This window comes from Tiliqua scincoides, chromosome 13, assembly GCF_035046505.1.
Source record: "Tiliqua scincoides isolate rTilSci1 chromosome 13, rTilSci1.hap2, whole genome shotgun sequence".
In the NCBI taxonomy this organism is placed as follows: domain Eukaryota; kingdom Metazoa; phylum Chordata; class Lepidosauria; order Squamata; family Scincidae; genus Tiliqua; species Tiliqua scincoides.
Window position 1 is genome coordinate 17,815,605 of NC_089833.1, and position 58,235 is coordinate 17,873,839.

Consider the following 58,235-nt stretch of genomic DNA (forward strand, 5'->3'; position numbering starts at 1 on the left):
TTTTTTCCCCTGGCTGGACTGTGCTTACAACAAACCAAATTCCATAAGCAAAAAGCTATTATACTCAGCCCATCACAGAACCGCTTCCTGACCTTCAGTCAGTGTGGATGGAGTTCAAGGGCCCGTATCGGTGAGGCAGGCAGCTTCCTATCTTACAGCTAGTGCTGGAATAAATCCTTAGCCAGCGCTGAGTGGGAGAATGAATGCATACCAACGCCAGGCTTATAAATATATACCTTTATTTTATTTTGAATATTAAATAAGGTTCTTTAAATTACAAGCAGTTTTGAATCACATTATGCATGATCAATATACAGTAGAAATTTTTACAGTTTTAAATGTACACAATTTAAAGACAATTTGACCTGAAGTTTCATTAACTAGGATATTGCCATAAACCTCATACCTGTATTAGATTCCAATAGGAAAACCTCTCACCCTATGATTTTGTTACATAAATTTCCTCATTTACAAACAGAACAAAACAATGTATATACACATAAACCAATACAATTTGCCATTACATTACATCTCCCGCTGTGCAAGATCAGTCTCCTCATTAAAAACAGAACTAAACATCTTAAACTCATTCAAGTTTCATTTGCCAAAAAAAAAAAAAAAGGAAACCCTTAATTAAAACCAGGCTGGTGGTACTGAACACTTATGACATTTCATCTGTCTTATAAACTCTCACTTCTACCATTCTCCCTTCCCAAAGCCTGAATATTTTAAACAGCTTAAAGCTGAAGTTAAACTCCATCCTTATTTTTAAGGCTAATTTCTTATAAGGCTAACTTTATTTCCAATCCACCTCCCTACCCCCAAATAGTCATTTTATCACCAACGGACATTTTTAGCTGAGTGCTTAATTGTTTTGCTCCCCCTAAAACCTCCAAATCAAGCTGGCTCTCAAACACCAGACCTGTATATAAATCACAATCTAAAATACTGATTTTAAAAACAAGAAAGATCAGCATGAATGGCTCTTATTAGTGCTTCACCAAGGATTAAAAAGAGAATCTGTTCATTTTTTTTAAAGGGGTCTCATATTCTCACCCATGACTCAAAGAAATGTTTTAGTGGCAAAGGCATTTTTCAATGTGTTTGGCTTCTCGTTACAAGCCACACAGACTTTCCTCACCTAGATACACATTATTTTCCTCAAGTATGAAGTTGCTTCTCTCAGCCTGAGCCAATCACTCTCCATCTCGGCTACTACACTTCAGAAGACAGAAAGCCCAAGTGGGACCCTGAACCTGGGAAGCTGTCAGAGATGTTCAGCATTGCCCAAGTCCCTGCCCTTTAATGCAATTCTCCTGGCATAACCATTCTACAGAATTTAGTGTAAGGGACTACTGCCAACCCTTGCTTCCTCCAAACTCCCCCCCCCATACGAACACACTTAGAGCAGCACAGCTGCCCCACAAAATCACAAACAATGCTCAGGCTGATGAAGCTGGGCTTCTGTACCCTCAAACTATATGGATGGGATTCTTTGAGAAGGTGAAGCTCTCCCTGTCAATCCCATGCCTTGGGAAAAAAGTTTCATCAGCTATGTCTACATCACGCAGCTGTGAAACACACACAGATGCAAAGTTAGCTTGCGTTCACACAGCAGCAATGGCTGGGGCAGGAGTGCCTTGTGCCAACCCAGGAGCCAGCAGATCCGGCCCAAAGAGCTGATGCCTTAGTTTAAAAACAAAAAGAGCACAAAACGAAAACACAGGTTTTTTTAAGCACTGCAGGAAAATGCAGAGAACAATTTTTGCTGAAACAAGTGATGCCAACTGCTCAGATTCTCTCTCCAGGTAATTATAGTGCAAAAAGGACTGAAGTCGGCTTATAGACTATGTGAGAAAATATCACTCTGTAATTAAAGATATGAAAGTCTGCCTTCCAGTAACTCTTGGGAAAGGGGTCTACTGGCCTGACTTGGCAGATTTCAGAAATGATGAAGAAAAAAATGAGTGCAGGCATTTAAAACCACACATTATAAAAGTATGGATAGCTAAAAGGTGCATCACAGGATCATACCATCCACTGGGAGAGGATCTCACGCTGTAGCTCCACCATGGCAACGAGACTGATTACACAGTGTTCTCCTCCAATTCTACAAGGCAGACTAATAAATCTCCAAATAATAGTCAGGCTCTCTGGTATAAAAACAGCAAACACACACTGAATTCTCTCACAAGATGGAAGATTCATTTAAGTCTTTCATGGTCCACGGCAATCATACGACACCCCCCCTCTCCCTTGCAAGAAGTGTTTTTCTCAACGCTGTCATCAAGCCTCCTGCATGCAGCCCTGAAGCCTTCAACTGCATCAGATGAGGGATGCTCTCAGTGGATTTACAGTGCAGTAATGCCATTTTCAGGTTTGGGATAAAGCAGTTTAGCTTTCAGCTCCAGCAGGGTATTTTCAACACTGGTACTAAAAAGGGGGCACCTGGAAAATTCTAATGCATCAAATATACACACTTCAACAGGCTAAGGTTACTCAGAAGTTCCCCTAATTACATGTTGAACACATACAAGAAAGAGAACCAGTGCATTTGTCTCAATCCTAGAATCTATGTTCATAAAAGCTGCAAAACTGGGGACTTTTCCATCCTGCAGGGAGATCTGTTGCAGAACTCCAATAGCTGGGGTTAACCCTTGCTTTCTGCTTTCAGTGCTTTCAATAGTTTATCAAGCTCTGAAACAGCTGGGAAGAAATAGACACTCCCAGCATGTAAACCTTTTCATCTGAAAGCTCAAGTCTGCTCGGAGAGGCTAGCAGCCATTTCAACAGGCCCACGGCTGTAAGTCATACTTGGAAAAGAATAATAACGAAAAAGGACTTTGGTGTTCAAGAAAAAGCATGGCAGTGCGCAAGGCTGCACTTGGAAGGACCACAGCAAGATGCTACTAGTTCAGTGTACAGCACTCGGGCTGCAGCATCTGTTCTCGCTTGTTCACGATATTTGAATTCCTTGCAACATGGAACTGTGGCAATTTCATCAATTCCAGCCCTTCCCCATCGCTCACAGAATCCAGGCTGCACAGGGTGGAGGTAAGAAGCAAGGGGAAGCAAAAACCCAATGCTTTTGAATATGGTTTGACTAGAGTCTCTAAAACCTGATGGGATTCATGCTCATTCACAGACATTCTCAAGTCAGACACCCAAAGGCTGTGCAGGTTAACCAGATTTTTTTTTTTAAAGCACAATCTCTTAAAAATTCTTCCTCTGCCACAGCAACAGCTGCATAATCTATTTTACAGCTCAAACACTCCTTTTCTGAGCAATGCAAAACCAGAATAAATGCATGTTTTACTGAGAGAATGATGCATAATCAACACTGGGTGCTCTTTCAATTTCATAGCTTTCCAGCAGTAGCCTGGAGCTTTAGAAAAGTCTTTAAAGACATGGAGGAAAATCCAGGTTTAACAGGACTACCCACTAGCCTTTCTGTGTCCATTAACACCTTCGGGATAGCGAAACTATTGGTGCTACATACACTCTTTCCAGCAGCTGACACAAGGGAAATCCATAAGAGGAATGAGACACCCAGACCCATATCGAAGATGCTTCTTTGCAAGTTGCCCCACTTCAAAGAAGGGAGGTGAAAAGCCAGCTGGAGGGACTCAATATAACCACCACTGGATGACCTCAGTAGAAATGCTGACAATGTCCTGGAAGATGAGATGAGCAATACTCAAAAGTTACCCAGTAACCAGGATCATCTACAATGAAGATACACACAGGATTCCAGCATCTTCCAGGCTTCTCCTGAAAAAGTCAAACCACTCACTGCTACCACTTTTTAGCCAACTATAAATAAAAGGTCAATTCACTGACCACTTTACTGCAAATGGGAACCACATTATATATAGATATTATCTTAAAGAGGGCAGTGAATTGCCCCTTTGAGACACAACAGCACAAAAAAGCTCCCAAAATTATAAAAACAGGAAGACTCAAGCTCTGTACATTTCTGCCAAGTCCACAGAAAAGGACGTCAAAAAGTACAAAGAAGAACCGATTCAGCAGGACAAACCAACTTCTGCTAATACCAAGCAGCAAAGAATGGCTTCGGACAATGCAGGGAGACCTGGGAAGGAAGATCCCATCTGCAGGTAAGCAAGAGACAAAGTCTTACAGAACATGGTTTGCTGCGCAACAGCTCTTCATCATACCATTTCAAGTGTCACAGCCCCACCCCCATGCCACTCAGCTATGTACCTGTTCATAGTGATTATACATGAATGTAAAAAACTGGTATGATACAGTCCTATATATAAACCAGAACATAACCTTTTTACATATTACAAATTGTTTGCAGAATACTTCAAGTACTTGGGGAGGGGAGAAGCACAGAATCATTCTTGAAAAGAAAAAATGCAAAGATGCACCAGTTTCAACACAATACAAAAAGTAGCGCATTTCTTCCAAATCCAGGTCCTGATCAGATGTCTGCTGACGTGATTACCGGACTTGGACTGATTACCAGCTTCCTTTTCAGATGCACAAGTTCATGTTGTGTGTTTTTTTGGAATCCGCCATCAGGCAAAAGGCAGAAGTGTCTCTCCAATCCCCACAAGCATGACTGCACGCCAAGAAAGTTTCAGTCACCTAATCTTTTTCTCCATCCTCACTGCTCCCTGTTGAAAAGAGTACAAAACCATTAGAGGGGGACAGTATTTGGAAAGTTCACCTCCAGATATTTCCTCTTAAGACTGCAGATTTTTCCTTCAGGGCTACATCCTACAGCATTTTTCCTGCACAAACTGTTGGAAGGGGAGTGGGAGTGTTAGAAGCCTTAAAGTGCACAGCTGTTCCCTTTTAGAAGCTCCCACCTATCTCAGTCCTAGCGTGGCTTGTGTTAGAATACTTTCTCCAGCATGTTGGAATCTTTGGTTCTCTTCCCCTCAGGTTTAAGATGTTGGTGTTTGGAAGCACAGTAAGGTCATGTATCTCCCCCGCCCCCGGAAATCCACTTCCAGCCCGACACATACTAAAAGTCTCAAGCACAGCTGTCTGAATCACACACCTCAATGTCACTGTTCAGGACATTTTAAAAACTACGTGTTATCTTAAACACCAGCCTTAGTGATTATGTGTACATATAATCTAATTGGCACTTCTAGCACAAGTGCAAACAAGCTAGCAGCTTGTATACCAAACACCGAGGGCCAGCAAGTACCAGGGATATTCTTATGCTCAACGAACATCTACATTTCAGTTCTATTAATATAAATGAAACAAATGATTAATTTAATCAACCTGGCAGGCATTACAATTTGGAGGATAACCATTTCTGCCAAACTGGGCTGGCCCAAGACATGCCTGCATAGCTACCATTCAATCACCTAAATGAAGCTCGATATGGAAGAACTGCAAGGATCACACTTGCTGTATTTGCACAGTTATTTCCAAGCACACAGAGTTCCTCACATGTATGATCTTGATGATGTTCTTACAACAACCCTATCAGGTAAGCATTATTGTCCTCATTTTGCAGATGGGAAAGCTGAGGCTGAGCGGCAGTGACTTGCCCACAACTGCTTAGCTCAGGGGGCTCCAACTTGAGCTCTGCAGGCTGGATGCAGCCTCCAGAAGAAATTTCTCTGGCCCCCAATATAATTAGGCTCTCTCGTATCTTGAAAATATGAACAAGACTTTTCCTGTCATTTGCAGTTAATGAGTTTCTATGCATCTGGCCATCGTCTGCTTAACGACACAACTTCCTGCTTTCCAGGGAATGTCACTTCCAGCCCTCAGGAGGCATCGTGAATGAAATTCAACCCACTACATGAAATGAGTTCGACACCCCTGACTTAGCTAGTTCGTGGCAGAGGCGATACTGAAGCTGGGAGAAGTACTACTCACAACAACTGCATGCTTTCCCTATGTTCAGTGGCAGGATGCCTTTTGAATATTATCTGCAGGGAAGCAGAGAGGTATGCCGTTCTCTCTTGCTTGTGGGTTCCCCAGAGGCAACAGATGGGCAAGTGTGGGAAACAGGAGGTTCATGCATGCAGGCTCTGTCTTGATCCAGGAGAGGTTCTCTTACGCCCTTACGGAGTCTTCACAGGCAATTCAATCTCTAAGCCACTGCACTGGTGGAACAAGCTCCCTGAGTTAGATTCATATGGCTTCCCTCTCTGTGCTCCTCACTGGCATCTAAAACCCACCACCACCTTGCCATCTGGTGGAAGTGTCCCTCGTGTTGGCAATTCGAGGTAATATGTTTTAGATTTGGGCAAGAGGACTTAATGATAGGTACAAAGGCACAAAGTTAAAACAGTCATGTAGGACAACCTAAGCTCCAGCCTCAGCATACCTGCCATGCTATTACTGCAGTCGTAAGCATGTCAAAGACACAAACGCCCTTTTCCTTGTGTACAACACACCTGAGCACCTGACAGTAAGCTGCTGCACAAGTACTGGTGTAAAATTACTGCTTGAAGGAAAAATACTTGCCTCCCTGTTCAATATCGGAGTCGGTGAGATGAGTGAGAGAAAAGCTTGCAATATTAGCCGGCGAGATGGAGAACCTGGAATAAGGTAACGAACGTGACCAGTTTTCTTCCAGGCTTCGAGGTGGTGGAGGAGGAGAAAAGTACTTCGAGGACTGAAGAGAAGGCTTGGAATTTATAAGACTGCTTCCAGCCTTGGATATTAGAGAAGGCTCTGGAGATGAGAAGTCATCATCCCATTCAAACCCTCCACCTAGAACACACACACAAGACATTACGAAAAAGCAGAAGATCACGGTTTACAGGAACAGATTCCCAATTCTTGGCTCAAATGCACCAATTAAGGCAGAGACACTGTCCCGTGTTATGCAAAAGCCAACAGAAACAGCATGCGCAAAAACTTAAAGTAAATTATGTAACTCAGACACTGACATAAGTATGGCAAATTCTGCCACCATGGTTCTTAAAAGCAGATTGTGTTTGCAAGATACGTATCAAGACAGAGTCTGGAAGCATTGCAAAATGCGACATAGAAGGAGCACTTCTATTATAACAAATTCACTGATGTAAGTTTCTCAAGAACATCAAACTTTTTGGCCAGTGAAAGGGTGGGTGGTTTAAGCCAGTGGTTTACATGTCTTCACAGTGAGGATCCGTCTAGCCTGCTTGCCCTTCCCTGTTCACATGTTCTTGCGCTGTAGTCAACATATAGAATACTAGAAGCTTTCCAAATTAACTTCCGCATCTGTCTTGTGCTCCAACCAAGCTGCATGCACACACACTGAACGCAAGATGTGAGCACAGCCAGGTGGGGGAAAGCATGAATATTTCTGAAGTTCCACAACATTTCAGCTGTATTTTTTAAACAGCAGGTTGGCTCTTCGACATGTGGCAGAAGCATCAAAGGAACCCCTTCTCTTAATTGCCGTTCTCCATCTTCACTGCCATGAAAACCATCAGAAGTGGTGACCCAGCTAGAAGGCCAGACTTTTGCTGTACCTGTGGAACTACACAGGCTGACAAGTACCTGGAAATCAAATCTACTTGCTGTTCAATGAAAATGCTGATGGCATCAACAGCAACCTCACTAGTAAAGGAAATCACCATCAAGCACCATTGACCCCTGCTAATTGGGTGAGAGGCACTTTTTCAAGTGGGTGTCTGCTTTTTAGCAGGGGAAGAGTAACTGGTGCACCTCACCCCAGCACTGTCTGTTCTAGTGGCTGTCTGCTGGTATTCATTTGCATCTTTTTAGATTGTGAGCCCTTTTGGGACAGGGAGCCATTTAGTTATTTGGTTTTTCTCTGTAAACCGCTTTGTGAACTTTCAGTTGAAAAGCGGTATATAAATACTGTTGTTAATAATAATAATAATAATAATAATAATAATAATAATAATAATGGCAAAGTCAAGGTGTGCTGTCCTATAAGCTCCAGACAGTCATACTATAATCAAGCTAAAAGCACAAAGGTTTGGATTTTGACTCCTCTACCACAGTAAAGTTCATCCTTTGCACCAACAAGGTTTTTCAAAACCTACATCTCCAGAAAGGGGAGCAATACCTAAACAGGAAGCGTGGGGGAAGGCAACGAGACTTGGGCTCTCGGCTCTGAGATTGTGCATCTTCACCTAAACAAGACTACCAACCCAGGGGCATTTAGAGCTTCCTCACAAGTACCTTCTTCATCCGTAGAGCTTTCTGAATTTGTAAATTTATTCAAGTAACCAAGACCTGGAGCTGGAACAGGAGTGTTATCCGAGGCCGAGTGGTTGGATTCTGCAGTGTGGCTTCCAAGCTCTTTGGTTGGTGTTTCCTAAGAAACCCCCAAAGAGAGATGCAGTTAGTTTCCGTTATTGCAGGTTCAACAGTGAAGACTAACTGGAGCACTAACGAACATTAATGCACTATCAAATTAATTCTGGGATCATTTGCAATAACCCATACAGTTCCTAGTGACCGCAAGAACAAGCATTTCACTCAATTTACTCGATCGGTAGTACTTATTTCTGGGCATAGCACACACAGGCACATCCTTGCAATCTCCATGCTGCCACGAACACAGCTGCACATCCATTTTTCTTCCATTAACACTGACCAATCAGCAGTCCGCTTTGAACCTTTAAATGTTATATCATCTAATAACAATAACCATTTATCATCTTTCCCCCAATAGGAACTCGTTACTGACTCTGGAAACTCAACATTTTAGGGACCCATTCATCTCTACTTAAATGGGTTTCTTCCAGCAATTCAACTGCTCAGCTCACTAACATTTACCAAAAAAAACCCTTTTAATTTCTGCATCCTTTTTCTGGTATTTCAAAAAAAATAAAAGAGCAGTTTCAGCCTGGTCCATTGGTACTGGGTGCTTGACCCAGAAATCCTGCCACTTCTCTTTGGTTCGTTTCTGGGCTGGGAAAGAGCCTTGAATCTGCTGTGCTAGTCTGCCTTCCCACAAAGTATAAAAGGCACCTTTTGACTATCTTACTACTGAGTAAGTGAGAACTAGATGCATAATAATAATACAGGTATTTATATACCGCCTTTCTTGGTCTTTAATTCAAGATTTTATTCAAGGCGGTTTACATAGGCAGGCTATTTAAATCCCCGTAGGGATTTTTACAATAACCTTGGGTTATGCAAAGTAGGTCAACTATTTTCAGAGAGAGCGCAAACATATATACCTACAGCTCAGCAAAGCCTGTGTGCTTTAGCTGGAGGTTGCTGCAACCACCATTTGTGCTTTTAAGTCCCGTGTGCTTCTTTCATTCTCTTGCCCCCATTTGGTCGAGCTAATGGCAGAGAGTTTGGCTTAAAAAATAGACACAAAGCAGCATGGGATAAGAAGGGATGGAGCAATTTGCTCATAGAAGACCATGCAGAATATTACATTAACTACATTTGCCTATTGCTTAGACTAACTTAGGTTCAATCAAAGATGAAGGAAATGATAAACATGTCCTCCAAAGCTCTGAACCCTCTCCTGGACAAAACAGTGTACTTTAATCATCTGTGATGTTGTGAGCCAAATATACCCAAAGAAACAAATTTGGGGAGTGGCTTTGAGCATGACACCATTATCACAGATGGGGAGGGGAAAACTTCATTAAGCATTCCCTTTGTGGCAGTACGGGGATAGATAATGGGATCAATGATATTATTTGTGCATACAAAGGTGAAACAGACAGGCACATGCTAATTCCAGTTTCCTATTCAATGCCACTAGGGTAAAAGTGACCCCAATGCCATCAGAAAAAAATACTGCAATTAAAAAAAACTACAGGGGGTGCAGTGGTGTCAAATTCCATAAGGCAATTCACCTTACTTAGGTTGAAAAATACAGCACTTGGGAAGATGGAGTTGCAGAACATGGAAATAAAAGGTTTATTAATTTTCCCCTTGCATGTACTTCTGCAGGTCAATGTGGCCCAACTATTTGGGCAAGGGCTAACCGCAAGCATTATAGTTCAAACCCCTAAAACTTTGGGACAACATGAATGCAGTTAGTTCACTTCTTCTGTGGCATTACCTCAGTTTTCATTTTCTTTTTAGCACCATGAGGCTGTTTAGTTTTGGGGGAATCCCAGTCACTTCTGCGAAACACTATTCTTCTTCTTGCTTAGTTGCAAAAATAAATGCAGGCTCTAAATTTTAAGTTTGCTAAACACACCATAACAGACAGAGAAACAAAGCCATGGGGTACCTGATCAAAGAGATAGACGGTGACATCATCAAAGAACGTTACAGCTTTTCTCTCATTTTTCAACAAGTTTTCATGAGGACTGTTCTGTCCCAAAAGCTTTGGGTATTTCAGCAAGCTCCTCAGTTGCCTGCCATCATCACTATCAGTAAGGATTACTGGTACTTGATGCACAACTTCCTCATCACTGTCCGAGCTGAGCCCATGCAGGTGGAAAGTTCTCATATCGTCCTCTGAGTCATCACTGTTCTCATCTTCTTCGTCCGCATCGTCCCCGTCCAACGACAGGCCGCGCATCCCAGTGACGTCAAGTTTACCGAGGTATTTCCCTTCGATGTCTGGCTCTTTCAACTTGTGACCATCAAGGTGACACAAAGATCTTTCGTAGACTTCGGCGGGGCCATACGAGTTGGCCACTATCCTTAAATCTTTCTCAGGAATAAAGTCGGCTGTATTTGTTCCCATGCAAGCGACGCTTCTGGGGCAGTCCTCAAATATCTCAGTGTCATCTTCATTGGTAGAATCCACCTCCACTACAGGCAGCAGTAAAGACGCACCAGCTTCTTCACAAGGACCCTCCTGCCCTCCAGTGTTGCTCTCATGCTGCTCCAGCTTCTCAGCCAATTCCACCTGCAAACAAGAATTATTGGGGAACTGACCATCAGCTGCTGCAGCATAATCTGAGCAATTCACTGCACTTGTGACCTTTTCCATTTCAAAATATTCTCGGCCTCTGCTACCCCCTGCTGGTATTTCAGGCTCTGCCGCTGTGTTCACGATCTCTTCAGGTTTCTTATCGAGCTCAGAATCATTATCGGAAAAATAGGCAGAATCTCGGTATGAATTATGGATTCCGCCAAAATGAGTCTTCGTGGCTACTTCATAGCTATTCATATTTGCTGTACTGGAGTCCATGTTCACGTCCGCTGACACAATGATCACAGGGTTAACATGCAAAAGACCACCTTCACCAGCAATGGACAAAGCAGAATCTTCATTGGCATCACTGCCAATAAGGTGCGACGTCCACTCAGGCGATTCCAGGTTTTCGGTTTCATAGCCACTATCAGCAGGTTTATCAGGTGGCAAAGGTTTCTGGGGACTGTGGCTTACTAAGGACTCCAAGACCTCATTAACATCCAATGAATCCAGGGAGTCTGGAGTACCAATGGACTGCCCCAAGCTTTGCATGGGAGCTGACAGGCTATCTTCCAGCAGACTGTCTTGACTTGTATGGTCTGAAGGGAGGGCAGGTGGCAGAGCTGTTTCCTTGAGAACCTCACTGCCAGATTTCTGAACCTGAGTTAAAGTTTCATTGTTCTGCCCCAAACATCCATCACCTCGTTCTAATCCAGATTGTTTCTTCTCCAACTCATAGATCAACTCCCAGCGACTATCACCATAATTAAGCTCCTGGTTTTTTCTGGGACTCTCTTGCTCTTCACCATCAGGTACAGTGCTAGGAGAATGGCTATTCCCATCAGTTTGGTTTTTGGCATTAAGGGAGAGTGTCTCAATAGAGGCTGCTTCCAAGACTTGATCCATTCTGACATAGGAGTAATCCATACTGCAGATGGAGCCATCATCAACTCCCACATTTGAAAGTTCTTTTTCATCTATCAGTTGGGAAGCTATTTGTTGCTTATCCATCTCAGGTGAACTAGAAGGCACCTGACTTTCCACAAGGGACTGAGGCAGAATATCGATGCTTTTGTTTGTAGCTAACTGCACACGATGCTCATCTTTATGGGTTGGAATAGGTGCAGCCATTTTAAGTTCAATACCCAGAGAGTTCCTATTTGGTGTCACTAGTATCTCTGTGGTGTCAGGTGCACTTCTGAAATCACCTCCACCAGCTTCACTACTCAATATCCCCTTTAACAAGTTCTTCTCTTGAAGGAAAAGGAAGTTATCAGAAAGTTCTTCCAAAGTCAGCAGGCTAGAATCAGACTGCTGTGTCATACCCTCAGGCAAATAAGCACCCTCCATTTCAGCAATATGCCTGGGAGTTCCCTTTTTGGGTTGACTGAGTTCTGCAGACCCTTCTATATGCAAACAGGGAGCCGTTTCAAGCTCAAGGTGAATATCACTTATATCAGTTAATTCAATCTGATTTTCTGTACATGCTGATTGTTCTGTCCTGGCAATATCACTAAATATATTTTGGAGAGGGCTTTCAGGACCATTAACACACTCTCTCTTGGCATCGGAGTTGTGGCAGATAAGGTCCCCATCTGTAGTTGATTCAGCAGCATCAAAGTCCCCCAGAACCATGCAGTGAGAATTCCTGTCCTTTGGAACTTCCTGGTCATCCACTTCCGTTGTCAATATGGCAGCCTGGCTGTCAAAATTTACAAGAGTGCTGCCACTCTTCTCCTCCAACTGGATGTAATAGTCACTTCCAACAGAAGGCTTGTGGGCATTGAACACAGCAAGCTCCTCGGGCACCCGAAGCAAAGACTCCTGCCCGCTCTCATCCTGTGCTCCAGGCCCTTGCTCTGAAAGTGTGTTCTCAAACACTTCCACGGGAAAGAAGATATTGGTATAAGTCATCCCTTCATCGGGAGTTGCCTGACCGTATTCAAAGTGATCGTGCTTAGCTGCCTCCCAGATGTATTCAAAGTTGAGCCCTCGACTTGTTTCGGTGACAGTGAGCACTTCCTCCAGTTCACGGCCAAGTCTGCTGTCTGTGAAGTGATCCAGGATGGGAAAGGCAGCGTTGCCCGAAGGATCTCGATTCGAAATGTTCGGCTTCAGATCATCCCACTGTTCAGGATCAATCACTGAATCCTTTTGGCTCTGCATGTGAAGGAACGTCAGAAGCTTGTGAACTTCTTCAGCTGTTGCTCTATTGTCAGGAGGTAACCAACAGAACTGGAGGACTTCATACCTATGTACAGAAAAACAAGGTTTCAATGCTACACCAGTAAGAACAGTAGGCTCCTTATCACCCATTATTTCAGGTCAGCGATTAGCCATCTTTTGTCAATGTATTTTTCCAAGGTACTTTAATCTCAGTGGGTTAAATTCTTGCAAGGTTTTTATTGCTATTACTTGGGAAGCAGAAGTTTTGCAAATGGTAGGTTCCAGGTTCAATTTCTGGTAGCCTCTCCAAGTAAGGCACAGAAATTCCCATCATAAAGACCCACTGCTAGTCACAGCCAAGATGGAACCATGGTCTGACTCAGTATAAAGCATTCTGTTTCATCTTATACCCTGTTATGTTACAGGAAGCACAAGAATAAACCAATTATGGTTAAGAGATGAGCAGGACCACCTCTTGCCCCAATTCATTCTCCACACAGCCACAAATTCAACAGACGGAGGCACGCCACTCTCCCCCTCCCCCAACCTATTATGACACCACCAAGCTACCTTTCAGGACTACACTGAAGACTTTAGAAAGTGTAGGAAGCCTGTCACACACACTGCATTTTTTGTATCTTGCTTCCACACCCCCCAAATTATAATTTTTAGCTAAGTCATAAAGACTCAGGTTTTTACCATCGATCAGAATAAGGCTGCTCAAGCTGCGGATCCAAGAGCTTGGTCTGTTTCTCTCTGATAACCTGGATCAGAACCTCATCGTCTGACAAATCGGCATAGGGCCTCGCAGCACTGCTGAAAAGTTCCCACAGTGTCACACCCAGGGACCTGCAAAAGGAGAGTCTTCAGTCAGCGGATGTTGGATCACAGCATCAAGATGTCACTGTGGCACTTGGGCTTGTAAGTCATTCTTCACTCTAAGACCCAGCCGTATTGAAACTTCATAACAAGCTGACATCCGCATCACTATCCAACTATATCAGAACCAATACAAAGGTCAGAGCAGCGATTTTCAGCCAGCATGCTGCAGCACACCAATATGCCGTGAATGGTCTGCAGGTGTGCTGTGGGAGTTGGGGTAGGGTCCCACTGCCACTGCCCCTCCCACCTCTATGGCTGGCGGCACTCATAAAAGGGCTCTCTCTGATGACTGGAGAGGACGAGCCAGATTGTATGGACTGTGTGGATATGCAACAGCAGTTCTCCATATGCTCTGCACGTTCCGTTTCAGCTGCAGTACTGGACAACTCCCCCATTTGCAGTCAGACACTTGGACATCTTAAAAGCATCAAGGTTAAGACAGTCTTTGTACCAGATGTTGCTGAACTTGGTTTGCTCAGCTGTTAGCAGCCTGTCTTGAAAACTGGTCACCAGCTCTGGTGCAGTCCACCGAAGAGGCACGAGCTTCTTTTCGTCCGTCTCAATATAATCTTCCTGTCATATTGCGGGGAAAAGCCAAAGTGAAAGTAAAACTAGAACCAGATGCAGAAGACCAAATGAGCTTCCTTTTGTTCTCGCCCAACTCTTTAATGTGCTCAGCCTCATCAACAGCCACTGCAGAAACTCACTGAGATAGACCCTGAGGATCTTTAAAACAGGAGCCTTCCCATTATTAAAACGTGCCCTAGGAATCAGTAATCCCTTTCATAGGCCACAGTCAGTCAATTTGCAGTGGCACAAGTCAGTGGCACAAAGTAGCACTCACCCAGTCATCCGTGGCAAGGAGCCATTGCCCCCAGATTTACCATCACAGGCACCCAAATTGGCATGCCAGGAAAAGTAGCAGCACAGTTTCCTTCGCAATGTTGCTGTTTAAGTGGCACTGTCTGCATTGTATGTGTGACCATCACTCTCCCTTCGAGCCTCAGAGAGCTCCAAAGGGAAGACTGAGTGCAAAACCTCCATGACGCTGCCTTGTGCCCAACAGGACAGTGCCATGGAGGTTGCATGCACAGACCTGGCCCCAATACAGACCTGCTGTGAAGGGATGAAGGATGAGACCAGAAATGGTTGCCTAGAAACAGGAAATGGGATTGGAACATGCAAGCACTACAGGAGGTGGTGACCTACAAGACTGCATTCAGGTGATGTTTTGGTACTTTGGCATATTCAAGAGTCCTGCAGCTAAACTACCAAACCAGAAAACCTTTAAGCAGAAACCAATATTTGTATTTACTGCTTTGCCTCATATCAGCCAAGTCTCATGAGGTGAAAATAATTTTAGCCATTGGCCAGTAACAAGACACCTCACTGTTCTATACACACCATTACATTTCTTCATTATCTGTATATATCTTGGAACAGACAAGATTACACAAGACAGACAGTCAACTATCACCACCTGGATGCTTTACTCAGGGGAATCAAGAGAAACAGGGTACAGATTGCAGGTGTGCGAAATACAACCTTAAGTGAAAAGCAGCCTCAAAGATGCCGCGCATTGGAAGGCAGAAGTGATAGGAGAGAAGGGACAGAAAGACAGGCGGCAAAGGCTGCATCACACGTCTTCCCTTCCCAGACTCCCTCCCCAGTTCTCCAAGCAATCTAATCCACCATCTAGAAAGGCTCTTTTTCATTTTAAAAAAGTCCTTGGGTCAGACTGCTCAAGCACAAGATTATACAACGCTTAATTCCAGCTCTGTGCATTGCTTCCTGCACCGCAGCACCTCTCAGTGGCTCAGTTCAGATGCAAGGCTACACCACAGTGCGGTGCGGCATGAATAAGCTTAAGAGGGCAGTGGGCTTGTACACTCAGAAGCTCACCCCCTTCCTCCCATATGGAAGAGAGGGGAAGGGCAAGCCCACGGCTCCCATAAGACATATAAACGTCTTATGTGCTAGTCCAGGGTTACGTCTCAACAAAGCAGGTGCTTGCAAATTTGCAACTACAGAACTGCACCACAGGAAATAAACTGTTTGAGGAAGCATTAGCATATTTAACATATAAAATATAGGTAAGGCATAAGCAACAAAAATGAAGTTATACTCTCAGATATTCTCAAAATACTAAACATCAAGCAAGCCCCATCACACACTAATTTCTAACCTGACTAAATAAACCAAAATTATCAGTTAACCAAAATTTAAACTACCAAACTTGAACACTAAATTTCTAAGCATCTTTAGAATGCATTCACTTACCTTGTACCTACTGAATCCTATTCCGTAATCCCCAATTTTTACGTTTAAATCAGATGTTAGGAAGCAATTCCGTAAGGCCAAGTCACTGGAAAGAAGAAAGATCCAAAGCAAGCTCAGATGTTAAAAATCAATAATGAAGCTAATGCAACTGCATTCAGCTTACTCAGCATCAGACTAGATTTCAGCCTCACACACAGCCTGGTTTGAAAAGAGCACTGGTAGCAGCCACAAGAAATAGGCCAATGCATCATTTTATGACTGACACAACACAGTGGAGAGATCAGTAGGCTGGGATAATTCCAGTCCAACTGGTAATTTGGGACCAGTCATAGCTTTTCAGTCTGACTTACTTTAAAGGGTAAATGAGATGATAAAAAGGGGGGGGAACAGTCGTGCACTGCACACAGGTCTCTTTAAAGGAAGTGTGAGACGTCTGGTTCCATTTTGCATTTCCACTCCATCCACAGGGCTGATGGAATTATCAGCCCTACAGAGTGGATGCGGACAAGAACAAAATATACTATCTGGAATGTGTTGCTGGCTTGAGGATTTGTAACTCACCCCTGTATTCTGTTCTGACTTTTGGGGAGAACAGGAAGCACTCGCACAAGAGTTAAGCTACAGGGCAATTCAACATTTCTAAGGCAGAGAGCACCACAGTGTTTGAAGGGAGACCCACTGTTTTTCATCCCAAAACCAGCAACCTGCCTCCCCTTTTGCCCTCCCCCCATGTTTCTTTGTGTGCCACCTATAAGACCAGAATCCGTCTTCTCATTCTTTGGATATGCAAATGAAGTGTCCTGCACTGCAAAGACCTTATATTCTGGAAGTCCTACCCATGCACAAAGTTGTGCTTGTGCATTACGGTGAGCCCAGCAGCAATCTCGCACGCCATCCTCTGAAGCAGCATGATTTGGGAAGCTCCTTTGATGTTCTCCTGCTCGTTGCAGAGGTATGTTTTTAGGTCACCCTGCAAGACAAGTTAAGAACACCCATCAATGTCTTCTCACATTGGTTGCACCCAACAGATATTTAATGAAGCAGCAACTACACACACAGGTTTAGTTCCTGTCACTCAACAAGGTTATTAGTAGCTTGCGCTTGGAGAGCCCTGTCATTGGATTTCAAGTCTTGGTAAGGTCCGTAGAAGAAGGCACCCGAGGTGCAGGCATTGGCCCTTTTAAGGCCATTTAATGGTTTACATGTATGCATGTAAATGTGAAGCCATCTGGATTAAAGGTTATGGCAAGATGAAAAATATGCAGGAAAGGAATTAAAGGGGGCCATGGTGAAAGAAGGATCAGGGAGGAGCTGCAAAGTGCAGTAAGACAATCAGTAGATGTGATCCTTGTTAAAGAAAAACCTGGTATAGGATGTCCTGGAGTTTCATGACTATATATGAGGCACAAGAAGCTGCCTGGTACAGAGTCAGCCACTGGTTGATTGGCCCATTATCATCTATGCTGACTGTGTTTCAGGGAGGGATCTTATCAAGCACATCTTGAAGATGCCAAAAATTGAGCCTGGAACCTTCTGCACACAAAGCAGATGCTCCAGCACAGAACTACACCCTCACCTCTCAAGGCAGTCAGAGTTCTGAACCTGGCCTTCTTGCATATAAATACAACGTTATCCATAGCATGCACCAGCTTCCCTCTCAGACCTTCTCCCACAAGCAGGCAACCCCATACACAGCCACTGGCTAAATCCATGGCCTATGTTAGGATCAGAAAAAAAAGCCACTTAGTCTGGTTCTATCATACATCCCATCTCATGCGTGGGCACCCCACTCTCCTTCCTTAAAAAGGTGCTGAAGGGGAGCTTTAAAAACTTACGTACAGTGGTGCCTCGCAAGACGAAATTAATTCGTTCCGCGAGTCGTTTTGTATTGCGAAAATTTCGTCTTGCCAAGCGCAGTTTCCCATAGGAATGCACTGAAATTTAATTAATGCGTTCCTATGGGCAAAAACAGTCAGAACAAAGTCAGATTTGGTTTACAAAGTGTTTATTAAGTGCTCTTTAAAGGCATACATACTGCACAGAGGATTTCAAAAATTTCAAGCACAAAACTTCAACTTTTTAAACATGACCTGGGTATTAACGGTTGTGTGATTTAAAACAAAAAAAAAATGCAAAAAAATTCGTCTTGCGAAGCATGGCCATAGAAAAATTTGTCTTGCGAGTCACCAAAAAACCGCAAAAATGCTTTTGTCTTGCGAGTTTTTCGTTGCGCAAGGCATTCGTCTTGCAAGGCACCACTATATTTAATTTTTTGCATTACAAAAATGAGAACATGAAGGTGAAAAAGCTGCACAAGCAGTAGACAGGCTGTAACTTACCATGATCAATTTCAAAAAACATAAATGTAAAGAAGAACTCAGGAGGAAGCAGATATCCCTTGATTAGTCTACCTTTGCTGGCTGACAGGTGAGTTCCACCAAAAGACAGTGCATCTGACGCAATGCTAAAGAAGTTCTCTCTCTCTGGTTTTGTCCTGCAATGACTCACGCGCAGACAGCTCTGAACCAGCTCTATGTTACTGAACAGAAATGCCTCACCAGCTGTAGGTGGCAGCAAACTACTAAGTAAAAAACGCCATCACAACTTAAAACAACTGCATTTTTAGCAAGACTGGAAAGGTCTCTACCAGATGGATTAAATTCCTCCAATTTAGGCAAACTAGAATATTATATATTTTTAACATACATGCTTAATGTTTTTAATTTAAAGGAAGCTATTTTTCTGAATGCTTTTTATTCTAAATTCATCTGTGCCAAAATAGCTCTCACAAATGCACTTTGAAGACAACTTGTCTCCCAGAACAGAACAGAAAAAGCACAGATGAAGTTAGATGTGAACGGCACTTTCACTGGGTAATAGTACAAGGACTCCAGCCACACAAATCTGTACCAGCAGGCTGCCAAGTGGCCAAGATTCTGACTTGAATGAGGAAGCATTGCTAAGCATTGTCTGTTCACATACTCAGCACAACATTTTAAATTGTGTTATTTCCAGAGTCTGTGCTTGGATGAATAGGTTTTATCTTACAGCTTTGAGGTCTATTTGTCAGCAAGCCTAAATCAGCAAACTATGGACTCACACATCACAGAGGCAAATTCCACCAAGTGTATTCTCCATAGGGAGCTGCAGCAAATCACACCTTCTTGGGACACACGCTCAACACACACTCGTTTGCAAATGAGTGCCATATCCTCACTTTAAAACTCATCTGTCAAATTTCTATCCCATGTGTTGAGGGGCTCCCACTGTCTCCCCTATCCAGCCCTACAACCTGCCCACCCACATGCTTGGCTTCAGCAATTCAGAAGTTTAGACTATCTTTCAGATGTTTCCTCCAATGGACAAAGACAGTCAGTTAAAATTCTACTGCAATATCAAGCGTTTCAAGATCAGTGGCTGTGTGTGATCCCTTAGGAAACTTTGGAACAAAAGACCAAGACATAAGCACTGAGTGTTTCAAGTCTCATTATAAACGATCTCAGCAGAACATCATCAGCAGATAACACCACTTTGTTCCAAACCACACCTTTTAAAGATGCTTTTCTGTCTGCGAGTTACTGAGGGAACTAAAAATGCAATGGAAGAATCAGATTTTTTTTAAACTAATGCCTCCTTCAAAAACAGGCATAGCAAAAGTATGTTTTTCTCTGACACATGCAAATTCATGCAGGATTAAAACTCTTACGGTTAACCAAGATCATTTTTTAAATAGATGACAGCCAGACTTGCAACACATAACTGAAGGCACAAGACAAGTGTCCCAAGAAGGCTGTTTTCAATTCCTCCCCACTGCCGGCTATCTCCATGTAGCCGGCTCCATCTCCAAGTTTTTGTTTGTCTATAGCTGTCTGCCATGAATATCCGAGGAGCTGCATCACCCTATTGCAAACCCCCAAGAAGACCACAGAAGAGCATCTTGCAGTCCATGCTCAAAGCATGGAGAAGCCACCTTAATCCTACCAATGGTGTAAGAATCTCAGGTGACTGTGCAGTGGTAGGCACCTACTTGAGAGAAAGTCTAAGGAAGGCATGGAAAACCAATTGTAGAGAGCCTAGAATTAAGGCTAAGTGAACAGCAGCCTTGCTGGTTCACTGTTTAAAATGCCTGTGTCCCACTTCATCAGATGTGTGACACTTCAGGTGAACTGACACCCGCAAAAGCTCATGATTAAATCAACTGGTCTGTCTTTTGAGGCATTATAAGACACTGCTTTTCTTGCAACAGCTGCTACTCCTTTGGAAGCTGAGAAAATAAAAAGTTTAAAGGCAAAAGTTTTTCCATGTTTGGAAATTCTGAGCAGTTACAGTTCAAGAACTCCTTCCAGGTAAGCAACAGACTGCTATGAAGGAGAGGCCATGCATAAGCAAGGATGGCAGACAGCTCACTTTTTCTGCTCCTTGAGTTGCAAACATTTCCAAAGCGTTTTTCACAAAAGCCAGTCTGGCCAACAGGCAAGTCAGTCTTGCAATGTAAATGTTGCAGCCACTTATAAGACAATTTTTTGCTCCTCATTCATCATTCTATCAACAAGAAATTCTGTGCACTGACAAAAGGTTGGCCACACACAACTGAGTAATATATTATGGTTAATAAGCGCATTACACTATTTTTAACCTGGTAAAACCCTGTGATGACAGGAAATGATACACCACTAATTTATTATAGATCAAGAGGACTGTCACAAACACACCACCTAAGCTACTACACCTAAGCTACTACTACTACTTGAGGCAAGACAACCCCAATGGACAATTGCTTGCTTAAAAAACAGGGGCAGCAATACTTTTCCAAAAGGTAATGAGAGAAACTAGCCCTCTTTATTGAGGTACTGCTGTTTTTAAATGTTTATTTTCTTTTACGTGATGCCGATTATGCCAAACACAACATGTACATTAGTCTGGATCTCACTTCAGCAATCCCGTTATGCACAGGCTTGGCTACTGCAATGCACTTCATATGGATTTGCTCTTGAAGACATTCTGAAAAATTTCAGCTTGTGCAAAATTCAGCCACTCAGCTAATGACAGAATGAGTTGATATGAGCTTCTCATGTCTGTATTATATCAACTGTACTGATTGCCAGTGCACCACCATCATGGATACATGCCCCTACAATAGGAAGGATTCTTTGCAGCTAAGTAGAACACGGGGGCTTAATGACACAGCTACTGTAAGCTGGTTTACTGCTACCATATTCAGGGAGAGAAGAGGGGCACACTGAGGCCACCCAGTGGAGCTCATGACAGACAAGAGATCAGACCCAGGGACTTCCCAGGTCATTACCTGAACCAGTGCAGCAGGCCTGCCATTCATGTGTGGGAAAGGAATTTCATAAGAATCACAGAAACACAGTGACCTAAAAGGTCATCTAGTCCAACCCCCCTGCCTGTAGCAGGAAATACACCCAGAGCACCTCCGGCAGATGGTTGTCAAGCCTCTGCTTGAAGATTTCCAATGAGGGAGAATCCACCACCTCCCTTGGCAATCTGTTCCACTGCTGAACCACCCTTACCATCAGGAATTTCTTCCCAATATCCAATCGGAATCTCTTCTCTTGCAGTTTGCACCCGCTGGATCTAGTTCTACTTTCAGAGACAGCTGACATCAAATTTATCCCTTCTTCCATATGACACCCCACCAGGTATTTGAAGAGCACTATCAAGATGCAAATTGTCTTTTCTTTCTTTAGGAAAAGACCTGCCTCACCCCAAAGTCACAATCTTCATTTCACCTCACAGGTACAGAGACAATAAAAGAATGACAGGTTCAGAGGTAAGCATATGAAAATAAGGTCCAAGAGTGTTGACATGAACTATCCTTATAGAATGCTGCTAAGGCCACAGTCCTATATGCACTTACCTGAGAATATACCCCACTGAACACAGTAGGACTTGCTTCCAAGTAAACATGCACAGAACCGCATTGCATATCCTGTTAGCCCAGGGCAAGTATCTTATCATTGGGAAAAGTCACCACGCTGCATGCTTACAAACCACAAGAGCTAGAGCACCACAAGGGCATAAACTGGGCAATGGAAAAGAACACCTGCTGCTTTGTGATCAATACATTTACTGCACAGTACCCAATACTGTCACTCAGTGGAGGTGTGGCTGTTCACAGCATCTGTTAACAGGGTTGCACACCCCAACGTGCAATTAACACCAGCCTCACAACCCGCCTCTTCTCCTCACCTGCAAAAGTTACACACATCTCACACTATTCTTGCAACTGTCACACATTATCCTACTTTCAAGAGCACATTTAGTTTAAATGACGCAGATTGCAACAACTAGGGTTAATGTGTATGGTCATCATTTAACTACACTCCCAAGTTTATGAATGCATTCTTCACCATAGAAGCTTACTGCACCAGCTATAACAGAAATGTATTCCATCTTGGCAAATAAAATATTTGCCTGGATTGAGCCCTGCAAGATCTAGGCAAAGTATTTAAGCAACTGAAATTAAAAGACTACACAATATGAATTAGGTCAATTTTTAATATGCAAAAGCTTCTTGGAATCCGGTTAAGTACTTCAGAAACATGACAATGTTCGGGTACATCCAAGTCATTCAAAAACAGTTGAAACATGCTGAGTGGGTTCTGCACATCACCCTCCAAAGGTCAGAAAACAGAAAGCTAATTAGCACTGAACACTTCTAGAGATGCAAGCTAATTATAAAACGAGCATTAGTAGGTCAAGCTCAGAACTCACCTAGCCTGAAAGAAAATTTGTTCTAGATGCACTAATTAAAAATAATTAACATTTGCATATAGTATTTTTTTCTGAACACACAAAAGCCCTTCACATGCAAGGACAGCATCAAGGCAGTACAACAACTGTGTAAGCATCATCATCATCCCCTCTGGGAAACTGAGGGCGAGAGGGCTGCCTAAGCCCCCCTAACATATTAATGGCAGAGAGGAGATTCAAACTCAGAATACCGGCTAGCAGCACAGGGCCCAATCCTATCCAACTTTTCAGCCCCGATGCAGGTGCAGCGCAGCCCCAAAGTAAGGAAACATGTTCCCTTCCCTTGAGGAGGCTCCATGACTGCCCCATCCCCCACAGTGATGCAGTGCTGTTTCAGCACTGGAACACTGGACAGGACTGGGCCCTCAGTTTCCTAGCCACTGTGGTATGCCACCTCTACATGACCAGAGGTATTTAGAGTAGGTACTGACAAGCCCCAGTTAAGAAAAGCTTGCACTGACCAACCAATTTCCAGTTATGGATTGAGACTACTGTATGGTTTATTTTAGGTGAACAAACCTGAATTAAGCCACAAATATCTCAGTTCAGACAATCAAATGACACCAGATGACATCTGAACTAGCTCACTGTTATCCTTCCGGCATGTGAGGAGGGAAATGGTGCACTTAAATCAGGTTTCTGAACATTCAAATATTTCTGTACTGATCTTGTTATGGAGACAGGTCGACATAGAAAGTTATCAAGGCAAGGAAGAATTTACAACTGAAAGACATTCACAGCAGCAGACAGAACTGACCCGTTATACTGATCTGTGACTTAATTATGGTGGTAAGAAGCAAAGCCTGCTATTCAGAGGAGAAATCAAAGATTCCACCAAATGGACTACATACTACTGAAAGCCAGGAGCAAGGTCTTAGGCCCTGTGTAGTAGCAATTAGGAAGTCAAGCAGCTTCCTGCAATCTGCACAAATTGCATAGCACTACACCCAAGAAAGGCACAGACCAATGCCCTCTAATCTACAGTTTCTCATTGCCTTTAGTGGCTCTTGGGCAGAGGAAGCCACTGGTTAAGTTCATTTAAGTAATACTGAAAACCAGAACCCAGTTCTAAGTAAGTTACCAACAGTTCAAGTAGCGCAATGCTAGCAAACAGTCAGCTGCTGTTCCAATGAAGTGAGTGGCATTTTACTTACCAAGTCACAAAACTCAAACACCAGAAGATAGGGAATGGCTTCCACACACTGTCCAGAGCACTGGAGGAGATTAGGATGCTGAAGGATGCTGCAAAGAATATTTTGAAGAAGGATTATTTTAAGCCAACACCTCTCGGTTTCATTTCAGGCTTATGGCAGTCTTAAACATGACCATTCAGTGCAATGCTTTTCAATGTGTGATACTTCAGTACACAGCAACTAATATCTGACTGCACTGCCAGGAGGACTGTGTAGCATTGTTCTGTCCCACCAGACGCTGCTGGAAATGTGACTTGTTAGCAATTTTCAGTCTGGTAAGGTCCCCCCCCCCCCCATCATTTTTCAGTTTTACTTCATACCTTATAGCCATGAAAGTAGTTGGAGCCAAGAGACCAATCTGAGAATCAGAACTTCCCTGATCCAGATCTCGCAACTGTTGTTAACTCACTAGGCAACCCTAAAATAAGCCAGCAATTTTCAACCACTGTGCTGCAGCACACTGGCGCTCTGTGGGAGTTTGGGGGAGGGCCATATACTAGTCAGGCCATTGGGAAATGTGAGCCCCCAGTTAGCCATTAGGTGTGCCTTGTCAATTGTCAAAAAAAACTAATGGTGTGCATTCACAATTTTAGAGCCTTCTCAGTTTGCTGTGAAATGAAAAACGTCGGAAGTCACCAAGATAAGCCATGTCCTCTCAGCCTCGGTGTTCCCACTGGCAACGTATAAGTACTTCCATACAGGATTGTTTTAACAGGGAGATAATACAAGTGAGGTACCAGGCACGCTCAGAAAATGATGTGCAGTATTATTTAACACTACTACAGAACAAGGCAAGCATATAACCATTTTTCAGGGTGCATGCTTAATACGCAAACAAGCATTTGCACTACAAGCTATTGAGATGTTACTTACAAATAAGGCTCGCCATGCCTCAAAAACCGCTCTTGCTCCTTCGGGCCAGCAGTTGGTTTCAGTTCTTTCACAACTACTCTTGCTACACTGGTACCCGAGTAAACCTCTCCAAGGAGAACCTGAAACAGTTTTAATTAAATGAGAGCTGTTGTGTGTGAGCAAATCAAAATGCATGTTGAAGAACCACCTCGGAAGCCACCTTGTACCAAAGTCAAGCCATTCATCCAACCAGTCCAGCAGCCTTCAACTTGTCCACAGCCAAGACCCACCTCAAACACCACATTCAAGAACGCAGCAGGCAAGAGGGGCTGGAGAGTGAACCCCACAGGTTCTCCTCTCCTTCAGAGGAGGCCAATCAACATGTGCTGATATGGCACTGCTCTGGCCCATCTTTTCTTCCTTGCTAATCAGGAGAGGAGGAGCGGAAAATGGTATGGAAACACAAACTCAGTCGTGGAAGGCAGAGGAAGGGAAAGAGGAAGTGAGGCAAAGAAGAGACTGTGGTAGGAGAACGGACAGATGGGTGGGAGACTGAGGGTGGCCCACTGAAGATTGGAGGACTGGTCAAACAACCTCTCCAGAATCAGTCTCTGTTAGGATCTCTTTCATTTAGGACTTCTAGCACTGACTATGGTTCAGACAGTGCAGCCCAGAGCTTCAGAACAAAATGGCAGTGTCAGTTCAACTGTGGCCCACCTGAGGCTGGATTGCAGCCCACACCTGGACCCCAATCCACCTACTTAGGACCTCCCATGCAGCTTTTGTCGGCTCCTCAGAAATTCCAATTACAGAACTGGGCTCAATAAATGTAAAATTCCAACATGCAACTTCATGTTTCAGGAAGAAGTTAGCCATTTTAAAAATAAGGTCAGAATTTAGTATACCCACCCACCACCCCCTTCTCTCCAGATAAAGCTCAAAAAATTATGCTTGCAGCCTACTTGAAATTCCTAGCTAAATCAAGTTGTAAAACTAATTGCTTATCAAGCATCCAACTCAGGGTGCTTATGCAAATGTCAAAGGAGATCTCATTCTCTCTGAAATAATTTTCTGAAATGCTGAATATATTTAAAGTCACCATTTCCTGGGTTATTTAAAAAAACATACAAATTATAGGAAAATATATGTGCTTTGGTTTAAAAATCTGAAGGGTACTGGAGCTGTACCCAATACATTAGTTGTGTATGCAGAAATTAAGTTTTTAGAGGCAACTCTGTGCTCACCACACAGCACAGCACAAGACCAAATTCCATTACCAGATCAAGAGCTTTATCCTTCCCTGCATGCAGCCATTCCCATTAGGGCAGAATAGTTCCAGTTTCAGTCCTTCAGCACATGCAAGGACATCACACCGGGCTGTGGGGGGCAGATAGGGAAGATCTATGTGCACATCCCACATTCCCTCCTAGGGCCCCCCCCCCCACATCTGGTTAGTCAAGGAACACAAAATCCAAGCCTACAGTCCTCAACAAGAGGGATGGGGAAGGGCTGAATGAAAATGAATGCATACTTCCTGGACCCTTGAACAGTCTGGCATAACTTGCACCCATGAATGGGGGAGACAAAAAAGAGGAAACACAGGGCTCTTATATTAAGCAAATCCCTTCATATGACCCAGCTCTCTCTCCCTCTGTGTCACACAGAAGCCAATCGCTTCTAACAAGAAGCAAAACATCACACTCCCAGAATGCACAGTCACGAGACTGAGTTGCAGAGGGGAAGCTGCTACAGACCAGCTCAAGGAGTCCCAGCATTTATTTTGTGGCACAAAAGTTCATGCTTCAATAAGTTTATTAATCCAGAAGATTCTGGAAGATAGGCTGTTTTTGGACTCTGATACCAACGCAAGTGTGTCAAAGTGAACAGTGCTTAAACACATCTTTCAGCCACTTATCAAAATTTCAGTTTTGAAATTCAAATATGAACAGGAAAAGTTTTCTCCTAAAGCTTCTCACTAACACCCTGGTGAGCTCACACTTCAAGACGTGCTGATTTTGCTTGTCACAGCACTGAAATTCAGTTTAAGCAGAGAAGTGAGTGAACTAGAGAATGACAACACGGAAGAGAAAACAGTCTTCCCACCTTTCCAAACCAGCCACTCCCAATTTCTTGGATATAGTTCAAGTTTTGACGTGCAACTTGAGACTTCAAGCTTCCTGCAAAAGCAAACAAAAGCACAGATCAACAAGGGTAGCCACCGTTTTGTATTTGGGACATTTTTCTGAAAACAGAAACATCTTCAGGAGCATGTATATAGGTTTCGGCCAGATCTGCAGAAACAAGCAACTTGCTGTAATTAACACTCACCAGTTTGCTTTATATCAGATGACCAGTACTGTACGCAGTATTGTTTAACTCTAAACCAAATAAATGTTTTCTCCATACTATTGTGAAAGCCAGCTGCATTCAAGCTTAGACTCAAACCTGACCACTCATTCGAAACACACACACTTGTTGGCTTCTCTATGCACTTTTCAGAACACCAGTGAGAGAAAACACACTGGTAGTGGTCCAAACTCTCAACTAATCACACAACCACTGACCTGCAAGCCTCAATAGACACCCCTTTCCAAACAGCCTTCCTGGTGACACCATCTGCTGCCCTCCACCATTACATTTTCTTCTGCTACCCTTTGTCTTAATTTATATTGTCTACTTACCTCACCAGAGTTTGCAGTTCTGCCTAGACAATCTAATGCCCTCCCCCCCATGAAGCAAAAACACAAAGATGACTATCACCAGTCACTGCCACAGTAACGTGCAACTGTTTTTCAGCAGTTTAGAGTCATTAAGCCAGTATTACTGACTACTGATGGAAACTGCCCCTTGCAATGTGCACCTGAATGGAGGAACAGGAACATCACCCCCAACTACAATTAGCACACAAATGAACCAGTTGCATTACTAAGTCAGAGGAGGGTGTATGCAACCAAGTGTTTCATCTTTAGACTGACCAGCGAGAACCCCCTGAAAGTTCACAAGAAGGCAAGGCAAGGCTGCCCTAGAGGCCAACTAAGGCAGTGTCCATACCCCACTGATGCTCTTCCTTCCAAGCTTGCTGACTTTTAAAAGAGAAGAACCGAAAAGCAGAGGTCAAAAGAGTGGCAGGCTAGAGCACCAGAGCTTGCCACACTCCTCTACATTTCTGCTCCCTTTAAGAGTTGAAGCAGTGGGGGAAGGGGGGCACCAACACACCATCAACAGAACCCCCATGCATTTATTTCCAACATAGAACTCCAGATTTGGTTCCCCAACTGTCTCTCATCCAGACCCTGACCAGACAGAGACCCATTTAAGTCAGATAAGGTGGCTGCATTATGCACTTTCAGGCCATGCCCCGGGTATCTGCCCACTCCCTCACTACTACCACCACTCACTCGCCTACTCTTGTATTATACACAGCCCAACCTCAAATCACTGCAGAAGTTTAAAAGTTTGTTTCAGGCTTTCGATGTGGCAGGAAGCCACCCAAGCCTCCTCCATGAAGCATATGAAGGTTTAGAAAAGGTCTCCATTTTCTGTGTTCAGATTCCCAAATGAGAACAGAATGAAAGCTATTTTTATCAGGTTCTTGCAACTCCTATTTAAAGTGTGCTCAGAAGCTCAGTGAAGAGAATCATCGCATACCGGAATAGCATTTTGTGGGAACCTGATAAAATAAAAGCCTAGCCGGGGGGGGGAGGGGGGAGATGCAGAATATGCAATACAGTTAAAATCCCTAGAATAATGCAGTTTACTACACCCTATATACAAACATGCTAGGGCATCAAAAATATAAGTGCTTTTCTCATCAGAGAAACGGTTAGAAAGGAAATGTGTCAAATATGAAACAAATACTTAAAACCCAAGAGGCACATTCAGAGGAGACCCTGGGGAAGGACCACATCTCAGTGGAAGAGCATCTGCTCTGAATGCAGAAGATTTCAGCTTCAACACCTGACAGTATCTCCAGATACTGGGGCAGAGAAAAGCTTCTCTCTGAAACTTTGGAAAGCCACTGCCAGTCGGCACCAACAATACCAAACTGGATGGACTCAGGTCTGACTCAATATATGGCAGCTTTGGCAGTTCCTGTAAGAGCTTTTTAACATTCCTGAAACATACATACGTCCATCCGCCCGCACATACATACATATCCTCTCTCATTTTAAAAAAACAGAAATATGAATTTTTGGAATTGAAACATGTAACTCACTCCTTGGGTATCTGTTGTCAAAAAACAACATGTCAGGCAGCCAGCAACTCAACTAAAATATCTTGAACCCGAGCAGCTATGCAAGATTTGAATACAGTACAATCATATACAGCAAGCAAAATGCCCAGTGAATGATAGCCTGATTGACTCCGAAATATGGAATTCACACGGTACACATGTTTAAGTGTCAAGATCCTCATAACAGTGCAGGTCTCATAAGAAGCAGAGTGACTAGAGAACAAGAGCAGGGGAGCTCTAACCTTTCCAAATATGGTTTATCATACTGGCCATGGTAAGCCTTCCAGAAAAACCCAATTCCATCTGACACACAGCTTCTGACTGATTTAACACCATCAGAAATTCATCACCAATACCAATAACATCAGAACACCAGAAGCGATGGTAACTGGTCAGTTATATGGTGCTATGCTACGAGCATAGCAATTCAGAGACCAGCATGTGGCACAGAACACCATGGAAAAGAATGCATTCGCTTTGCATTTGCCAACAATACTGAGAAGAAAACTATGCTCAAGACCAAGCTTCACAGGAGAGTGCCATGCCTGGTAACTGCAGCTGAGGTGAGGGAGCTCTAAGGCCATCATCTTACCTGTAGGAAGCTGAAACTGGGAAGGAGCTGGTAAAGCAACAGTGGGAACAGTAAGGGTAAACACTTCAGCTGGAGACTGAACAGACGGGGTGTCTTCTGCAGGTGGCGTGAAGTCTATCTCATCATCAAAGTGGTCTTCAAACTCCTACAAAAGCCAGAAGTTTGACATAACAAAAAAGGATTTGCCTTTGGGGCTTGCTTATATACCATATACCAAATCTGATCCAGAAGTGTAGCTTGGCCAAAACCGAACATTTTAGTATTTTGCAGTTTGCCTGTTAACATGGAGACACACAAGGTAGGGATACTGTAGATGTGGCGAGCATCTATCCACAGCAGGCACATTCTATCCTTGCAGAACAATAAAGGGGCACGTGCTGGAAAACAAGACTGACCCCCCAAGGATGGCACCTATCACACCACCATGGAGCATCTTTGGTAGCAGAGGTCAGCATACAGACAATTATCTGGGATTTGCCAGAAGAGAGAATGCTCTTTCCCTTAGCCAGCACAAGTAGCCACCAAGGTAGATACCTGGGGAAGCCACTGTGGGTCTCCATTGCTCCCTGGAGAGCATCTTTTGGACCCAGGGTCCTCTTCCATGTCAGGTCCCTGGAGATGCTAGGAGACAATACAGGCAGGTCCCCATAACCACAGATCCAGTATCCACAGTTTCAGACCTAGGAGGGGACCTGCACCCCCATTAATGTGACTTAAAAGCTTACTAGACCAAAAATACCCTTCCTTACACAGGTAGCTATAAGCCTATTGGCTTATAGAGATGCGCAGGCTGCCTCCCAGTAGCCTGAGTGCTTGAAAAAAAACTACTGTTAACCTTGATTGAGTGTTTTCATGTTCAGGTTGCCAGGACACAGCCTGCGCGCTACCTGTGTAAGGAAGAGTATTTTCGGTCCAGTAAGCTTTTAAATCACATTAACAGTCACCCCCGGGGGGCGGGCGGGGAGAGACACAGGGTTCCCTGTATCTGCAGTTTCCTTAACTGCAGGGGGTTCATGGAACAGATCCCCTATGGATACGGGGGCATGCCTTTTCCGCCTTCATCAGTCAACCAGAAATGCTCCACTAGCCAACATATCCAAAGAGAGAGTATTCAGCTCCAAAGACATGCAGTCCTTCAGCCTAATTTCTTCCCTGCCCTAAGCACCCTTTGAGCAGTGAAAGGACACCCCCACTTTGCCACCATGATCCCACCACAAAAATTTCACATGTGCCAACTTTTACATATTTAAAGTGCAAAAAAAAAAAAGGAAAATGAAGGCAGTTTTGAAAAAGTAAATTCCAATCAGCTAATTAAGATGTAGATTACAATTAAGACCCAACACAGCATGAAAAATAATTTTGATACCTATTTTTATCAGCACTAGAAGCTTATGGTCACATTGTGCTGCACGCAGAATAGTGCCTGAAACATTTTTAAGAACATTTAAGTTCAGCTGCCCATTTGTACAACTAGATGCACCGAAAAACACTGTAGGATGACACGGCACATTAGGCAACATCTATGTGCACATATAACATGGGGGAAAGGTTGCGAGTTGTGAAGCACTGATTTCCCAACACTCTCAGGAGAGTTCTTCATTCTTCCCTAGCAAAGGAAATGCACTTTGGTCTCTAGATTATTTGCTAGTCTGTACTGCAAGGAAGCAGAGTGTTTCAAACTGCAACTTTCATCCACCCCGGACACATTTTAGGACATTGAAAGAGACCCACTTTGTCTAGTGCAAGCCTGCACAACTTTCTGTTCACACATTTCATTCAGCAGCAGTATCCCTATAAAAGCCAAATGAAGCAATGGCAGGAGACGGTTTTCTCTTCATCCTGCCTGTGGGTTCCCCAGAAGCATCTTCTGGTCCACTAAGAAACCACACAGAGGACTGGCCTAACAAGTCCCAGACCTCCAGAAGTCATCCCATAATACAAGTACTGCACCAGCACCACCATCCCCAGAGAAGGCAGCAATTAATGCACACATCTAGAAGTATACACTCAACACTCTTGGCTTTGGCTCCTGTGGGGTCCTGTTTAGATCTGTCCTTCTAAACACATGTGGCTTTTCTGTTTTACGTTTTCCACCTACATGCCTCCTAAGAGGAGAGGGTGGGGTGGGAGACTAAGATTCTTCTGCTCCACTAACATATGACAGAATGCAGGATTCTCTCCCACACAGAAAGTTTCAGCTTTCATTGTGGGTTAGCTACTCTAACATAGCAGGAAGGGAATACCACAGGGACAAAAAATGCTAATAACAGGGACCCTTTAAAGCTCACCACTCACCCAGTGATGCTTGGCTACCAGCTGAGAACAATCTCCTGTTTGTATCATGCTTTACATTCCAAACCAATCTATACCTTAAAGCTTCCTTCCTCCAGCTATCAGTGAGACCACCTGAACCCACAGATGCTTTTTGAAATAACTACTGTATAGAAGCTTCAGGCAGACTGATTTCTTAACTGAATCCCTATAGCTGTTTAAAAAAAAAGTAGTAATGAGGAGCTTTCTTTAGAGGTAGAAGGAGGCATTTTCCCTCCATTTCATTCTCTTTCATCCCAATTAGAGATCCAGATTTCACAGTTGCAAAGGGGTTAGAGATTCACATGTAGCTTCTAGCCTGTTCATTACGTCAATCTGGCTGTTAGTACACTTGATCAAAGTCTGCCATTTACTCAAATACTCCAGAGTAAATTACTGTCACATATGAAGCCCCTCCCAGACTCTCCTTGTTTTAAATTGCTTTGCAAATGGGAACGAAGTACACGGAAACAACTGTCATTTAATGGAACAATAAGCTGCTCAGAAAGTGCCCCCAAACACAGAGCACTATAAAGTCATTTCAGTGGCTCTTGGGAAACCACTGTAATAACAGAGCTCAGTGAATTTCACTAGTAAAGGATCAGGGTGAAAGTCAGTATCCATGGTATCGAAAGGGATGCTACCATTTATATTCCCTGTGCTCACCTTGAAGTTTATCTCTTGTTCTTTGCAGCAGGTCACACAGTTCACAAGCAGCACTATCAGTGCTACAAGGCTGCCAGCAGAAAGGACCACAACTGAGATGGGAACTTCAACCGTTGAGACTTCCCCTAGAAGGCAAAGAGAGGGTAAAAGTAAATATGATTCCATATAATAGGACAGTGGTCTTCAACAGATGGGTTGAGACTTGAAAATGGACTGCAACCCAACCTCAGGTGGCTCATATCACTGCACCTGCCACCACCATTTCGCTTTCAGGCACAGGTATGCTACTGATTTGAACGGTAGCCAGGGCTGGGTACCCTAGATGAAGCAAATCCCACTTGGATACCTTGGCTTTGGAAGGGGGATTGCTTCAACATTCCCTCCAGCCTCCCACCTGCTTGCTCCCCCACAGCAGTTCTCTCTGCCTTGCCTCACTTCCTTTTTTCCTCCCTCTGCCTTTCAAAACTGACTGCGCACTGTAGCCATGCTGCTCTCTGCCCTTTCTTGCCTTCCAACTGGCCTGCAATTCCCCGCACCTCAGAAGACCTCCTGGATGCTTCTAAAAGGCACTTCTGATTTGCTGGCATTTCATTATCCATAGGGGGTCCTGGAACATATCCCCTACAGATACCGAGGGTCCACTATACAGTCAACACCAACTCACTTTAGAGGCAGAAATTCAACTTTTTCTGATTACTCGCCTCTTCTGTGAAACCCAGCTCAACGGAATGTAGTTGTATGTCTTTATTTCAAAGGACATCCAGGACAATCATATTAAAACAACCACCCACGATCTATCATTTTTCTGCCATTTTCAAGAGTTAAGGAAACTTCATCTTGTTGTTTCGGCCTCCCACAAGACTTACTCATCCATCAAAGTGCATTTTACTCCTCCACCCAAAAAAACAAAGCATCAAATGCAAATGCAGACAATTCAAATCCTAATTACATTTAGCAAGTGAAGGGCAAATCAATGCAGTTCACAGCTACAGTGGGCTGGAGGCAGGTGGAAGACTCAGGGTGAAGGGCACCCCAAATCTGCCACACCCTCCACTGGTGCAAACTGCATCAGCCCACCTCATGGCTGGACCAGCACTGCATCTAAAGATAGAAGTAGCTACTTTAACTGTAGGGAAAGGGGACCAAATCCGTGTTCCCCATGGCAGAATTAGCCCATATGATCATTACTGTATTATCAAATAAGTAACTGCAACAGGTTCAAACTTCATCACAATTTTAAAACAAAGTCCAAAAGGTACAACCACTTTCAGGAAGCTGCAGTGTGTTTCCACTACAGTTATCTACGATTCTTAAAAATCTCCAAGCAAAAGACTACAAAGTGTTGTGGGCAGGAGGTCTGGTCTAGAGGGTAGAGCCTCCATTTGCCTGAAGATTAACATCCACAAGGTCGCCAGTTCGAGGCCACCGGCACCATGCGACCTTGAAGCAGCTGGCAAGCTGCAGCTGAGCTGTTCCATCTGCTCGGAGCGTGGGAGGATGGAGGCCAGAATGTTAAACCAGATCGGAGTGTAACACCTTGAATGTAGTGGTTCTTGAAAGAAAGAACCTTCTTTCAATTTGTAAAAATCCCTGCGTGGATTTAATAAGCCTGCCTGTGTAAACCGCCTTGAATAAAGTCTTGAATAAAGACCAAGAAAGGCGGTATATAAATACAGTATATTATATTATTATATTATATTGTGTTAAAAATAAAACGAAGGTAGCAATCCAGGTTGCCAAATAGTCCCAACACTTTCAAGTCAAAACACCCAAAGTCCTGCTGACAGGTAAAAGCCTGGACAAGGCTTAGAATGGCAACTGTAAGAGAGAGAGAGACACCAGAAGGCGCAAGAGCAAATCTCTCTTTCAATCTTGTATTATTTGAAGATAGAGGCCTGCAGGAACTATATGAGACATGCTTACACAAGCACACATGATCAGTCTACTTGAAACTGCCCTGGAGGATGGATAGGTCATGAATGCAAAGCAATGTACATGAGCAAGCCTAAACCTGACATGTAAGAGACAAGAACAGCATTAAGAAAAGTTTCTTCAGAGAAACAGATCAAGAAAACACACACAGAGAGAAAGAGAGAGGGAGAGAGATGTCTACTTTTAATGTATGCTATGCAAGATGCAGTTCGTGGCAGAACACAGTCACGTTCTGGCAACTCCTGCGACGCCGCTGGAACCAACCGTATTGGCTTCTGCCTTTCCACTGGACCATTTCAGCAACGTGGAGAGGGGGGGATTTGCTGCATGGGTAACAGTCTATCCTCCACATCTACTTTACCCAGGCTTCGTGCACTGGAGAGGACACTCTGTTCCAGAACCACTATTCAGAGCGCAACACCATAGTCTTCCGAGACTGAAGGATGCCAACACACATGCAAGATGCATTCCCAAAAACAAGCCACACCACCAAAATGAAGTATTGTTGAAAAATGACTTGTATTCCATTCCAGGGGTGCCCAAACCCCAGCCCTGGGGCCACTTGTGGCCCTCAAGGACTCCCAATCCGGCCCTCAGTGAGCCCCCAGTCTCCAATGAGCCTCTGGCCCTCCGAAGACTTGCTGGAGCCCGCGCTGGCCTGATGCAACTGCACTAAGCATGAGAGCCAACTGTTCGACCTCTCGCATGAACTGTGGGAGGAGGGCTCCTTCCACTGCTTGCCGTTTCACATCTGTGATCCAGCAGCGGCAGCAAAGGAAAGGCCTCTTATAGGCCCTGAGCTATTGCAGGACCTTCATTCATTCATACAAGTTCCATCTCTAATATATTCATTTATGTAAATTTATGCAAATTTGAAACTTGAATTAATTCTTTTTTTCCCAGCCCCCAACACAGTTTCAGAGACAATGTGGCCCTCCTGTCAAAAAGTTTGGACACCCCTGTTCCATTCTATAGTGTACTTTATACATTCAGCTATTTCACTAGTCTTTCAAAATCAGTCCCAATAGCAAAACCTGACAAATAATTGAGTTTAAAAAAAACTTCCTATCAAAGGGCATAGAAAGCTGCTCGAGGAAAGAGACCTTTCAGGTTATTTGCCATATTAATTAAAAAAAAATCAATCTAAATCCTCTGAAGAGGGCTGTTTATAACAGCATTAGTAAGGTTACTCATTGCTGCAGCCTGCTGAAGGAGATCAAAAAGGCTGAAGAAGAATCTTAACCGGAAGGATGTGGTGGTGCTTATTGTCCTTTTTTATCATCTTCTTATTTCTCTTCTCTAACAAATACAGGCTACCCAAGACAAGAGGCCACTGGCGAAAAAATATGACAGACGTTTTCACAGCTCAAGGATGCAAGACCAATTCATACTTAATCATGTTACAGAATGCCTCTTTGTACTCATCCATACCATAAGAACATAAGAACAGCCCCAATGGATCAGGCCATAGGCCCATCTAGTCCAGCTTCCTGTATCTCACAGTGGCCCACCAAATGCCCTAGGGAGCACACCAGATGAATGAATGAATGAATAAACCTTTATTAGGCATAGATCTCATCATGTATTGGCAACCTTCAGTCTCGAAAGACTATGGTATCGCGCTCTGAAAGGTGGTTCTGGCACAGCGTCTAGTGTGGCTGAAAAGGCCAATCCGGGAGTGACAATCCCTTCCACACCGGGAGCAAGTGCAGTCTGTCCCTGGTCTGTCTCCCTGGCTATGGGCCTTCCTTCTTTGCCTCTTAGCCTCAGACTGTTGGCAAAGTGTCTCTTCAAACTGGGAAAGGCCAGAGAAATCATAAAAGCAAACATAATTAGTCCTAGTCCCGTTTATCAAAAACGGAGTTAAGATACTAAATTACTAATAAAACATTTACAGTTCAACATAAAATATCAACATTTTTGACAGATTACATTAAGAAGGCTTGGAAATCACCAAAAGTAAAAATTTAGAAATTCCCTCTAGCACATCTGGAGCACACCAGATAATGAGAGACCTGCATCCTGGTGCCCTCCCTTGCATACGGCCTTCTGAAATAGCCCATTTCTAAAATCAGGAGTACCAGTGGGATACTGTGCTGAGGATGAAGAAACATGCCAAAGGGGAGGAGTGCCAAAAGATCTGGAATGTTCATTTTGTACACGGTACGTTCACAGCTGTGCAATACCTGCAAGGAGGGGGAGGGGCATGAGAAAAACACTAAGATCCAAGCTAACACACGAGCGATTCTGAGGATCCAACCCTTGTGAAAACTGAACACACCCCTAGGGCCCTAGACTCCCTGGCACATTCTGGGGGGGGAGACAAGCATAACGTGCACTCAAAGTGCTGCTGAAGCCACCCCACTGGCCGATATGCAGTTAAAAAAAGGCACAGCACTGCCACTTGCCCATCAGAAATTCTAAGTGGCCAGAGACAACCAGGCAGGTAATTAAAGTCAAAGTTGGGCTATTAATACAGTTGCTGTCTCTGTCACTGACATCATTTCTCACTGGAGTTTCCATCCCCCTGGCGACCAATGCCACAGAACTGTTGCAATCTGAAGTCACTATATAGTCCTGCTTTTATAATCACCACTTCACATACCTGCTCACAAACACTCCTTTAGGCAAGCAAAGATAACACACTCTGCTTATTATAATAAAAATGGCCTTTCAAGGTTGATTAACTTCTCCCATTTCTTACGCACACCTGCAGTCTAACCTTCAGTGCTCCAAATCCTGGTCAGAGCAGCTCCCCATGGGTTGCCTGCCTTGTACAAGAAGCTATCTGCTCCCTAAGATAAGCTGCCATTCAAGTACGCTTTGTTTCCGAGACCTCGAGAGTCATGCTCTACCTGGCTCCCCACGTAAGTTAACCTTTATCTTTATTAGTCATAAAAATCATACCCCCCCAACCGCAGCATCATCCCACTAGCAGCATATATTTCCATGACAACTTAGCCAACCTTGCATATTCTTTCACAAAATATGTTAGGTTCTCTCACAAGCCCATAATCTTCCAAGTAACCACACTATGACCACAGTACACTCAAGAACAGTCACATCATCCACGGTTAACAGTGTTGAATGCCAGCTGCTTTATCTGTCTGGACAGTACCCACACTAACAGTTCAACTATTTCTCCTTACAAGGCTCACAAGGAAGGCTGCCTGACCCAACATTCAGGCTCAACACATGGAAAATGACTGCATGGTAGGATTTTCTAATCAACCACAGTTAAATATTCCCTCAAGTATTGTTGTATCCTCCATTAAGTGGTTGTACCACAAGGGTACTTTACAACATCCATCTTTAAAAGAGTCAACTGAAAGGTTCCCAACACAGACAGAACATCAATGGTATTGGTCTTCAGTGGATGTATACAGTTTGCGTTTTAATCACTGATGTTCTACAAGGTCTGGGGCAAGGATATCTGATGATCTCACAAACCCACCCAGTTGCCAATACCACAGTTACACATAAAACTCAGACAAGTCACACCTTCTGAGGTGAAATAGGCGATGACCAGGAATAAAACCTTCCCAGAGGTGACACTCTCTTCCCTTATACATGTGCCTGGCACCCAATCTGATCTAAGTGCCAAGTTAAAATAATCTCATCCTCATGGGTTTAGTGGTTTTTAAGCTAGCGATTAGATCTCAGGAAGTCCACTACTGAAAAAAAATTGCCTTTCATAGTTAACTTTTAAATACATGATGTAAAATATATGCAACTGACAGGTGGAATAAAAAATCCTTTAAACATACACACCCTTCCTTCAAGAGGAAAACACGTTAGGAGTTAACTTTACTTATCATATTAAGAATACTGGTAAAACAAAGGTGTAATCAGGTGTACTGGTTAAAGATATTAACCTATGATCACCTGGTGGTCATGGAAGTGTTCTTGTACACACAGCAGTTGCTAAGGCACTGCTAATCATTACTTCAGTGCTTTGTCATCTAAACACCAATGATAAGTACTAAAAGTTTAAAGAAACAGAAGCATGATGAGCCCTTCATACTGTGATCAAGTTACGTTATACTAATGCTATCACTCTGAGCAGTATGGGAATGAACTAGGAAGCCAACATCTTGAACGGAAAAAGGGGCTCTATATACACAGATATAATTTGTGTTCACAGGGCAGTTAACGCTGATTATCTACATTCTCATATCCATAAGGACGCGGTTAAACAAGTAGGTCAGCTGAAGGACAATATAGGGGAGGAAAGATTGTGCCACAATTAAATCTCACCCAGTAAGAAGAGAATAGCTGCCAAGACACCAGACCTCTCCCTTAACGAACAAAAGTATCACAGACATTAAATCCCAACCCGATTCTCACTCCAGCCAGGAAACAATACTGTATATCTTAGCAGCAATTACATTTCTTAACATCCAGACTGGTGCAGAATTCTGGAAAAATGTGGGTTGTGAGAGCCGGTTTTGGATTGTGCTCCAGTAAGAGTAAGGTAGTTAGAGCAGCAAACGAGCTTATCAAACTTGGTAAGGTTGCTCCCCAGTTCCAAAAACATATCAGAAATACTTCCCAGAACAACTGAACTGCTCATTCCTTCACTATACCTCCCTCTCACTATGTCACCTCCATCTCTAGCCAGAAGTTCCTAGACCCATTCTATGCCTGTACTACAAAATAAGCAGGTTTTATTGTCCTTCGTTGCATTCCATGTCCTGCAAGATACTAGAGGAGGCAAGTAACAGAATCAAACTCATTTCAAAGCACATGTTGCAAAAATTATACCAACTTAGGATCAGCAGGCAATGTAAACACACTTTAGATGACGGGCATCGCATGTTGCCTCCCTAGGTAATTTATGTTCTTCAGGAATTAAACCGAGGTATTTTTCTATTGAAAACCTGCAACGGCTTTCTCCCCCATCCTCCATCCTCAGTAGTGACTCAAACCCTTTAAATAGTTATTGTTAAAAATAGAAATGGTCTGATAATTAAATGCAAAAATGAGCCAAGAAGGTGTCATACTTAAGTCAGTAAACACTTCAAGGTAATATCTAGTTAACATTAAGGCAAACAAGAGGGGAAAATAGCAATATAATGATTCAATTAGATTCTATAAGCTGTATTTTAATCAGTTTATAAGAGGCTTTTCAACAGCCACTTTCCTGGATAACTCTAAAAGTTGACAAAGAAGAGGATCTTCGCTAAACTGGAAAACAGGAATTCCTCTTTTCCCCTTCCACACCATGAATGCACCACAAATTGCAAACATGTGTGTGTGCAGGGATAGGGATACCACATCTTCTATGTGAGCTAGTAATCTGAGAATTTATTGACAAAGCTAAGCAAAGTCTTAGTAACTTTGTACTATCTATGAAGTTACACAGGAAGCCTCTTACCAAGTCTGATCATTGGTCCACCTAACTCTGTACTGTCAGCACAGAGTGGCAGCATTTCCAGGCAGGGAAGGAAAAATTCCTTCCTGAAACCCTCAGTCAAGCCTAAGAGCTCCTGAATCTATAGTCTCTTCTTTTTAACTGACCCCTTCACCACAGAGGGATTTAAAAGGTTACATTTTAAGATAAATCATATCAGCAAACTCTAGGTGACAGATCCCAAAGTCTCAGGGAGAGTTTGAGAACTGGCAGATACAATATTTGTGGGGCAGGGGAAGGGGCAGCAACACTTATCTGGGGGTTGTGACGAGAACAGGAAGTGTTCTTTTTTTCTTTTTCACAGAAGTTTGGAGCTGCTGGGAGAGCTGCAGAGGGGATGCTCCAGGGAGCCAAAGCAACCCCCAGGTAAGTGTAAAAAAACCCTTCCCTAACCAGAAGCAGCATGATCGTCCCATCATGTTACTACCATTGCTGTCACCCCACCCCTTAAGGGGGCAGAAGTACAGCTTCTCTGGCTGGGGCATCATGACACCCCAGTTTGGGAAACTCTGCAGTAGATAGTTCAAAGTAGCAGATGAAGAAAGAGTGGCATATTTCAGAGACAAGTTAGCTGAACAATGCAACGAAGGAGCAACTAAAACGAATCATGCCGTATTTTCAAGGGGAGCAGAAAGTTAACCACAAACCACCACAACAGTGGCTACCAAAAACCACAGGAAAGTTGAAATGCGCTTTCACTTCTGCTTTTTTTCTTTCTTTCTTATGATTCTTATGAGTTGCTACCAACTGCAGAATAACTCAGATTGAAAAAAGAATCAATTCAATGCACTGAAGGATTCAAAACATTTCAGAAATAGTACAGTCAAGGACTGAATGAAAGAGAAAACATGGAGAACAAGCAGTCTCTCTGCACTAAGCTAGAAAAGCAGCTGAAGTAAAAAGCAGAATTAACATTGTTTTCATGATGACATGAAAATCAGAACAACAATCTGATGGGAAAGCCACTTTGTGGCTTGCAGAAGTGCAAGTCACCAGATAAAAAGGGAACTTGGTACCCTGAACAGTTTTCAGCTTCTGTTATAGCTCCTATAGGATAAATGTCGGGCCTTGTTGTGTCCCGACATCCTCCATCACTAGCCCATTTTTGCCAAACACCATCTAATAGTGCAGTTTAATGCATATTTATCCACAATCAAAATCTGACTGTATACAATGGGACATACTCTCAGGGAAGCATGCATAGGACTGCATCTAATGGGTCAGGCCTATGTACGTCTACAGTAAGTCTCACTGACTTCAGTGAGGTTTACTCCTAGGTTTAGGTAAGTATGTACAGGATTGCAACCTAAGTTATCTATAAATGCAAATATTAAACAAAGTCTTTTAAGCAGATTTAAGCAGATTTATGCAAAGCAACATGTTTTGCACAACTTGCTCCCAGTTTTCATGGTACATAATATGCCTAGTCTCAACTACAACACCAAAACAACAAAAATTCATAAGACAAGGCACCAAGAAAGATTTTGGAAGCTGAGAATGTCTGCTCAAGCAACTGTCTGCTCACCCAAAAGACTGTTTACGGAAAACCAAACAGCAACTCCTGCCAAAACAAAGAGCATCAATAGCACCTTAGGACAGTGTTTCACAAACTATGGTTCAGGACCCAATAGGTGGGTCGTGAGCAAATTTCAGGTGGGTTCCGTTCATTTCAATATTTTACTTTTAATAAAGTAAACTTGATGCTACCACAGTACACGTCTGCATTTGGGAAAATGTTACAATCTATACTTTTAACAGGCTACCGTGTATATGTCTTGAACAATGAGAGTAAATGGGACTTATTCCTAGGTAAGTGTAGACAGGATTGCAGCCTAGGATTGTTAAAAATTTTCCTGCTTGATGACATCACTTCTGGTTATGACATCACTTCAGGTGAATCCTGACAGATTCTCCTTCTAAAAAGTGAGTCCCGGTGCGAACCACTGCCTTAATCTGTGGCCTGTTTTATCACACAGGTCTGGAATGGGAAACTGATTAACCATTTCCCTAGAACCAGCCACACAAAACCTTCCACATATTAAAACTCAACTCTCATGCCATTCTATCTCAAGTTACCAAAGAAGTCTCATTTCTGGAACAGCTTCAAGCTTGGGCTCTGGAGAGCAGCAGCCAATTACTGTTTCTGAGCACCTTAGCCACGGATTCACGTGTCCCTCCAAATGCTGCAAAAACCACCAAATGCTACACGGTAGAACCACTGAAAGCACAGTTGGGCAAACACTTTTCTTAATGCAACAATCTATCACCTGCTCCTGGCTTAAACAGAAAATAATCTGACTGTAAAGCATCAGCCTCAAGGCAGGAGAAAATCCTTGCTCCGTCACCATTCCCACCATGTAGCCTTGAGCAAGTCATTCAATCTAAGCCCAACTCCCTAGGGCTGCAGCAAGTGTGGACGGCAAATATTTTAAAGCTTTTGTACTGAAGAACGGCAGTATAAGGGACAGATAATACAGGACATTTTCAAAGTAATTGTACTTTCTCCATGAACATTTTCTGGCAAATGAAGAAAACAGAAGAAGAGACAGTGATCAAGCTTCTGCTGCTACAGAATGTACCAAGTTATCTAGTACTATGAGAGAAAAAGGACTGGACGGAGAAGGAGAAGAAAACAGATAGAGAATGTTGTTATAGTTGTGTATCCCTTGGATAACTATTGCCTCGTTTTGACAATACCGCATATTCCTTAAAGAACCTAGATAATTTTATCTCAGTGACCCATTACTGCATATGCTCCACATGGTATCATCTGTGAACCATGTATGAACAGGATGTTGGCAGTTGCAGCCAGCTCAAAGTCCAAACCCAAGTACTTCCCAGTAACACTGTAAGACTTCCTTGTTCAGAGTGAACTTTACCTGCTTAGCTCTGGATAAGCAGGTATGCAGTCCTTCTAAGCAGTTTTCATATAATCTGTATTGGCAACCTTCAGTCTCGAAAGACTATGGTATTGCGCTCTGAAAGGTGGTTCTGGCACAGCGTCTAGTGTGGCTGAAAAGGCCAATCCGGGAGTGACAATCCCTTCCACACCGGGAGCAAGTGCAGTCTGTCCCTGGTCTGTAACCAGTAAACTGCTGCTTCCCGTGTTGTGCCGACGCCGTATGGCGAAGTTGGAGTGTCCTCTCCAGTGCGCGAAGCCTGGGTAAAGAAGGTATGGAGGATAGGCTGTTACCCATGCAGCAAATCCCCCCTCTCCACGTCGCTGGAATGGTCCAATGGAAAGGCAGAAGCTAATACGGTTGGTTCCAGCGGCGTCGCAGGAGTTGCCAGAACGTGACTGTGTTCAGCCATGAACTGCCTAAGGGACTCCGGCTCCTGATTTTGCCTCGAGGTTGACTCCTGAAGCCTTTTCCACAACTGGATGTAGCCACAAGGCAGTGGAGGTTTGAGGTCAGAGTTTCCTTCTCTTAGATGAGCTGCCTTCCTAGGCTGACGAGTCCCATCTACCCGGTTTTCATATAATACTTTAACGAATATTCTGTTGAAGTCAAGTGTGTGTGTGTTTTTCAGCATCTTACGAAGATGGGGCATGCCTGAAACCAAAATATTTACTGGCAAACACAGCTAGAAAGAGGAAGCCTAAAGAGCCAATAGTGAGCTGTTAAACTTACGGTGCAAAGTGAGGTACATAAAAGTAGGCGAGACATGTTAAAGAAGGCAGTAGAAGGGGCAGGAAAGGTATGCAACAAAACTGGAGCAGCAGGAAAACAGATTACACTAGCAGGAGGTAGGAAGGGGCTCTGCAAAGTATAAGTCCCAAGCTCAAGATGCAAGTCTCAGGAACGGAAGAGCCACTTATGGAACCTGAAGGAACAGACCAATGTATGGATCACATACCGAGTATGTGCAAGCCATCGAGAAATGCTAGTGTAGAAATCACTGATGGGCAGCTAAGGTAGACAGCATGGCAGTACTAACTAGAAGGAAATACCAGCGATGAAGGCTGCTTGGACCCATTCTTCACAGCATCATCATCCAACACCTACATTATTAAAAATAGAAACCTCCCCTCTGGATACATTCTCAGCCTCTCAGGATCATTTCAGACGGATCAGTTACTCCTTAATAAACTTTTGCACATTCCCACAAACACTGAAATGCTTTTTACAATGATTGTGCCTGCAGAGCAGACAAGACACAGATAACTGCTGGAAAGTACGTTTGATTTTAAACAGCTCTTCCTCTTCCCATTTCTCATTAACAGGGCACACCCTCCTATAAGAAAAGTCCAAAGGTGCTTCATGTGGTATGTGAAAATGCCCTCTGACCACCTGCCAAGACAGTGAACTTCCCTTGTCATTCTGGGGCAATTCTAGTGCACTCCCAGTGCAAAGGAGGACAAGGCACCTGCTGCACTACTATTAAAGGCACAGAGTGAACTTATGAGATGTAGCTTCTCTCACTCCTGTGTGACAAGTTTCACTGGCTAAGGGAGTTGTCATGCAAGAGTGAAAGAAGCTAGGCCTGCTAAAACTCCTACTATTCTGCTGTTAAAGGTTACAGGAGCCTGGTCCCCTTTTGCATCTGGCCACCTTTAGGACTGAACTAGGAGAACAGAAGTTCTTCAGTTCAGTTCCAGTGTATTTCAAACAACAGTCTTAGCCAATGACTAGCTCCATAATCTTTTCAACAGTTGTAGCTAATAGGAGCCTGAGATTATACACAACGGAAGAATACTAGGTCAAATGGACAAGCAGATCCAACTCTCTTACTTGCACGTGAACGACTTTATCTCAAGGACTAGTGTTTAAAACACCACTGGGAGTTGCGTCGTCTACAATGTGAAATTTACGTATGAAAATGACTGCCATAAGATTTGGCAGTATCTTTAGATGGCTTTAGAGGGAGTTAAACAAGTTCACAGTCTCCTGGCACACACTGTGTGTCTGCAGACAGGACTATAATTTAAATATACATGTGCAATGCAGGCATACATCCAAATGTACGTATGTAAGTACGTACATATATGTACACACACCCAGCTATACTTAGAGAACTACAGCACGTTAGAAGTGCATATCTCTGGCTACAGATGAGCAGGCATGCTTGCCACCCTACAGTTAGAGAATTTATGTGAGGCTGTGCAGTGTCTGAGCGTGTGTCAGGCTCTGCTGGATCAGACCAAAGGGGGCCCATCTAGTCCAGCTTCCTGCATCTCACAGGGGCCCACCAGATGCCTCGGGGAGCACACAAGACAACAGATCCTGTTGCCACTCCCTTGCACCTGGCAGTCTGGGGTACCCTACTTCAAAAACCAGGAGGCTGCACATACCCAACACAGCTTGTAACCTGCAATGGACATTTCTTCCATCAATCTGACCAATCCTCTTTGAAAGGCATCTAGGCCAGACACCATCACCACACCCTGTGGCAAGAAGTTCCACATGTCAATTACGCGTTGGGTAAAGAAATATTTCCTTTCGTCTGTTCTCACTCTCCTGACACTTGATTTTAGTGGATGTCTCCTGGTTCTGGTGTTGTGTGAAAGGGAAAAAATTCCTCTATCCACAAAACATCCCACTATCCACCAGCCCAAGGAAGCCTCCGGGCTCAGTTCTCAGAGGCCACCAGATGCCTCAGGGAGTGTACAAGAGACCTGCATCCTGCTGCCACTCCCTTGTATCTGGCATTCTAAGGCAGCCTACTTCTTAAACCAGGAGGTTGCACATACCCCTCCTGGCTTGTAACCTGTGATGATAGACTTTTCCTCCAGAAACCTGTTCAAACCCCCTTTAAAGGCATCCAAGTCAGAGGCCATCACCGCACCCTGTGGCAAGGAGTTCCACGAACTTACAAGCTGGGTAAAGAAATATTTCCTTTTGCCTGTCCAGAGTCCCTTGCCACTCAGTCTGCTGCCTGGCTCTGGTGTGGCTTGGGAGTGAAAAGAACACCCAGCCCGGGAATATCCCCGTCCTCCAGCCCAGCGCGCCCAACATCTTCTTGCTTGCATTCCCCTTAGCAGCCCCTTTGCGTAACCCGGGGCCCTCCTACTGGTCCGGCCAGTCCTGCCAACGCCAGCCTCGCGAGGCACCCCAAGACAACCTGCCTCTTCCACCCCGAGGCCGTGCTTGGAGCAGTGCCCCAATTCTCCTGGCAAGGGCCCCGGGCCGGGAACCGCTGCTCCAGCCCGCCAAAGCCCCGAGGCCTGCCTCCCCCTCACCAGTACCTGCTCGCGGGAGCGGAGCCGCCTCGCCGCCCGCCAGCCGCAGCAGGAGGCAGAGCAGCCCCAGCGCGAGCTCCGGGGGCAGGAGCGGGAGCGGGCCCGGCCGCCTCCGCCGCCGCCTGCCGCGCATCCCGCCGCCGGTCCCCTCGCCCCTCAGCGCCGCCCGCGGCCCGGCGCGCTCCCGTCTCCCTCGGCCGGCGGGCTCGGCCCTCCCCGCATCGGCCGGGCGGCGGAACGGGGGGCAGGCCGCTCCCTCAGCCGGCGACAGCAGCAGCGTCCGCCACTCTCGCCGCCGCCGCCGCCATCTTCCGGGCTACCTGAGACTCCGGGGAGGAGCCCAAGCTGGACTGACAGGCCGCACCGCCAATCGCCGTCAGGTCCGCTCCCCGAGGGGAGGCGGGACTTGCAGGAGGTGGGCGGGGCCCGGAGACTGTGAACACCGGGCTGTGGCCAATCGGATGAGCCCAGAAACCTGTCACAGGTGGGGAGGGGGGGGTGGGACTGAGCAGAGATTGACAAAGGGATTAGCCAATAACAAACAAGCTTTTCATCTTCCCCCCCCTTCGGCTAAAGGTGTATAGTTGGAAAGCTCTGGTGCCTGTGAGTGGCAGACAGTTCCGCCAATCAGAGGCCTGAATGGTAGAGACAGGCGGTGCCAGGGGGAAGAAGATGCTCTGCAGGAGGAGCCACAGGGATACCTGGTGGTCCATGGCAAGTGAATCTGTGATTGACAGCCAGTTCCGCCAATCAGAGGTCTGAAAGGTGGGGAAAGGCGATAATGGGGGAAGAAGATGCTCTGCAGGAGGAGCCACAGGGATACCTGGTGATCCATGGCAAGGGGCTTTAGCACCGGGACCCACTTTTTAAAACAATGCTCTGTTGGGACCCACCCGAGTTTGCCAGACTTAAAAAAGGGGATCTAGAAATAAATAATATTCTTTTTAATTAATTAATTGCGATAAGTGTAAGTTTAAAAATGTATTTAAAATAAAAAACCCTCCCAAGCAGCTACTGATCTGTTTAAAAAAATTCCCCAAACATTCCAAAGGGGAGGAGTCCTTTTCAGTTACCCAGGAGTAGGCCCCATTAACTATCCTGTTAAAAGCATAGACATAGTTGCCTCTTCAAAGTACAGGTCTGTCACATTTCCCCAAATGCAGTCACGTACCAGGGTAGCATCAAGACTAATATATTAAAAATAAAATAAACATTGAAATGAATGGGGACCCACCTGAATATGGGCTTGCGACCCACCTAGTGAGTCCTGACCCACAGTTTGAGAAACACTGATCTATACAGTATCTGATTTTTCAACAGCCTCAGCAGTTAGAGCCGAATCCTGGGCTCGACGCGCCAGCTTACCGCTGGCACCATTAGGCCCATTTGCGAGGCTTACCGCCGGGTGAGCACCCGTGCTAGCAATCAAATTACTGATTGCATTTAAGTGTTGAGAGCAGTAAAGGGGGGGCCGGAGTACCAGACTGCTGTGTTCAAATTCTTACTCAGACATGAAATTCACCAAGTGTGACCTTGGTTCAGTCACCATCTCTCTGTCTATTCTACCTCACAGGTTTATTGTCAGAATAAAAAGGCAGGGGAAGGATCATATTTACTGTTTTGAGCTCCTTGGAACTAGGATAGGCTAGAAATGTAGTAAGAGTTCAGTTAGAAATGGTTACAGGTTGCCTCATCTTGGTCTCAGGCAGTTCCTTCCCCTAAAAAAATAAACAGATCCCACCATGGAAGTCCAGAGGCAGTAAAAACACCGCAGCCAACAACACCTGGGTTTGTCTAGACTTCTCAGCTCTTTTCATCTGAGGGTGTACTGAATATTCAATTTAACCGAAGGTGTGTTTCATCATGATGTAGACTTTCTCAGTCGATCCACCCAGGTTTATAAATCAGACTTGTCATAATGACACACCAATTCAAGCCAAACTGGTTTCTGAATCTTGTTTTGTTGATTTATTGCCCACCTTCTTGTATGGTCTTGGGCAGATTCCATCAATTTACAAGAGACAAATCTTTTCCCCATCTATGTCTGCAATCTAAAAAATGAAAAGACTTGAAAAGACCCAAGCCAGAACAACCTGAGACAAAGCTGAGCCTAAACAGGAACTGAATTAATTTTTTAAAAGAGTGTGGGTATGACTCCTTGACACACAAACCACAGTTCTGTAGAGGTGTGTCTGTTCCATGTTTCACAAATCAACATCAATGGCTCTTTCATTAAGAAAGATCATTTCAGCAATGTGATCATAGTATGTTGGCAACCTTCAGACTCGAAAGACTCTGGTATCGCGCTCTGAAAGGTGGTTCTGGCACAGCGTCTAGTGTGGCTAAAAAGGCCAATTCAGGAGTGACAATCCCTTCCACACTGGGAGCAAGTGCAGTCTGTCCCTGGTCTGTCTCCCTGGCTATGGGCCTTCCTTCTTTGCCTCAGACTGTCGGCCAAGTGTCTCTTCAAACTGGGAAAGGCCATGCTGCACAGCCTGCCTCCAAGTGGGCCGCTCAGAGGCCAGGGTTTCCCACCTGTTGAGGTCCACTCCTAAGGCCTTCAGATCCCTCTTGCAGATGTCCTTGTATCGCAGCTGTGGTCTACCTGTAGGGCGCTTTCCTTGCATGAGTTCTCTATAGAGGAGATCCTTTGGGATCCGGCCATCATCACAGATCATAGTTAGGAAGTGATTTGAGGTACATGGAACAGACTGCTCTGATGCATGTGATGGTTAAGACCATGAGCTCTTGACTAGTTATCAGGTATGAGATTGGTGGGTAGCAGCAAGCCATTATTCTCTCATCTAGTAGCAACAGCCATGTAAAGTAGATAAAGGTTACTGCCCCTATATTGGTGATGAGGGAATTGAGATTGAGAAGGAGCAGTGCTTTTTTTTGTGGGGGGAAAAAGGTGCAGGAAATCACAACTTGTTAATGTTTTATTTATTTATTTATTTATAAGCCATTTTTTTATTGGAGAATAAAATAAGAGCCCAATCCTAAGTATATCTACTCTGAAGTAAGTCTCGTTCTAGTCAATGGAGCTTACTCCCAGGAAAGTGCCTAGGATTGCAGCCTAAGAGCCCAATCCTATGCATGTCTACTCAGAAGTCCACTTTCGTGAATGGGGCTTACTGTGGATAGGATGGCAGCCTTAGAGTCCAATCCTGTGCCTGTCTGTTCTGCCTCTGTTTTGCTCCCCCCCTCCTGGAATGCCTCCGAAGGGGAGGGGCCCCTGCAGAAAGGTGCCGGAACTCCGTCCCCCCACGTTCCATTACAAAAAAAGCCCTGAGAAGGAGTGACCACCTAGTGAGTTTAGGGCAGAGATAGGAATTAAGAATCAAACTGGGGAGCAGAGCTCCATGTTAGATTTCTGAAAGCAAAATAATGGTATACAGTTATTTCACTTTAACATTCCCATATAATCTTCTCTAAAGTAAGTTCTCCTGGCTTTGATGGAGTTAAACTGTCAAGTGAATATGATTAGGATTGCACCCTTACTTTCCAGTTTATGATCCAGCAATAGGGAGGGGTGGATGAGGATGGGCTACTTCTTGGTGGGGGGATGCTTGTCCCTCTGACATCACCTATAGTTAGTTTTGAGCTGCAAAAACAGGAGAGTTAATAGCACTTCCCATATTACAGAAACTATGTTAAAACAAATTAACAGTGCAATCCTATGCATGTCTACCACGAGCCCTGTTGAGCCCCGTTGAGTTCAATGAGACTAACTTCAGGAATGAGGGTATAAGATTGCAGCCCAAAGGCTTCCAAAAGAGGTACGTTTACTAAAATACAAGTCAAGGGTGGGGGGAGTTACAAAAAATTGTGTTATCTAACTGAACAGCTGCATGTTTCTTAATTATTCACTGCTATCACCACTACCCTGCTTATGCCCCTGCTGTGAGTGGGAAGTGTTTAAAAATCTTTTTTTAGACAGGGTTAATTGGATCAAGTCAGAAAGTGGCATGTTTTACGTCTGATACATTTTTTCAATACTGATGGACACCATTCTCTGTGGGTGAGAAACAGGGTCCAGCACCTGAAAGAGGAAAACCAGAGAAAAAGTCAGATGCCCCTCTGGAATGCCACGATAGCCCCATGAGCAGTTCAACACTGTGATCTTGTGAGTGAATGAGTGCTACTGCTCATGTTGCGCATTTCCAGAAGTCCTTCTGTGTGGGAAGAAGTGTGAATGCCACAGGTAGAACACTGCAGGAAAAGACTTCACACGTGCATTTTTGCTGAGGGCAGCCACAACGACCCTGCAGCTGCAGGGCTCCCTAATTCCTTTACTTTTCTACCACTAAGCCTAGGTACATGTACATACACATGCGCAAGTTCTCCCCCATTTACCATACCATCATTTCCCTCTCCTTCCCCTCTTGTCAGCCCTGCATCTCTTTGTGGATTGGGAACCCCTTAGTCGGGCTGGCTTAAGACCTCATGATGCCTGAGGAGGCATGCCTAATCCTGTCCTCCCCCCCTCCGCACTCTCCTCCCCTCTATATTAATTATTTCTCTCTGTCCCTTTTCCAGCTAGGGAGTGGAAGGAGAAGCAGTGGAAACTAGTTGGCAGAGATAGGTATCCCACCATCTTCTGCCTGATGTGACTGCTTCATTTGGCCTCATGGGTGGGCCAGCACTGCCCCTCAAGGAAGGAAACTGGCCTCTCATCTGTTGCAAAGCACCACTGTGTACTGATAGTGCTATATAAATCATATTTTTAAAAACTTCGCTCATTCATGTCCTGCATTTCTTTTCAAATGAAGTCAACAGCATCAAAATACAATTCCTGATGTCACACTGGTGTGGTGAAGTAGCTGAGAGACAATGCTATGACTCAGGACTTCCTAGACTTGAAATTCACATCTCCCATGATTAACTAACTAGTGGTGCAATTTTATGCATGATTACTCAGAAGTAAGTCCTTTCATTCTTCCCCACCTACAATATGGGGATAATAATAGTTATCTGACAAGGTTGTTGTAAGGATTGCACCAAGATATGATGTGTGAGGGACTATGAACAACCAAAAGTGCTTCACTGGTTGTCCAATTAATCAAGGGCCACTTTTTACTCCACCAAAACAGCTTGCAATCAATCAACCTATCAAATGAATCAGTTCAGTACTACAGCTCTACTACTGCATTTCTCAGCCTCACCAGATTGTATAAAGCCAAACTGTTTTGAACTCATTGGAGAAATGTGGGATACAAATACAACAAGCACATACATAACTCTAAGAGGTATGTAACACAGAAAACAGTAAGTACACAATAAGAGCCAGTTCTTACATTTTTACAGATGGGCTCAAATCAGAAGGCTTCAAATTGGATTAAAGAAGTCAACAACTTGGGCTTTTAGGTGCAGAGCTGTTGTTTACAGCCCTTCTTTGGCTGCTTATGTGACAGCACATAATCCCAGCATCTCTCCCCAAGTCACTAATCGGGCTTGTTTCTAGACAGCATCTGGAAACAAGAGCCAAAGACAATGGCAGCTTTAAACAAAACAAAAATAAGATGCTGTTAACAAGCTGTTGTTAGGCTAGGAAAACAAAAGCCAAGGAGCAAAATCTAACACAGAGGAGAGAGAATCAACTCTCTGGAGGCAAAAAACTGACATTCAAGGTGGAAACTTAATGCTGATAAAAGCAAATTACTTTTTTAAAGTTTTGTTTTTTTTAACAGAAGAGAAAGATGTGTTTCTTCATTTAAACTAGTTACTTGTTCAATAAATGGCCTGAACACACATATGATACTTTGTCTTCATTCGTTTCTGTCCAGCAAGAGCTCATCTTGGTAGTTTGGTGCTCTGCAGGTCTGCCATGCTCTCTGTGGGAGGTGCACAGCACTTGCTGCCCAAGTGCTCAGAGTGGCAAGTGGAGAGAAGGTGGGCTCTTCTATCCGCCCCTGTGTCCATCTGGCTCCAAACTGGAGCCATTCTGCACATGGCGGTGGTGTCCCAAGATGGGGGGTGATGAATGGCATCATCATGTCAGCCTGCCCCCGGCCAGCCCAGCTATGCTACTGGAAGACTGGAAACATTCTCTCAGATCTACAGGTGTGCTTGTTCTATGGTTGAACTGTATACACGTGAGCACTGTTCAATGGTGCATGGCAGATCTGATTTGATGCCCCAATCAGTTTGAGGAATGTCCATTGGCTTAACTGCTCTGAAGTCACAGAGATTCTGGACAAACATTGGGCTAAGCAGCTGAGAGCTAAGGGAGATTGCTGGGATTCCTTGGGATCCATGAGAAACTGTTGATCAGAGTTAAACTGCACAGTCATTGCCCTTCTTGGTGCAGATCAAGTGAGCAATTTCAGACCCTTTCTATCCAAAGAGACAAACTACACAAATGATTTACAGCCCAATCCTATCCACACCTTCCTGGGAGTAAGCCTCATTGACTCTAATGGGACTTGCTTCTGCATAGACATGCACAGGATTGGTCTGTTAATCTGCTGACTTTCTGCTTAGGCACAATAATCGGTGGGGCTTTGCAGAGAGGTGGTACTTGGAGTAACGCATCCTTAATATAACATGGGGGGCAGCATTTATATCTGACAATAGGACGTGGTTCCTTTAAACATCAACAGCTTCCACAGAGGAGGTGGAGCTAGAAACTCTGAGAACAACTAGGGACCGTTGCTGAAACAGGGAAGGACCTTGCAGAGCTGCTCCCAATAGACGGCTCTCTGTTGGATGGTGCAAGGGCCTCACTCGGCACCAACCAGCTTCGTGTACCTCTCTTGCCCCAGGAACGTCCCCTCTCCTGTCACAGTTCTCACAAGCAAGCAGCCCATCGCTTCCCATTTTCTCTGAGACATTAAAACTGGGCAGGACAGCATGCGAAAGCAAGGGGGAGTTTCGGTGCATCTGATGCCTCTCTCAGAGTAACAATTTTTACATCTGAGTCATCTCCAGAACCATCTCCTCCGTGCAGAAATAGCTCCGCTTCCGTAGCAATTTCATGTTAAGTTACATCTCTAGAAGTTCAGCCTCTTCTTCCTCCGGCTTTTATTTCTTCACAATAAAGCAAAGCCTTGAGCTGGGTGTGCGAAATCAACTCTATTATTAGCACACACAGCCTTTGACCACCGTTCACTGAGTCACAGCCTCCATCTGCACGATCACGATCACCATTGTTTATCAGTGCTGTGCAGAAATGGTGACCTTTCTCAGCTTCCTCGAGGAGGTGTTTGATGATTAACTCAGCTATTCAGGGCCAAAGGAAATTGGATCAGAGATTTTCTCCAGGATCTCAAGATTGCTGTGGATCTGCCTGGGCTGGAGAGTTTTCAGGTTCAGTTAGTGTCTTCCCCATGTGGAGAGCTACTCCAACTGCAGCCTGGAACTGTCATTAGAGCAAAAGGCTTTCTGGGGCTCGGGACTGGTCCTACTGGCCCAGGTTGGCAATTGGATCCCTCTGAACAGGAACGGCTTCCTACTGGAGCAAGGCTCTGCTGCTTTTCCTTCTAGGACTCCAGCCAGGCTTCTTGACCCTGACTCCTGGCTTCATTTCTGGCTCCCTGATCCGGACTCCTGGCTCCCGGTCCTGAGTCACCCACAGTTGCTGCTTGCCGCGGTCCAGCCCAGGCACCTACACATGCCCACACTATTACATCCACTTGCAGCATCTGAAGCTGGTTGTGGCATGTCTCTGCTACGCCGTTTCTGGAAACGAGCATGCACTCAGGGCTTGAATTACAAGGGAGCCTGACCCCCTTGCCTTTTGTGCTGCCCCACAGCTACCATTTTTACATGGGAGCATCTGAAGGGAGGGGTGCAGGATCTGCTTAATTGTGATTTACAGATGCCGCAATATCAGAACGTGCCTTCACTGATGTGGAAGATTCCACCCTGTCATTTAGCAGCCATTCTGCAGCCCAGCCAAGCGAACTGAGATGTTAGAAAATGACACACATTTTATTTTCAGAAAGTGTCACTGTAAAATATCACACCTCCACTAACGCCTTTTTAAAATGCCTCTTCTCAGTCAGGCTCTGCCTGCAAAACTACAGGACGAGTTCACCTTGCTGCTTTACCCAGAAGGGTCAGGGCAGAGGCCCAGCACTGCTGCAACTGGGGGCACCAGCAGTGGCGCGTGTGCACATGTCAGAGTGAATGTGCAGTGGGTGGCACGTAACTCCCTTTCAAAGCCCTAAAGATAGATTGATTGCTTGGATTATCTCGTGCATTTGCAGATGGGGAGCGGACAAAGCTAACTGGCAGTTCCTCACGTGACTGGGATTTAGGAGGGGATCTACTGGATGCATTGATGGCATTTGAGGATTTAGGACCCTTTGCAAAGTGACAGCAGCTTCCATGGGTGTTTCTGGGCATGGAAAGGGAGCAATCTCCCACGAAACTTATCCAGTAGAGCCGAGGCCACTGGGTCATCTAGCCCAGTATCCTGTCTCCAACAGAAGCCGAGCCTGAATACTTCAGAGGGCGCAGGGCAATAATGGAGCAAACCGTTTCCTGTTGGTTTGCTCCTCACAGATTAGAGGTCATCACAGGAGCCAACTGACTGTCAGACCAGACTCCACCACCTCCAGCTATGTAGGCAGGCAGGCCAGGGGGCAGGAGCAAGGCAGCCAGTTAGAGCCAGGCCAAAAGCTCCTGGCACCTGTGGCAGGATGCCAAATGTCTTCTCCCCCTTACAGAGCAGTCCACCAGCCTTCACACCCCCTTCTGCATCCCGGATTTAAAAGGAAGAAGGGAACAGAGCGGATGAGAAAGTCTGGAGGAAAAGAGCTGCTTTAGCCCTCCACTCACCAGTCCTCCTCGCTCTTCTTCTCCGCCTCTCTTCCTGTTCCAGGCTAGGGAGCGGGAGGAGCAGAGACTGGCACTTCCCCAGCATAGAAGGGGTTCCACTTCAGGCGCCAGGGGTTCTTGAGACAGCCCTGCTCCGTGCGTGCACTAACACTGCCCCTGGAAGTGGAGCTGCTGGAGTGGGGCAAGTGCACCTGCTCACACAGCAGCAAGGGCCTGGGGGCTGGATTCTTAGTCATGCGCAAGGAGCAGTCAGGAGGCGAGGTCTGACCCCTGAGCTTGGCTTACGACAGGCACTGAATGTCTAGAGGGAGCCAAACTCTGAGGAAAGATCAAACACCTCACGCAATCCATATTTTAACAAGGCATCCCCAAAAGCGACAACACAGGCACACTGATATGTTCGGGGAGAGGGGCAAGAAAACAGGGATTGCTCCTGGAAAGTGGGATGAATGCAGTCAGTTCAGATGGTGCCCCAAGAGTATGTCTACTCCCAGACTGATGCTTGACTGGAGGGCATTAGATTGAGGGCACCACGGAAACTATAAACAATACACCAGGGTGTAGTCAACTTTTCAAAGGCATCTGAGCCAAGAAGCGGCTGGCTCAGCAGGAGGCAAACTGAGAAAATTTGCCTAGGGGCATACGGTCTTTCCCAAGGGCTGCTTGAGAGAGATTCACTCCCGAGATTCACTTCACTTTTTCACAATTCACAATTCACTTGTGATTCACAATTCACTTGAAGTGAAGAGATTCACTTCAAAGGCATCTGAGCCAAGAAGCAGCTGGCTCAGCAGGAGGCAAACTGAGAAATTTCCCTAGGGGTATATGGTCTTTCCCAAGGGCTGCTTGAGAGAGATTCACTCCCGAATTGGCCTTTTCAGCCACACTAGATGCTGTTCCAGAACCATCATTCAGAGCGCGACACCAGAGTCTTTCGAGACTGAAGGTTGCCAACAACAACAAGCTTGAGAGATAGCTTATAGCCTATTTTACATTAAGCCATTTCTGCCCAGTGTTGCATATACGCAACAGGGACCAAACGTGTACACCTGTGAACTGTGCAGAAATGAGTTAAGGCTACAATCATAGGGAAATTTACTTAGGAGTAAGACCTACTAAACACAGTGGGACTTCCTTCTGAGTAAACATACCTAGGCTAGTACTCTAATACCGCAATCCTATGCAAGTTTATGCAGAAGTACATCCTGTGGTGTTCAGTGGGGCCTACTCTCAGGAAATTGTGTACAGCAGTGCTGCTTAATATATATTTTGTATTCATCAGGGATATTTTTTTAATTCCCTGTTTCAATTTGTTTTCAACTATTGCAACCCACTCCAAGAGTGGGGGATGAAATGAATCAGATCTTTAAATGAAGGATTATATAATATAAATATATATTTATATAATATAAATATAATATTTCCCTGGGGGAAAGCCAACAGGAGCCGAAGGGCATCCAGTTCAGACGAGGGACAAGGATGGGGAGGTGAGAGAACAACAAGGTAAAGGCAGAGTAGGAGAAGAAATTGGGAATGGAAGCATGATGGGATGCAATAGACGGTTTGGCACAGTGAGAGGATGCGGGGACAAAGGAGCTAATAAGGAAAGGGAAAACATTGACATAGTGGGCATAACGGAAACCTGGTGGAATGCGGAGAATCAGTGGGATACCGCAATCCCGGGCTATAAACTCTACAGGAGGGACAGGCAGGGGCATGTTGGAGGTGGGGTGGCCGTTTATGTTAAGGAAGGGATAGAATCCAGCAAAGTAGAGATGGAAGGTGGGTCTGACTCCACCGTAGAATCTCTGTGGGTTAAATTACCAGGCTTGTGCAGCGATGTAATACTGGGGGCGTGCTATCGTCCTCCAGACCAGAAATCGGAAGGGGACCTTGAAATGAGGAAACAGATCAGGGAGGTGACAAGGAGGGAACGCATGGCCAGCAACATTAAGGGGAATAATAAAAGCTTCTTCAAATATTTTAGAAGCAGGAAACTCGGCAAAGAAGCAGTTGGCCCTCTGGATGGAGAGGGAGGGAAAGGGGAGATAAAAGGAGACTTAGAGATGGCAGAGAAATTGAATGAGTTCTTTGCATCTGTCTTCACGGCAGAAGACCTCAGGCAGATACTGCTGCCCAAACGGCCCCTCCTAACCAAGGTATTAAGTCAGACAGAGGTTAAAAGAGAAGATGTTTCAGATCTCATTGACAAATTAAAGATCAATAAGTCACCGGGCCCAGATGACATCCACCCAAGAATTATTAAGGAATTAAAGAATGAAGTTGCTGATCTCTTGACTAAAGCATGCAACTTGTCCCTCAAAACAGCCACGGTGCCAGAGGATTAGAGAATAGCAAATGTCATACCAATCTTTAAAGAGGGAAAGAGGGGGGGACCCGGGAAACTATAGGCCAGTCAGCTTAACATCTATACCATGTAAGATGGTGGAATGCCACATCAAAGATAGAATCTCAAAACACATAGACAAACAGGCCTTGCTGAGGGAGAGTCAGCATGGCTTCTGTAAGGGTAAGTCTTGCCTCACAAACCTTTTAGAATTCTTTGAAAAGGTCAACAGGCATGTGGATGCAGGAGAACCCGTGGACATTATATATCTGGACTTTCAGAAGGCGTTTGACACGGTCCCTCACCAAAGGCTACTGAAAAAACTCCACAGTCAGGGAATTAGAGGGCAGGTCCTCTCCTGGATTGAGAACTGGTTGGAGGTCAGGAAGCAGAGAGTGGGTGTCAATGGGCAATTTTCACAATGGAGAGAAGTGAAAAGCGGTGTGCCCCAAGGATCTGTCCTGGGACCGGTGCTTTTCAACCTCTTCATAAATGACCTGGAGACAGGGGTGAGCAGTGAGGTGGCTAAGTTTGCAGACGACACCAAACTTTTCCGAGTGGTGAAGACCAGAAGTGATTGTGAGGAGCTCCAGAAGAATCTCTCCAAACTGGCAGAATGGGCAGCAAAATGGCAGATGCGTTTCAATGTAAGTAAGTGTAAAGTCATGCACACTGGGGCAAAAAAATCAAAACTTCACATATAGGCCAATGGGTTCTGAGCTGCCTGTGACAGATCAGGAGAGAGATCTTGGGGTGGAGGTGGACAGGTCGATGAAAGTGTCGACCCAATGTGCGGCGGCAGTGAAGAAGACCAATTCTATGCTT

The 58,235-nt window shown here is 44.6% G+C and overlaps 1 protein-coding gene across 1 annotated transcript; it reads right to left on the reverse strand.

Moving 5' to 3' along the window:
* Nucleotides 1-268: 268 nt before the first annotated feature.
* Nucleotides 269-46,412, reverse strand: LMTK2 (lemur tyrosine kinase 2). Its single transcript, XM_066640881.1, has 14 exons — nucleotides 46,286-46,412; nucleotides 32,754-32,878; nucleotides 29,778-29,922; nucleotides 27,055-27,128; nucleotides 24,973-25,091; nucleotides 24,061-24,148; nucleotides 16,966-17,099; nucleotides 16,130-16,214; nucleotides 14,301-14,422; nucleotides 13,667-13,816; nucleotides 10,166-13,052; nucleotides 8,140-8,275; nucleotides 6,466-6,714; nucleotides 269-4,643 (listed from the first exon to the last, which is right to left on the reverse strand). The coding sequence occupies exons 1-14, from the start codon at nucleotides 46,410-46,412 to the stop codon at nucleotides 4,615-4,617; spliced, it is 4,470 nt and encodes a 1,489-aa protein (XP_066496978.1). The 3' UTR covers nucleotides 269-4,614.
* Nucleotides 46,413-58,235: the final 11,823 nt, after the last annotated feature.

Bases quoted from the DNA above. Each gene is read 5' to 3' on its own strand.
- LMTK2 (XM_066640881.1), bottom strand. From the start codon at position 46,412: ATGCGCGGCAGGCGGCGGCGGAGGCGGCCGGGCCCGCTCCCGCTCCTG. The intron at 13,053-13,666 runs GTAAAAACCTGA...TTCTGTACATAG, and splicing joins CAGCCTTATTCTGATCGATG to GTATGAAGTCCTCCAGTTCT. The intron at 4,644-6,465 runs GCAAGTATTTTT...TCTTTTCAACAG, and splicing joins CTCCGATATTGAACAGGGAG to GGAGCAGTGAGGATGGAGAA.